Source organism: Malania oleifera, chromosome 1 (assembly GCF_029873635.1).
Source record: "Malania oleifera isolate guangnan ecotype guangnan chromosome 1, ASM2987363v1, whole genome shotgun sequence".
Lineage (NCBI taxonomy): Eukaryota > Viridiplantae > Streptophyta > Magnoliopsida > Santalales > Ximeniaceae > Malania > Malania oleifera.
This window is the reverse complement of record NC_080417.1, coordinates 155,745,689-155,817,777: the sequence shown is the minus strand read 5'-3', so window position 1 is coordinate 155,817,777 and position 72,089 is coordinate 155,745,689. Positions and strand designations below refer to the sequence as shown.

The 72,089-nt window shown below is 36.8% G+C and overlaps 3 protein-coding genes and 1 long non-coding RNA gene across 4 annotated transcripts in view; 2 read left to right on the top strand and 2 right to left on the bottom strand.

The window, feature by feature from the left end:
• The first annotated feature begins 14,011 nt into the window (after positions 1–14,011).
• Positions 14,012–46,767, top strand: LOC131168283 (proteasome activator subunit 4). Its single transcript, XM_058127607.1, has 35 exons — positions 14,012–14,550; positions 17,350–17,452; positions 17,549–17,661; positions 18,292–18,414; positions 19,077–19,178; positions 19,350–19,515; positions 20,765–20,881; positions 20,984–21,051; positions 21,151–21,252; positions 21,341–21,557; positions 21,758–21,991; positions 22,076–22,203; positions 22,361–22,478; positions 22,564–22,782; positions 22,868–23,023; positions 23,186–23,262; positions 23,378–23,586; positions 24,164–24,380; positions 24,477–24,556; positions 24,685–24,802; positions 24,908–25,078; positions 27,493–27,661; positions 27,742–27,785; positions 27,907–27,949; positions 28,019–28,164; positions 28,419–28,513; positions 28,668–29,569; positions 31,428–31,709; positions 31,809–31,904; positions 32,212–32,390; positions 32,579–32,660; positions 43,839–43,963; positions 45,254–45,346; positions 46,280–46,433; positions 46,535–46,767. The coding sequence occupies exons 1-35, from the start codon at positions 14,390–14,392 to the stop codon at positions 46,574–46,576; spliced, it is 5,451 nt and encodes a 1,816-aa protein (XP_057983590.1). The 5' UTR covers positions 14,012–14,389; the 3' UTR covers positions 46,577–46,767.
• LOC131168291 (transcription factor MYB80) lies at positions 46,622–48,575 on the bottom strand. Its single transcript, XM_058127619.1, has 3 exons — positions 48,021–48,575; positions 47,759–47,888; positions 46,622–47,533 (listed from the first exon to the last, which is right to left on the bottom strand). Exons 1-3 carry the CDS (start codon positions 48,151–48,153, stop codon positions 46,819–46,821), a joined length of 978 nt encoding a protein of 325 aa, XP_057983602.1. The 5' UTR covers positions 48,154–48,575; the 3' UTR covers positions 46,622–46,818.
• An 18,177-nt stretch (positions 48,576–66,752) lies between these two features.
• The window catches only part of LOC131168252 (probable amino acid permease 7), a 10,569-nt gene continuing 5,232 nt past the window's right edge, over positions 66,753–72,089 (bottom strand). Inside the window, exons 3-7 of the mRNA XM_058127558.1 lie at positions 69,167–69,260; positions 68,772–68,986; positions 67,835–67,968; positions 67,505–67,732; positions 66,753–67,406 (exon numbers count right to left, since the gene is read on the bottom strand). Of these exons, the coding sequence (XP_057983541.1) occupies positions 67,005–67,406; positions 67,505–67,732; positions 67,835–67,968; positions 68,772–68,986; positions 69,167–69,260 (1,073 nt within the window). The 3' untranslated portion in view covers positions 66,753–67,004. The remainder of the gene's footprint in view (positions 67,407–67,504; positions 67,733–67,834; positions 67,969–68,771; positions 68,987–69,166; positions 69,261–72,089) is intronic.
• LOC131168278 (uncharacterized) overlaps positions 69,669–72,089 on the top strand; it is a 12,511-nt gene continuing 10,090 nt past the window's right edge. Inside the window, exon 1 of the long non-coding RNA XR_009140273.1 lies at positions 69,669–70,049. This is a non-coding gene — a long non-coding RNA (uncharacterized LOC131168278). The remainder of the gene's footprint in view (positions 70,050–72,089) is intronic.

Below are 72,089 nucleotides of genomic sequence, written 5' to 3'. Positions count from 1 at the left end.
TTTCATATAGCCATACCTAATAGCGAAAGTCAGTATTAACATACCATTCCGAATACAAACACCAAAGTACTATATATCTATCATACACATATGCATCTCTACAACTCCACAAAATATCCTAATAGATTTCACAAAACTCATTTCCTAACTCAAACATTTACCCTCTCTATTAGGGTACCACCTCCCCTTCTATCTCGGAGTTCTATTTGCTGGTCGGTTATGATTCCCTGAAAAGTTTAAATATTTGGGTGAGACATGTCTCAGTAAGTCGGAATAAATTATTTACAGTGTGTGACACATGAGTTCAATTACATCATATTACATTCCATTTTAACAAATATATTAGTTGGGAAAATATATGCAGATGTGTACTCATAATCATACACATATGTAAAGCATAGTTTCATAAGCTTTCATATTATTTTCATAATCATATACGTATACTTTCATTTCACATTTCTTATTCCCACACTTTCACATCTCATGTCATATACATACTCATTCTTTCTCATATCATATACGTGCTTATTCATTCTCATACTATTTACGTACTTTCTCATTCCTCATAATCATTATCATATTTATATTCTTTCATTTCCCATATTCATTTTCACATTTCCTAGCTTGTGGGTGTCCACCAGCATATAACACGCCATGTCTGTAACTCACAACTGTACATTTCTCATATAAATTCACATTCTTTTATTTCTCATATTCATATTCACATTTCCCTGCCCATGGGTGTCTACCACCATATAACAAGTCATGTCTGTAACCTATGACTGTTCATTCCACTTTTCACTTTCATAACACTCCTTAACTCATGAGCATCCACCAATATATATTACACATCATGTCTGTAGCTCATGGCTGCCCTGAGTGTAACGCTCCAAACCCTTAAACTCGAGTCCGGCGCGTTATACCTGATAAAATCCTGATAATCCATAATCCATAATCCATAATATACGTAGCGGAAAACATAAACATAATCTCCATATAACATAATACCAGTCTAACTATAATCCATAATAAATCATCCATCACCTGCATTTCCATAAATCTACGTAACTCCCAAAATATTTCAGTATTTTCATAATCATTCCCTACTCAAAGCCCTAAAACATAAAGATATAAAACATAAATATTTACATTCCCCAAATTAACATAAAAATATATCATTTCTTTTTTCTATTTCCCAATAATGCTATAAAAACCTTGAGCTCTCAAAGTTCGATCTTGAGGAAATCCTAAAAAAGATAAATTCATATTCGGGTGAGACACATCCTAGTAAGAGAAGAAACAATATATTAAAACAGTGTGTGACTAACATGAGTTTATATATAACATATTATTTAACATTTGAAAATCGTAAACATAATTTCTGAAATCATTCTCTGAACCTAATCAATCACATGTAAATATTTAATCCACGAGATTACCCGAGGATAGGGGTGATTACCTGCCCATACAAGTAGCACTCCTCTACTCTGATATTTAGGTAACCCTAAGGTCACTAATAAAGCATACCAGGGCACTCACCTTACTCAGTAAGCCCTTAAGTATTAGATTGATCTCGTACTCACACCGTTCAACAATAGCTTACCGACAAAGGCCCTAAGGTTAGGGAAATCTACCCGCCCATACAAGTAGGTTCCCTCTGCCCTAGTACGTTATGCAGCTATTGCCACATTTGAACCTACTAGTGCACTCGCCTTACTCAGCAAGCCCTCAGGCGAAGAGTACGCCCCGCCCAAACGTATCATGTTCTACATACACAAATACTTCTAATATCATAATACATTATTTTTTCTGTCATTGTTCAACCATTCACCTATGTTTATGTTCATAACTTTAACATTATACTTCATTTCACTTAAAGTGACTCTTTCTCATTTTACATTGTTCACATTTCACATTTTATTTTCATTTCATTCATTTCCCTTTTTATTTCATTTCATTTCATACCCAACATCTTTCGGCTGTTTTACCCAATACATTTCAGCTGTTTTATTCAACATTTTTCAGCTGTCATACATTTACCCAGTATCTTTCAACTGTTTTACCCAACATTTTTCAGCTGTTTTACCTAACATTTTTCAACTATTACACATTTACCCAGCATCTTTCAGCTGTTTTACCCAACATCTTTCAACTATTTTATCCAGCATTTTTCAGCTGTTTACCCAACATTTTTCAGCTATTTACATGGTTGCATTAACATACACAAGCAACATAGTCCATATCATGTTTTATTCACAATGCATTACTTACTTAACTTGCATCTCATACATTCAACATATATTTGCACAGAACTTATATTTACTTGTGTCACACAATTTAACAATAAAATTCATACACTACCTGTAAAATAAGCTAACCAACATTTAATATTTATATACTGAAAATACCTTTCATTTCTTATATAATTATCTTGAAAATATTTTCCCACTTTCATTAGTTCAATTTCGCATATACGTAACTAATAAACAGTCCTAAATTCGAAAAAATATAATTTAAATGGTTGACATTTTAAACCCACACCAAAACATATACACGTATATATAATACAATTTATTTTCCCTTACCTGATTTCTTGAACTACGCCAATAGGGACCCCAAAAAGATGTCTGCGGCGCTCACCCTGACCTTGAAATTAAAAATTCTAATTCCATGTAATTAATCATGAATAAAATATTATTTTAATATTTCTTAAACCCATAAATTCTAAATAAATAAATATACCCTTAAATATAATCAAATTACCAAATTTATCAAATCCCACTCTCGTTTTGGAATAGGGTTTAGAAAATCCCAATTGAAAAATTACCTATGCAAAAATGACGACGATCACGACTAGGACCCCATGGTGCTGCCTGATCGTCGATTCAACACCAGATTTAACGAGAAATTGAGAAATTAAGGAAAATATACCTTTCCCTATGGGTAGTGCCTACGACACTCCCACGACAAATCCACTCCAGTAGAAATGTCGGTGGCGGAGTTAGGAATCCAACGACACCTTTTGTTTCTTGATCGGCACTCGTTAGAACGACGAAATTGAGGAGAGAGAGAGATGGAGACGAAGAGGCGGAGAAAGGAGAGCGTGAGAGAGGCTGAGAGACGCAGGAAGCTTCCCTGTAAATATATATATTTTTTTTTTCGTTTGCTTTCCAATCCTTATAGGTTAAGCTTTGTATATATATATATATATATATATAAAATCTTATAATATAATATAATATAATATATTATTATATTATATCATATTATTTAATTAATAATAATTTAATTAATTTCAATTAATGATTTTTTTAATTTTAATTTTTAATTTTATTTATTATTTTTAATTAATTAATTTTTTAAAAAAATTTTTAAAATTTTTTTTTGAATTTTTTTTCCCGGGTTATTACATTCTTCCCTCCTTTAAGAAATTTCATCCTCGAAATTTTGCTAGCTAACCAACCATTTCCTCCCCTAATGGAATAGCTAATACTGGAACTGAAACTAACTGCCGCTTTAATTCTTGGAAACTCTGTTCGCAATCATTGTTCCAATCAAATTTTATATTTTTCCTCGTAAGCCATGTTAATAGACTTTATAGCTTAAAGAAGCCATCTACGAAGCGTCGGTAATAGCCTGCCAATCCCAGAAAACTTCTAACTTCCTGAACACTTCCCGGCTTTTCCCAATTCAATACAACTTCTATTTTACTTGGATCGACAGATATACCCGTCTCAGAGATCACATGGCCAAGAAAAGTAATCCGCCTTAACCAAAACTCATACTTCTTGAATTTTGCATACAATTTTCTTTCCCTTAATACCTGCAACACCAATTTTAAATGATGCTCGTGCTCCTCAAAACTTCTCGAATAGACTAGTATATCATCAATGAACACAACCACAGACTGATCTTAGTATTGATGGAACACATGATTCATTAAGTCCATAAATACTGCAGGTACGTTAGTCAACCCAAACGAAATTACTAGTAACTCGTAATGCCCATATCTGGTATGGAATGCGATTTCAATATATCTTCTGCTCTAACCTTCACCTGATGGTCGCTTGACTGCAGGTTAATTTTAGAGTAAACCTAGGTCCCCTGAAGCTGATCAAATAACTCATCGATCCTAGGGAGAGAGTATTTATTCTTGACTGTTAGTTTGCTTATCTCCCTGTAATCGATACACAATCTCATGGTTTCATCTTTCTTTTTCACGAATAAAACAAGTGCTCCCTAGGGCGACATATTGAGCTTGATAAAAGCTTTATCCAGCAACTCCTGTAACTGATCTTTCAATTCTTTCAACTCGACTAGAGCAATACAGTATGGTGCTTTAGATATTGGTGCAGATCCCGGCAACAGATCTACAGCAAACTCAATCTCACGGTACATAACATGACTCACACAGGAACCACTATCCACACAGGGTACATAACATGACTCACACAGACGCCATCATTCACACAAGATACGTAACATGACCCACACATGCACCATCATCCATACAGGATATAACATGACCTATATAGGCACCACTATTCACCAGTATCCAATCCCCATGACCTACCTGTAATACATCAGTAGAACAAGCTCCTTAGGCCTGCCAATGTTGTAGCGACCTTCAATAAAATATCACATAATAAATAATAATGGTCAACCCGAACCCATGGGTAACGAGGACACCTATCAATTATAGCGGAGACCTAAGCAGCAGTAACATAAAATTTAAATCATCCATCCATAAAACTTAACATCAGAAGTATAACACCAGAGTTTACTACATCTCCAATATTGTACTTATATACAACAATCAAAATATCAAAATGACCCTAGGACCATACAACAAAAATCTACTGATCCTAGTACAAAGCTTACCCTTCTAGTAGGGAAGCTCCACTTACTCAATGGCGGCCTTGACCCGCCGGTTTCTCTGCGTTTCCTGAAAAGTTAATTAAGATTGGGGGTGAGATACTTCTTAGTAAGGGAAAATAAACTAAATACAGCTGTGTGGCAACATGAACATTTAATGCAATTATACATATACAGTACATTTCATATTTCTGTAAACATTCATCGTCATATAATAAATCATCATATACTTCCATATTTACTAGTAAACCATATCATAAGTAATGCATTTGTTATACTGATAATACTGAAAACATATACCCAGGATAAATAGCTAGCTGGTGTCATGTATTATCTCCCATGACGGGTTGTGAAGCCCGAAGGTGGGACCCGACAATGGCTGGCCGACCACTACCGAATCAAATATGTCTGTAAGTAAGATGAGCACGCCACACCCTGGTCCGGATTGCCAGGTGGATGTCTACACTCTATTGAAAGCCACATTGACTATCCGTCTCCCATCCCCTCGTGGGATAATTATCACTAATCTGACGTAGATATCTGATCTACACATATAGCTACGGTATCGAGCCCTGAACTAAACTAAACTAACATCCTGATTGTAATAACATATAATACATGAACATACATAACATCATCAGGGCCTCGTGCCGAAAACATAGATACGGCCTCGTGCCGAAATCATAAATACATGGCCTCACACCAAAATCGTAAATACGGCCTCGTGCCGATAATATAAATACATGGCCTCGTGCCAAAATCGTAAATACAGCCTCGTGCTGATAATATAGATACATGGCCTCGCGTCAGATACGTTTCAGGTATTTACATTCTGAAAATAACTCATTTATCATATATTCATCAAACTCAGTATAACATAACTCGTCTTTTCAAAATACCTGAAAATATGTTTTCCTCGTAAAATCATTCATATCATGATTCACTTCACATAAAAATAATGTTCATGCCACACATATGCCGTTTAAAGTCATGCTTCATATTCTAAAAATTATCATTTCTGGCATCTCATACATACATATACATTTTAATCATAATAGAAGTATTTTCCAAACATACATTTCATCTATAATATATAAGTATAACATTTGCTTTTTTGGAAATAAATTTACTCATAATCAATAATAAATTGCGTGAAAAATAACTGTTTTAGTTTATTCCCTTACCTGGCTACTAAGAAAGCTCCTAAAATATCCTAACCTGACCCCCGTATGACTTCCTAATCAATACCCTGAAACTCAAAACTCCCAGTATTAAACATCAATATTTTCATGTGTACATCAATTCCTATAACTATCACAAAGTCTAATTTGGCTTAAAAAAAATTACCTCAACTCAAGGATGATTTCCAACTTCGTTTTCCCAACGATCCGTTCCAGCAAACTTGTAGAGAACTCCGCTAGGAGCATCGTGGTAGCCTCAAATCTTCGATCCGGCGTAAAATTAGCCCAAAATTGAAGAGAGAGAGTGAGAGAGCCGAAGAGGAGAGAGAGAGAGAGAGAGAGAGTGGAGAGGAAGCTTAATTGGGAAGTAAAAATCGGATTTTTCATATATATAGACAGCAGAATTCGTCGACGAGCCCGACCTTCGTCGATGAATTCTTACTAATTTCGTCGACGAATTCTTACTAATTTCGTCGACGAAATTCAGTCGGCTCCAGAACCCCTCTCGGTATTTCTTCGTTGATGAAGCCCTGTGTTCGTCGACGAAATTCTTAAAGCCTTCGTCGACAAAATCCTGTGTTCTTCGACGAAGCTTGACAGTTTCTTTTTGTTCCTTTTTCCAATTTCCCTTCCTTTATTGTTTAAATTTCATTTAAAATTCGGGTCATTACAAATGTACTACCTCATATAAATGACAATATAACAAACTCCTCAGCCTACCAACGTCATATCATAATTTATATCTAGGCAATATAACAACCTTCTCATGCTAACGTTATATGGTGATGCATATGAACAACCACACTAGGTAATTCACATAGACGCATCAATGCATTTCCACATAGGAATTCAACGTATCAATACATTTTCACACAGGAATCAAGCGTAACAATTCATTCATTATGCCATAATTATTACAAACTGTCATGCCCCAAACCCGGAAATGGGACCCAGGGGTGAAAATGTAATCTAACCTGTCCCTGCATCATAAAAATTGTTAACCCTGTCAGCTACACTATCTTGGTTTATATGTTTTGATGATATTAATCTATTTGTTGTTTCTAGTATTTTCCATCCTTGCAGATCTTATCTAGTATAGGTACAAAGTGTTAGATACACATAGGTACCAAATCAGAAGCAAAGATCGGACCTAGTAGACATCAAATAGAAAAGATAGGAAGGACACTGACTCAGAAGCACCAAAGCATATCCCGGAGTTTTTATTGTGTATAAATTAATTGTAATAAGGGTTGTGTGAGTGAGTGTGTATTATAACTCTTGCGGTATGTGTCTTGCATGATTTCTAAGTAAGAGTTGAGCCATTGCATAAGCATACTAGGACACATGAGCATATAGGATTGCACTAAAGACATAAACACAAACTCACCTTTCATGGCTTTCTAAGTTAAAATAAGAGTTTGTCAAATGAATCCTAAAACTCAAATATGTTTTCAAAGGGACAAGTTTTTAACATCCTACTTTTAAGAACATTTTTAAACTTAGTCCCGATTGTGTTAAAATAAGTTTAATGTCCTAAAGGTTCAAAGAAAGTCAAGTATATTTACAAAAGGATATATAAGCATATAAAATATCAAAATGGGTTTTCAAACGTGTTTTATTAATTAAAATATATTATATTCAAAAGTAAACTCATTTGGACAAGTTTTAATCTTCATTAGAATTAATATATTTCATATAATTTTGTCCAAGAATGTTTTGAGTCATTAAAACACTTTTTGACAAGGAAAAACAAAGTAATCGTCACTGCCGTAGTGCAGTCTTGAATCCTGAATACCTTACGGTATTTTGGGCATAACTTTTTCTTAAAAAGTCCAAATGGGACGATCTTGATGACTTTCTTGATTCAGGGACCTCATCGATGAAATTCAGATTTCATCGACGAATTCAACGGGTAGAAGCGCTCCAACGGGCGGAAAATGGTTAGTTTGCCAAATAAAATATTTTTTCTTCCCCCCAACGGCTAGTTAATGGCTCCTAAGGTTATTGGACTATAAATACAAACTTTTGGACTTGTATTAACATGGTTTTGAGCATTGTTGATCATATTTATGAAAAATATCGTTTTATCCAAAACCTAAGCACTTTGTACTTTGCATTTTAGTTATTCTTCACAAGTGCTCAATCCACTCTTGCTCACTTATCTTGTAAGATTCATTCCTTGAGAGAATAGAGTGAGGATTTGATTGTGTTTCATATTGGCTCATTTAAGGAGCATTAAATTATATTTCTAATCTCTTGTAAGGTTCTTTGTGAACCATTGTTGTAAGGTTCTTTGTGAACCAAAGTGAAGGCTCTTGGTAAGCGTGGTAGGGGTTTGTTCCCAAGTGTAGGGATTTGTTCTTGAGTTGTAAGACTTCTCCGCCGGTGAAGGAGTATCTTTAGTGGATTGTGGAATCCTTGGCTTGGTGCTAAGGCGTGGACGTAGGCTTGGTGCCAAACCACATAAAAAGACCGGTGTTGTTCTTTCTCTCCCTTACACTCTTTCTTTTCTATCTTGTGCATGATTTATATTTATATTGCGATATAATTTCTTGTATCTTGCCATGAGTTTTTATTTTGTAGAAAAATACGTATTCTGAAAAAAGAGTCTATTCACCCCCCTCTAGACTATATACTTCGGGTTACGACTTCCAAGACAAATCATCCAAAGATACAGTACAAGGATGAGGATCTGGCCCCATGGGGTTCCCAGACACCCTATACACATCCAAACACAACAAAATATACGCAGTGGAAAAGAGACATTTTATACAAGCATGGTACCATACGAAAGTCTATACAAGAGTAGAAACAAGGTTCCATAAAAAAACGTATAAACGGGTGCCTAGCACATCTCAAAATGGCAACCCACAAAACACAAGTTCTAGCACTTACCTAAGCACTACCCGCAGTACACCGGTCACTACGCTCCTAACCCAAGGACGCTAGTTCTAGTTACTCGAAGGACCTATAAAAATATACGTACAGCAGGGGTGAGACACATCTTAATAAGGCAAACATAGGTTATATTAGTGTGTGACATTTGAGTGTTATCATGACAGCAAATAAACATAGTTAATGCAATTCTAGTATTCTCACAATACAGTTTCAGTACAGTGCATACATGCACACACACGCATACACATGCCCATGATCTACACGGTGTTTTCACACCCTCGGTTCGAAGCCGGTTTGCAACATACGGCGTTGGCCCGTAGCCAACTCGCAAATACGGCGCCATTAGCACATGGCTAGTCTCAGACTCTCATGGCATCGTACCGGCGCTAACTAGTGGATCCACACCTTTCGGTGATCAACCGGTATAGGCTCACGCCCTCAGATGTAGAGCCGAACACTCTTGCCTACATGGAAGGTGATAAACACGCCCTCGGATATAGTGCTTGACACTCTTTTAGTACCTGAAACAATTTGGAACCTAGTTCCTTTTGCATTTCAACATAACACATTCATGCATGCTCATATAACCAAACATACCACACCTATTTGGTAATCCAAAAATCATGTTTTCCAATCATACACAGTTTAAAACAAAGTCAAGGCACGACCATCTCCAATACACAGTATAAATCACAATATACCAACGGTTTTCAAGAAAACCAGGGATGCAACCCAATACCCTTTTTTTTTTTCCAAAACCGTAACATGAAAAACCCATAATTTTACTCGTTAGATTCTCCCAAATGAGTAGTCAAAACACACATAAGACCGTGGACCACTGTTCCACCGAGTCCAATTTCAAAAATAATTGATATAAACTTTATTCCCTTACCTTTCCCCCAAAAGACCAATCCCGAACTCTACGGCTCCTAAACAGCGAATCGAGTTCTCAAAATCTACAAAACACAATATAGAATATACTCACAACTCTGTCCTTTACCAAACTCCCGAATTAGAAAAGAAAATCGAGCCTTATCTAGATTTTTAGCCAAAACCCGAAAATCTCTGAAATGGGATTCTGATCCGCAGGTTTTGTAGAAAATCCTTCCGTGATCCTCGTAGTAACGTCGGATCTATGATTCCAGTGACAAACGATGAAGAAATCTAGAGAGAGAGAGAGAGTAGGAAGAGTTATAGAGAGAGAGGGAGAGAGAATTTAGTTTTCTTAACTTGGAAGCAAAAAGAAAGGATATTTATAGCCCCTTTGACTCGGTCTTCTTCGTCGACAAGGTCATATAGACAGCTTGTCGACGAGACGATGAATTCGTCGATGAATCCCGATATTACTAGTTTCCAGAAATCTCTTAGCTTCTCCTCGTCGACGAGCCTCTGAACTTCGTCGACGAGCATAACAAAGCCTTCATCGACGAAATCTGGCTTCGTTTACGAAGCCTGCTCAAATTCAAATTTTACCCTTCTCTTATTTAATTAAACTCATATATCACGGTTCAGGTTCTTACACAAATATCCCTATATGCAAGCCCAAATACCACAATAATTTATATTCAATTTATTAGGGAAAATTGTTCTCATGCCACACGAATTTAATATCATATGCAATTATCCAAAATATAAACCTTAAATAAAATCATCATTTTGCAGTACTCATGTTGTTCTGAAAATCATGTAGATACATACTAGGGTTTCATATGCAAGTAAATAACCGGTTCACTTTAATAAAATACTGATATAATTTTATTCCCCCATACATGGTTTCTTGAACCACGCATGCAGGGTTCCCAAAATTATGCCTACGGTGCTCACCCAAACCCTATATTCCAAAAATCCTACTTACATAGTTCAACCCCAGAATGCCCAATATTCTAATATTTTCAAATCTACAATAATTAAATAAAAATTAATCTTTAAATAACCATCTTATCCTAATATTGGGGCTATGTCTATGACGACCCCACAAGAAATCCGCTCCGCTAGATTTGTAGAGAATCATTTATAAATTCTTGTGGTGGTGTCTGTGTGATACCCTATGGAAAAAAGGTTTAAAAGGATTAGATGTTACTATCCATATCAATAAGGTGCATCTTTCTTTTCGGGAGCCTTCCCATAAGAACTCCACTATTAAGTATGCTTGACTTTGAGTAATCTTGGGATAGGTGACCTTTTAGGAAGTTTTCTCAGGAAGTGTGTGAGTGAGGACAAAAACACACTGAAAAGGACAGGTATTGGTCTGCGGGACCAGTCATTAGTCCGATAAGGCTCACCTTTGTTGTCTGGTCCAAGTGGAGGAGGAGAGATGCAGTGCACCCTGGCAAACCTAGGTTGGGGTATTACAAAATGGTATCAAAGCAATTACCCAGCTGGAAGTGTGACAAGATTCACATCGCCTGAGTTCGCAACGAAGACGTTGCGTTCTGTAAGTGGGAGAGAATGTGATACGCCGTGAAAGAAAGATTTAAAAGGACTAGATGTTACTACCCATATCAACAAGATGCACTTTTCTTATTAGGAACCTTTCCATAAGAACTCCACTGTTAAGCGTGCTTGGCTTGGAGTAATCTTAGGATGGGTGACCTTCTGAAAAGTTTTCTTAGGAAGTGTGCGAGTGAAGACAAAAACACATTGAAAAGGACACGTGTTGGTTTGTGGGGCTATTCATTAGTCTGATAAGACTCGCCCCTATTGTTTGGTCCAGGTGGAGGAAGAGAGACACAATGCTTCCTAGCAGACCCAGGTTGGGGCGTTATAGTCCGATCATCAATTTGACTTAAGATTTAAGAAAAATTGAGGTAAGAGTGAGGATTTACCTTATCTCAGGAGATATGCCTACGTCGCCCTTACGAAAAATCCATTTCTGTAGAAATGTCAGGGGAGGAGAATGGAGCCTAGTGGTATTTTTCGATTTCCGATCGATCAAGTATTTGCCGAGAAAATGAGAAGAGAAAGTGAGAGATGCTGGGGAAGGCACGAGATTGAATTCCAAATTCAAACTGGAATGCAGATAGCTTCCTTCAGAAGCTTTGATATATATACTTTAACTATTATATTATAATAACCTTATATATATATATATATATTTATTTCAATTAATTTTTTTTCATACTATTCCTTTTATTTGTTTATTTAATTAATTAATTTAATAATATTTAATTAATTAATTGATTAATAATAATATTTTTGTTTCGGGTTACTACAGAGTGTGCTGTGGTTCATTCCTCCACTGAGGCGGAATATTGGGCTCTTGCTTCAGCCATCTCCGAGCTTGTTTAGATTTACTCGTTTTTTTAGGAATTCAGTATTCCGATTACTAAGTCCCTACATCTGTTTTGTGATAATATTGGTGCTATCCAGTTGAGTCTTAATCCTGTTATGTCTTCATGGATGAAGCATATTGCTATTGATCTTCATTTTGTTCGTGATCTAATTACCAAAAGTTTGCTGCAAGTCTCTCATGTTAGCACTCACGATAAACTTGTAGATCTCTTAACTAAGGCTCTATTCCGTCACAAATTTCACTCTCCGTGTTCTAAGATTGACTTAACTGATGGCATGCCTATCTTGTGGGTGCGTATTAAGGAAATTGCTTAGTTTTCCAACAAATCATTGATAGTGTCAATATATCATTTGATGGTTACTTCAACGGATTAAGATAGAATGCTTGTGGTGAAACCGTTGACGGATTGCTCAAATCGTCGCCAGTTACACCTGTTACCGAATTGTCGATAATTCTAACAGTTGAAGATTTTCTAATATCTGAGTATATTTCACAATTTATATTGAGCATAATGAGTACACATTATACTTAAATAAAAATGAATTGTAAAATATATAGAAACCAAAATTTGTTGGAGTAGAATTTGGTTGAAGTAGAGTAATTTATCATCATAAAATAAAATTTATTGTTACTTTGGTGTAGTTGGTAGCCCGTGATTGATTTTCAAGCTTCAGCTTGTAACTTCAAGTACGTTACATAGTAAAACCAAATTTTAGTTAGAATAAGGAAAATAATCAATGAAATTTATAAGAGTAATCATTGTTACCAAAGTTAAACAAAGAAATAAATTGGATATTAAACAAAATCAGAATAAAAAAAATGAAAAATAATAATTTTTTAATAAAATAAATCATGCAATTAAAACAATAACCGTCACATTGTTGTAAAATACGTAATAAATTTTTTCGATTACCAAATCATAAATCAATATTACATTAAAAACAAATTATATTTTAAAACCATCTCAAACTTTTAAATTACAGTGTGCGTTGGGACCAACACTCCTAGTTTAGGCAACTCGATAAAGTTAAAAATAAAAACTCATAACCGACTATCTATTAGTAAGTAGTTTTCTCAACCCCGTTCACTCTGGTAACTCCGACGACAGGCAAGGACCATTCAACGAAGGAAATAGACATAGATGAAGTATTGACACATTCAACGCCATAATAGTAGTCTCGCAAAAAGGTCGGTTCGTAGAATTTTTTCATAAATTCTATGGCAGAATGACCTAGGACCAGTAAACAAAGCAAGCTAGGACTACTTTCTTGATGTTTTGAATTTGAATTTGTATTAAATTTAAATAAGATGCAATAGATGCTTGAGTTGGAACTTATTTAAATTTACCTAAATTCAAATTCAACATCCGAACTTTATGCTCCCAAACATAGCAAAAGGATTTAGTATTGGTACTTAAATTACTTTTACTTCTTTGTTTTCAGCCAAAAGAAGAAGAAAAGAAGAATAGTGTTTAGCGTTTGGTCGACGAAATTGGACCCAATCAAGGAAAGGCAGGAAGTAGTTGGGCCAAGGCTTGATCTTTTTGTGTCCCTTCCCACGGATCCTGTTTTAATTAGCGACCAAGGAGGGATTACCGCCGTCGGTGGCCTCTTGCCTCCCATTCCCATGAATCCGATACATTAATATTATTATTTATTTAAATGGCGAAATCCGATGCCACGTGTATCACCGCCGGCGGCGAAAGTACCAACTCCCTCCTCCCCCATAAAATAATAATTCACCACACTGTTCTTCCATAATCCGTATCCATTTCCATTCCCATTTCCTCGCGTATAATAACAATATTCAGCAGCCCTCTCTCTCTCTCTCTGCTAGAAACCGTTGTTTTCCGGTTCCCAGTTGGGACTAGTCGACCCCACTTCATAAAACCAATCTGCCCGTGTAGGTCAGTCAAGCCCTGGGCTGGGCTGCAATTTTCCTTTCTTTCAGTTCCTGCCGGTTACCGGTCAATCTTCTCTCTCCCCCTCCGGAATTCCTCTCCCTCCTTTCTTTCTTGCATAGAAAGTCAATAGTAAACGCAGCTTCCCCTATATCAATAAATCAATAGACCCCAACAGAGCCACAGGAGCGCTCTACTTCTTCTTCTTCTTCTTCATTTCTTGAGCGCGCGCACGCACAGAAAATGCATCTCTACAATGCTTGGCTTCCGCCGCCGGTCGTAGATGAAACCAAGAGAGAGAAGGAGTCTTTCGCCCGCGTCGTCTGCTCTGTTAAGGAATTATGGCGGCCGGACGATCCCGATTCCGTCTACTCCACTCTCAGATGGGTCTCCGTCATCGACCTGTGAGTTCCATCTGCTTCCTTCTGATTCTCCCCCCCTTTTTAAGGTTCTTTTCATTTTATTCTCATTTTGCATCGCCTACAGATTCTATAATTTTAATCTGAGCTTCGAGTTATGTTACGAGTCCTCCACCGCAATTGCTTAGTGTTCTTCTGCCTCATTTTTCCTAGTTGAGGCTCAACTAGTCCTGCTTCGAATTTGATTATGAGTACATGACCGCAATTCTATTTCTGCAGTGTTACGGATTCTAAATTTTTTACGTTCGTTAATTTTGTACACGAACTTAGCAATAACGTCCTAATTCAGACAAATTGAATTTCATTAGCTATCCGGGGAAAGTACTCTTAGTGGAATATTCATATTGAAATTTCATATGAATAACGTTAATTTTGGGGATTGAAGTGAGATGATTGACGGAGCTTTATGCATTGTAACTGTTACAGAACGAACTATTTTCTGAATTTCTCACCATTTTTATTGATGAAGAACCTACTGCATTCCTCTTGTACATGCTAATGGTAGTACCATATTAGGCTGTAAGGTCCAGGATCAATAATTCTTGAACTTCAGTGAATGGCTGTCTATACAGAATCAGCTGGTTGTGCTTGTTAAAAGAGAAAATTGCGTAGTAGTCACATATGCATTTACAAGCTCCGAGAAGAATGGCTAAAGAACAGTAAGCAACATGATGGGATCCCCATACACTTCACTTGGAGGACATGGAATTTGAGGCTTGAATTTGGAATTGCATGGATTCAAACAAAATGCAACATAAGAATAATATGCAGCATAATCAGATCCCCTTAAATGTCATTTGGGGGCATGTAATTCGTGGCTTGAATTTGGAATTGGATAGATTCAAAGAAATTGCAATACAATTTTGTGTTGCATTTTGTTCAACTGTAGACAATTCCAAATTGAGAGATTGAATTCCATGCTCCCAAAGGTCGGTTGAATAGAGATCCTACATAGGATTGTTGGCAGAGTTCGTAGGATTGGATGATGGATTGTACGATTCTACTTGCAATGCAAAATAAATTTAAAATTTATGTATTTTCCATTTTATGACAACTGTCAATAAAATAAGCTTAAAAACTTGGTAGTAAGTTTAAGAAATTAAAACAAATTTCAGGAATGTAGCTGCTTGCTAGCTAGCACCTAGCAGGTGCTTTGTTCAACAGTTTTTGACCCTAAAAAAATCTGAATGGCTGGAATTGCTAAGTGCTCTGCAAAGAGCAGACTGTTGCTAGCTTGTTTATTCAATAATTGTAATTAGAATAAAAGCAAAAAGAATGAAGAAAAGCAGAAGAAGCAATTGTTAATCTAAATTCAAACTGCTGTAAACTTCTCAGTTTCTGTGGCTTTGTCATCAAACCATGAGAAGAAAAAGGAGGAGGAAAGTGAGGAGGATGAGGAAGAAAAGAAGAAAAAGAAAAGTTTTTTGTTGAAGGAATAAGAACTTCTTGTTGGTAGAAATGAAAAGAAGAAGAGAAACAGATCTGTCTGCTCTGTCTGCTTTGGGGGAAAAAATAGGTCTATGGTTTGTTGATGATAAGAGAAAAGAAGAGGAAGAAAGTGAAAAACCACAAAGATAATGCATAACTGCTACAAGCCTGCAACTTCAAACTCTCAGCCTGAATGTACAACTCCCTGGTTGTTGAAGCTCTCTGCTGATCTCAAATCTCTCAGCTGGTCTTGCTGCTGCTGGAAGAGGGAACAGCCCCATCCTGCTGATGAATAACTTGGGGTCTGCCTATGAAGAACCCTAAGTTCTTAGAGAGCTTTCAGTTTCGAAGGAAGTGAGCTTTTAGGAGATGCTCAACTGCCCTCTTGACTTGGGACAAACAGATCACAGAACGTGCTCGTTATTTTGCCTTAATTTTTATGCATTAGGGTCAGCTGAACCAAATTTTGTGTCTGTTAAAAGCGATGTGTTGGGGTCGGTAAAAAGACACAGGCCTTTTTCTTTAAAAGCCTAAACAGAAAGAAAATCCATACGGTCCAAAATAGGATCACGATCCTACGATCCTATTTGGATCCTAAGATCCTACTGTTATCCTACTTGATTCTGATTCTGCATGTGATCTGATCGATTAGGCAAGTTTGGACTGTAAGATCGTAGGATCATATGATGCAGATTGGGATTTTGATAACCATGATGCTGCCAAACACATGCTTAGTAAATTAAAAGAAACAAAAACAAATGCTGGAAGCATTGCGAATGAGTTTGGTCTGCTTTATATTTCATACATTTCCCTTGTGGGCAATCTGAAAAAATGTGCCAATTCATTATTACATCGCAAAATAATTAGACTCCCCAGTTGTTTATTTATTTTTTGGAGTTCCTTCAGGGAAAAAACCACAAAATCGAGTGATAATATTAGTAACTTTAAATAGATCGAGCTTGATGTGATCTTCTAATCAATATTGTCAAAAAAAGAAAAATAGAAAAATGCCCAATGGTCTTCTAATCAAATGTCAAAAAAATAAAAAATAAAAAATAAAAAAAATACCAACTTCTGAGACATGCCTTGTTATGCTGTAGAACTTTGATAAACTGAAAGCAGTACTGTTGTGCATATTTTGTGCTAGGAGTTGTCTGTTTATTAATGTCCTTCTTAATCTCTTGCTCTCATCTCACTCACAGAGATGCAGCGTTGTTTCTTATTTTCTATTGCACCTTAGAACACTTGCTGTGACCAGCTTAGATTTCATCAAGGAAGTGGATTAATCATTCATGCCCATCTCCTGGGTTTTGACAACGTGAATGAATTTTACATCACAAGTCTTTTATCATGCAGTTTCATAAAGGCAAAAAGTGAAATATCTTTGGAAGATGTTGGTGCAATTGTTGAAATTGGATTAGAAGTGTTTATCCAGTCATGCGACAAACTTTATGCTCAGGTAATACATAGTATTTTAGAAATCATTTCTCTTATCATGAATGTGAATTTTTTCCCTTCCCCTTTTGTTAATCGTGATGCTATCTTTATTGTTTAGGTTAGATGGGGAAATACATTAGTTAGAATACTTAATAAGTACAGGAAGAAGTTGTCTTTGAAGGTTCATTGGCGGCCTTTCTATGATACTTTGACCCATACACACTTTACTAGGTGAGCTTAAATTTTGTCTCTCTAATGCATTGCTGCTGCATACATGGATTAGATATACCATTATGTACACTATTCATTATCCATTCTTCGAAATGTGCTCTTGAAAACCATGCTTATATCCCATCATGAATTATTGCATTGCCAGTGTAGTTGATTACAAAATCATTTTTAGTAAATCTATGCCCATGTTACAATTTGTACTTTCTGTGATGCGCGGAGTTTTACTTAATCCTTTGTCTCATTTCTTGCTCTTATGCGTCCTTAATGTTTTTCTCTCAAGAAAAAATTGGCTTCACACCTTACCTTTCTCAGGCCTATTGGAAATATCTGAATTAATTAATTGCATAATCATGACATTATATTGTACTGTAAATTGTAAAATCATATATTTTGCTTCAAGATGCAACCTTTTCCATTTGGGTTGCCTATTACATTACACTCGCAAGCACTCTGTGAATCGGTGCAGCCATGAGTGATCCATGGGGAGCTTTGATTGGCTCCTCTATGGTAAAGATGCATCTTTGAGGACCTGAGGTAAAGGACTAAAGCTGGACTAAAGTGATGTCTTCTGTCTTCAATTTCTAGTTTTTAAAGCCATATATGCTGCTGTTGAAACTTGATCTGTTACAGGAGTACTGGACCAGAAGGCTGGAGATTGAGACAAAGGCATTTTGAAACTGTTACTTCTCTTGTTCGATCCTGCCGAAGGTTCTTCCCTCCAGGTTCTGCCTTGGAGATATGGTCCGAGTTCAGGTAAGTATCCAAGTCTAACATCAGTTGTTCCAGCCAGTCTGATAAACATAATGATAATTCTGAATTTTGTTTCCTTCAATAAATGGGGTCTATTTGGTCTTATAATTATGACAAATTATGTCAGAGGGAAGTGTGTCATGTTTATTTGCTTTGAGTGTGTCATAGCAGTGTTGATGGTTGATCAGTCGTTTGGGTAGTAGTAGCAGTAGGGATGGAAGATGGGGCTGGGAATTTTTCCCTGGGGACTGTTTGGAATAAGTGTTAATTTTGAAAATATTTTTTGTTCCATTCAGATTTTATGTTTGGAACTTCAAAGTAAACAGGATAAAAATAAATAAATTCATTGCTTTTCTAATTGTTCAATAGAGAAAAACCAACACTTGTCTTGCGCAACTTCAGCTTCAACTCTGTTCAGTCACCTTTCCAAGTATGAACATATATTGCTAGTAATTGAAACTTTAATATTTTCTCATTTCTGAAACCCCCCGCCGGGGGGGGGGGGGGTATTGTTATTTTCAAAGAATAAATACTAATTTTCACAATTGCTGCTCCCCAAGTGAATGTGTGACTCTGTTCTTGAGTAACTTTCTAATTACTGGCTGTGGCTGTTGCTCTATTCGTTTCGTGTTGTTGCATTCTGTTGAATGAAAATGAATTTGCAGATCTCTACTGGAAAATCCATGGCATAATTCAAGCTTTGAAGGTTCTGGGTTTTTGAGGCTGTTTCTGCCAACAAACTTGGACAATCGAGACTTTTTTGTACAGTAAGGGGCATACTTTTTTCTGAATTCTCCACACTCTTTCAATATTGATAGACTCCTGTTGGTTGATCACAAGAAAAAAAAAGTCATCTGAACTCTTATTCTTATTGGTTTTGGCATTATTTATTGGAGCACTAACTGGAGCAAATTGGTTTACTACTGTTGGCATGGCAGTGACTGGGTTAAAAAATGTATAGAGCAGTGGGACTCCATACCAAACAGTCCTTTTTGGAACAGTCAATGGGCAGCTGTTACAGCTCGTGTTATAAAGAACTACACCTTCATCAACTGGGAGTGTTTCTTACCTGTGCTTTTCACTAGATACTTAAACATGTTTGAGGTAAGCATATGAATTCATGTAATCTTGAATTTGTACTGTTGTGGTCTATATTGTATTGAAAAGATCTAGACATGCTGCTGACCTTTTCCAAGTTGTGAAGTTGAAAATAATTTTCTCTTTGTTTCTCTATTTTTTTTACTTTGGTTGGTTTGGTCTAATCTTCTACTTGAAGCTCTACATAGAATAAAGTGCTCGTAGGCTGAGATAAAAAAATTCATAATAATTTTTTAACAATTGTCCTGGTGGTTCATAAAAAAAGTCTGCAAGTGGTTATTCTAGTGAACTGGATTGCGATTTTCAATGTAAAGAATTTTCTTATGACAAGGTTACCTGGATTTGAGTTACACAGATTTGTTTGATTAAGATACTCTTGTGGTTACTGGATAGCCTTTTGCTTGTTTTAAAACTTAAATATCATGAGAATCTTAGATCAGCAATGATAACTTCATGGCATTAATTTGTTCTCTTATCTTTTGAGTAAGATGACTGAGATGATAAATTGGAATAGAAGAATGTCACAGTTAGAGTTTACCTGTCATTTTGGTGGAATTATGCATGTCAGCTTTCGTTGGTTTCTTGAAATAGTCAAGATGATCAAATTGATGAATTGGAGATCATGGCACATTATGATGTGGGTGGAAATAGGCAAAAATATAGAAATACAATAAAACCAACTACTTCCCTCTACAGGAGCTTTGCTCACTTATTCATTCATAAAAGAGAAGATTGTGACCAAAGATGCTTCTGCCAAATACGGCTTACTAGATTCTGGAATGAACAACTGCTGTGCAGAGAGCTGATTTGGAAACTTTGCAGGAAAAAAATGATACTCAGGGACTTTCTCTACGGAAATTAGGTTCCCTTCGAAAGTTTCGAGTCTACTTTCGGACCCATCAAATGGTGCATGATTTATAGTTTTGTAGAGTAAGTTATGTCCATTTTTCTGAAGCTGGCTTGAGATGTTTGCAGAAAATGAAAATGTTCTATTACTCATCTTGGACATTGTAGATTGTTGAAAATTTGAGCCTTCAGCCACTGTATCACATTTTAGTTATATGGCTTCACCCTGAGCTTGGTGTTTTCAATACATGGCTTTTATTTATTTATTTATTTATTTTTATTTGGGGCTGGAAAGAGGTACAACACTAAGCCTTTTGGACAGTCTGGGCATACGTTTTAGATGGTTCTTGCAATGCCAATCATATTATTTTCCCTAATAAAGTGTGGTACTCTTATCTGGCAATAATAGGTTCCTGTGGCAAATGGAAGTGGAGCATACCCTTTCTCCGTGGATGTTCCAAGAAATACGAGGTTCTTGTTTTCCAATAAAACAGTCACTCCAGCAAAGTCTATTGCAAAATCAATTGTAAGACTACTGATGCTGTTACTGGATGCATCCATTGGTCCATGCTGTAGCTGATTTTTTTCCAAGATAAACTTATAATAGTATATTTAATTACTTATGCAGGTGTATCTATTAAAACCTGGTGGTTCAGCACTCCAGCACTTTGAGAAATTGGTCAACCTCTTAGAACAGTTTGTTTTCTGACATTTTACAGTTGTATCTTCTGCTTTTAATGCCTTTTGAGCTGTTCTAATGCTCTCTTTGGCTACCTATATGTTTTTTTTTAATAGATATTATCACCCGTCTAATGGTGGTCGCTGGACTTATTCATTGGAGCGTTTTTTGCTATATTTGGTACTTACATTTGAAAAACGCCTACATCATGAGCAACAGTAAGAGTTTCTATGTGTGCTACTATGAAATGTATTCTATATGTGCTTAGGTACATTATGCTTTTATACTGAAATACTATTGATACAGGAACGTAGATGACACCAGACAGGAGGAACTGTATCTGGGAAAAGCAGAAAGAACTTCTTTTGTCAATGTGGTGTTGAAGTTGATTGATCGTGGTCAATACAGCAAAAATGAACATCTTTCTGAGACAGTTGCTGCAGCCACCTCTGTTTTGTCGTATGTGGAGCCCTCTTTGGTTCTTCCATTTTTAGCATCTCGATTTCACATGGCCTTGGAGACGGTGAGTAATATTTTATGTATCCCTCTGCATGCTAGGATTGATGAAATACTGATTTATGAGGTTTTTCCACACAAAATGTCAGCCATTCATCTTGAAAATCATGGCTAATGGATCGGAGCAAATGCAATTAGAATGTTCTTTCTTTGGAGATTTTACCGGTCACTCCATGAACTTTAACTTCTTATAATTTGTCTCTTCAGATGACAGCCACCCACCAGTTGAAAATTGCTGTAACATCGGTTGCATTTGCTGGGCGGTCACTGTTTCTCACATCCTTCTCAACTTCATTGGCCAAATCAGATGATTTTAGCACTGCTGATGCATTCATTGATCTTCTGACGATTTCATTATCAAATGCATTACTTGGTATGGATGCCAATGATCCTCCTAAGACTTTGGCAACCATGCAACTGATTGGTTCCATATTTTCCAATGTAAGCACTAAAATTCATGACAAATGTGTCTGACATGCTCATAACCTGTAAAGAAGGGATCTTCTCATTCGATCATTATTGCAGATGGCAACACTTGAAGATGATGGTGATGGATTGTCATTCATGCCAATGATCCGCTTTTCAGAATGGCTTGATGAGTTCTTGTGTCGTCTGTTTTCTTTACTGGTCCACTTGGAGCCTACTAGTGTTCTGTAAGCAATGGCATTCAGACATCAATTCTTTCCTTATCATGCATGCATGCACACAGTACACACACATTTAATAGTCACATTCTTATTATATATTAATTTCTTTTTCATTAATTTCCTATTTTAAAATATTAAGACTAAGCAGTTTATGGTGCTGCAGAAGTGAAGGCCTGCACTCATCAGCAACATCTGGAACATTCCTGGTTGAAGATGGTCCTTATTACTTCTGCATGCTGCAAATTTTGCTCGGGAAGCTTTCGAAATCATTGTATAATCAGGTTTTGATTCTTTATTGCAAGCTGGCTACATGTTCTGATATTTCTGGAAATGGTAACGTGTGAACTTTTCCCATATAATTCACAGGCTTTGAAGAAAATTTCCAAGTTTGTCAGGACAAACATTCTACCAGGGGCAATTGCGGAGGTTGGGCTCCTTAGCTGTGCATGTGTCCATGCAAACCAAGATGAAGCAGTTATTCACCTTATTGAGCCGGTCTTGTCGTCTGTTATCTCTTCTTTAAAAGGAACACCTGTTACAGGTTTTGGAGGAAGAGGAATTCCTGATGCCTCCGTTTCAACCAAGGTTTTTATTTTGTGTGTGATTCTTGTCATTCACCTGTGTTTTTACTGGTCCCTCTTGGTGACATTTAATTGCTTCTCTTTTACAGGCAAAACCCACGCTTTCTCCTGCTCTTGAAACAGCAATTGAGTATCAATTGAAAATATTATCAGTTGCCATCAATTATGGAGGTCCAGCACTTCTTCGTTACAAGGACCAATTCAAAGAAGCTATTGTTTCTGCCTTTGAATCTCCATCTTGGAAGGTCATTGTCTGTTTTTAGTTCCAATAATTCTAAATTGTTGTTGTGGTAAACTAGTAAACTACAACTATGTGTGAGGGGTGTGCTTACTGAAATTATTACACTCAGTCTGAGCTCTTTGGGTATTATCTTCTTATTTGTTGAATATTTGTTTTAAATCGACAGGTTAATGGTGCTGGTGATCATGTTCTTCGATCCCTTCTTGGAAGCTTGATCCTTTATTATCCTATTGATCATTACAAGTACACCCTATTTGACTTATATATATTATAATACATGTTATTTACATTCTTTAATATATATATATTTATTTATTTTTTCATTTCGGTATGAATTCTTTTAAATCTTGCTTCCTAGGTGCATTTCACGTCATCCTGATGCTACTGCCTTAGAGGAATGGATTAGCACGAAAGATTATTCAAGTGATGAGCCCTCACTGGGCCCCAGGTGGCATGTTCCGAGCAATGAAGAAGTTCAGTTTGCAAATGAACTCGTAAAGTTGCATCTTGAGTCAGCTTTAGATGATCTTCTGAGAATATGCCAAACTAAAATCCATTCAGATCCAGGTAATGTGCATATTTGTTTCCTGTCAGGTAGCTTCCCTAAAGTGCAGAGTGTGCAATATTTTTAGGACAAAAGACATTGACCTCCCCTCAGGTTTGGCAAAATGACACCAACCTCTTCTAAGGTTTTGAAAATTTTAGGGACATCCCTTGAGGTTTGCCAAAAGAACACGAACCTCCCCTTGTATTTTGCAGAAGACAAGCCTTTTGAGGGGTGTAACTGTCTCAAAAATCAAAAGTCAGGTGAGGTTTGTGACATTTTTGAAACCTTACAGGAGGTCCCTAAAATTTTTGAAACCTCAGGGGAGGTCTCTATCCTTTTGCCAAACCTCAGGAGAGATCAATGTCTTTTGCCCCCTTTTTTAAACATTTTTCGGCAGATGCAGTAACTTTATTCACTATTTGATGAATATTCTATTTCAAGAAATTAAGGTGTTTCTTAATCTGAAGATTGAAAATACTTTTGAATTTTGTAGTTAATATGTATTTGCTCACTTAAACCAATTTATATGCCATAAAGGATGCCCTATTTTTCATGTAATATTGCTGATTCTTACAATCATGTGTAATTGTCATCCAGGAAATGAGAAGGAGCACTTGAAAGTGACTCTTTTGCGTGTGGATTCTTCACTGCAAGGTGTTTTGTCATGCTTGCCCGATTTCCGTCCATTCTCAAAGAGTGGGAGGGCTGAAGCTTCAGGTTATGGTTCTTTCCTAATAGCTGGAGCAACAGGTGCAACTGTTGGGAGCATTGAACTGCGGGAGAAAGCTGCTGAGGTCATACATATGGCCTGCAAGTAATGTTTAGTCTCCATCCTTTTTTCTAAATATTTTTAATCGATCATGACAAGTGTGATTTTTTGAACATCATCAATATTTTTCTTGTTGGGCAGATACTTACTAGAGGAAAAATCAGATGACAGCATCTTATTGATACTCCTTGTTCGAATAATGGATGCTTTAGGAAACCATGGTAATGAATGTTGCTTCTAGGTCTAGATGAAGTAAATCCCATAATTTTTTGGTCTCCCTTGCATGCCATTTGTGTCCTTTATTGGTTTTTCTTGTCTGACATCATTTCTTTGCTAATCTATGATTCAGGAAGTTTGGAATATGAGGAGTGGTCAAATCACAGGCAGGCTTGGAAATCGGAATCTGCTGCCATAATAGAACCACCTGTAAATTTTATTGTATCTTCTCATTCTAAAGGGAAGAGAAGGTGAAAGGTCCAATCTGAGATGTCTTGTTATCTTCAATTGAAGAATGGCACTTGGTTTTGAATCTTTTTTTTTTTTTTTTCTGTTTCCTCTTGGGTAAATTTCAGACCTAGATGGGCTCTTATTGACAAGGCTTACATGCATAGTACGTGGAGATCGTCACAATCGTCATATCATCTATTTCGTACGAGTGGGAATATCAGTCCATCAGACCATCTGCTTCTTCTGATGGATGATCTTTTAAGTCTCTCTATGCATAACTATGAAACTGTTCGTGTGTAAGTAGAAGAATTATTTATTGCTACTACTAAATGGTGAACACGATTTGCCAATTTTAAAGAACTTTACTGTTGAAATTTGGGGTAAAATGGAAGACCTAACACAACGATAGGTCTCTTCTTATATTTATAATATATATCAAGTACATTTGAATGACCATAATAACCTTATTAACTCTCACTTATTGACATAACAGTAACACACTAATAATGCTAAAAGACTAAAATAACCATTAACACTCCCCCTCAAGCTGGAGTATAGATATCATATGCTCCTAGCTTGTTACAAATGAATTTGACATGCGCACCCCCAAAGCTTTGGTAAACAAATCAGTAAGCTGCATATCGGACTTCACATAAGTGGTTGTAATGAGCTTCTGCACAAGTTTTTCCTAAACAAAGTGACAATCAACTTGAATGTGTTTTGTTTGCTTATGGAAGACTGGGTTGGAGCAATTTGAAGATTAGCTTGATTATCACACATCAACTCCATATACCAAGAATGTGGAAAACCTAGTTTTTCCAATATGTTCTTCAAGTTCACAAGCTTACATGTACTGTGACCCATGGTCCTATACTTTGAGTCAGCACTTGACTTGGCCGCTATAGTTTGTTTCTTACTCTAGGAAACCAATTACCAGTGGCAAAGATACAATACCCAGTTGTAGTTCTTTTGTTTGAAGGTGATCCGGCCCTATTTGTGTTAGTATATCCCTAAACATAAATGTGACACTGATCTTGATATAAGAGACCGCTCCCAAATGCACCTTTATGATATCTTAAAGTGCGAATTACTGCATCCCAATGACTTGTCCTTGAAGAATCCAGAAATTGACTCAAAACACTTGTCGAGAAAGACATAATCGATTGAGTGACTATGAGATAATTTAACTTTCCAAGAAGTCTCCAGTATTTTCCTGGGTCAAACAACAAATCACTCATATCCGACGCTAACTTCTTGTTGGGATCTATGGTTGAATCAACATGTTTGATCCCAATATCCAAACAATCCAATCTCATCCAAAAGATCAAGAGCATACTTCCTCTGTGACAAAACAGTTCCCATACAGGATTTGGATACTTCTATACCTAAGAAGTGTTTCAATGGTCCCAAATATTTGGTTTGAAACTTAATATGTAGAAAATGTTTTGGGCCCTGAATACTTTGATCATCGTTGCCTGAATTACGATATCACCCGCATACACAATAAGAAGAATCCTACTTGATGAAGTATGATGATAAAACATAGAGTGATCCATTGGACATTATTGAAGGCCAAACTCAAGTACTGCAACATTAAATTGACCAAACTGTGCTTTAGGAGACTGTTTTAAACCATATAATGCCTTCTTAAGCTGATACACTAAGCCTGACTCCCCCTGAACAACAAATCCAAGTGGTTGCTCCATATATACCTCCTCTTTAGGATCACCATGCAAGAAGACAGTCTTCACATCTAGCTGATGTAGAGGCGAGTGACAAGTAGTGGAACCTAATGAGGTAAGTTTGGCAACCATGGAAAAAGTGTATGAGTAATCCAATCCATACACCTGAGTATATCCCTTAGAAACAAGATGTGCCTCTAGACCAACCACAGAACCATCCGGATTGACTTTAACAGTATATACCCAAGACATTTAACCACAGATTTGTTAAAAGGAAGAGATGCCATTCCCAAGTATCATTGCCCTATAATGCTCTAATTTCTTCAACAATTGCATTTCTCCGCCTAGAGTGGGCTAAGGCTTGAGAAATAGATGTAGGAAGGGAAACAGAGGATAGAGTAGTAACAAAACAATAATAGGAGGGCGACAAGAAGTCATAGCAAACAAAGTCGAAGATGAGATGCTGTGTACATGTACTTTTACCTTTTCAGACTGCAATGGTAGGATCAACCTAGTGGGAAATATGATCATCAAACGAGGAAACCAAAGGCGTAGCTGATGAAGTTTGTAATGACTGAATTTGAGGAGTCATAATTTTTACACATATATACTGTCATTTTTTCCTATTACTCTGTCTTTCTCCTATTTAGTAATAATTTACATGGTGGCATGCCCGTAACACATCAACTTCATGCCTCATGGTGTCCATGACTACATGCAACATAAATTTAGGATCTCTTTAATTGTTTGGCGGCAAACAATTTATCAAAGAATAGGGAAAGTTGGGAAGCCTTACCAAAAATCAAATTTTTGGTGAGGAATTCTATGAAAACCAGTGCTCATTGCTTACCTTTTAGTTTCCTCTGACAACTCATCAAATGTGTTATTTTAACTTGAATTCTAGATCATTTAATTCATTTTTCCTTGATGGGTTTCCCCCAGTTTTTCCTGTACTATTTATTTATTTGTTTGTTTGTTTGAAGTTAGTGTTTTCTCACAACTGACTGTTTATTTGACTTTGTGTGCAGACTTGCTGGAAAATATCTCTTGAAGATGTTCAAACGATGGCCGTCAATGATTTCAAAATGTGTGGTCACATTTACAGAGAATTTACGGAATCCCAAATCACCAGAATATGTGGTCCTTGGTTCTTGTGCAGTCCTTGCCTCACAGACAGTCCTTAAGCATTTGACAATGGTAGGATTCAGGATGAAGTCTTGAAACAGGTCTTGAAATTTTAGTCTTTCTGATGTATTTTCTGTTATCTCTCAATCCAGGATCCAAAGGCATTTTCGTCATTTCTCGTTGGAATTCTTGCAAGGTGACCCTATTTTCATTTGTTTGAAATGTCTGTATTGATTTTGAGGATGCTTCATACAGATTGTTGATCTTACTTTTTTTTTTCCCTCTTTTTTTTTGTATATCCTTTTAAATACTTGAAGCTCTCATCATGAATCACTGAAAGCTCAGAAAGCAATCAACGAGGTAAATTTGAGATTATTTGGTGGTTATGTTTATGGATTTCTTGTTGTGTAATTTTCTACATGCCAACAGCTTTTTGTCAAATACAACATCCACTTCGCTGGAGTTTCTAGAAGCATTTTCAAAATGTCAGATAGTCATTCAGATGAGCCAAAATTTTCAGCTTTAATTTCTCAGATTGGTTCAATGGGCTTTGATTCTACTGGACTTCACTGGCGGTAAATCTTCTATTGTTTTGAATCTTTGATAGCTTTTACGCACAACTAATTATTTGATTTTATTTAATCAATGTTGTGAAAGTTTTTTCTTTTAGGTTGTGATCCATCCATTGATTGGTGTAGAAATAATAACTGAGAAGCTTATTTGATGCATGCATAATCATGTTTTGAGTGCAGACCTTCTCATAGATGCTAAATTTATCCTATTCGGACATGATCTAAGGATGAGTTTAATTTTCCATTTTCATCGCCAGGTACAATCTGATGGCAAATAGAGTTTTGCTGTTGCTGGCTATGGCTGCTAGGAATGAATCGAGTATATCATCAAAAATTTTAAGTGAAACTGCTGGTTAGTGCATAACATTGAATTTAAATGAAAACGTAAATCGTTGAGCAAACTCATTGACAGACTCTTTGCAATAGCAATTTTGCAATTAATTTTTGTCACTGTTTTCAGGTCAACCTTTTTTCATTTTCTGATGTCAAGATTCATTTGTTTTCAGGGCATTTCTTAAAGAATTTAAAAAGTCAACTTCCTCAGACTAGAATACTTGCAATCTCAGCTCTTAATATACTGTTGAAAGAATCACCATATAAAGTACCAAATGAAGAGCGGCATGAGTTCTCTAGGGAATCACAAAGAAGCACCAAATCTTCCCTTGAAGGAGCTCTAAGCGAGATATTTCAAGAAGAAGGTTTCTTTAACGAGACTTTGAACAGTCTTTCACATATACATATCATTTCTGATAATGAAAGCAGTTCTTCCAGAGGAAATCAAGGAAATTCTTCTTTTCAAAGTGTAGCAGACAAATCGATCACCCGCTTCTATTTTGACTTTTCAGCTTCATGGCCACGTACTCCTAGTTGGATATCTTTATTTGGAAGTGATACATTTTACTCCAGCTTTGCACGAATTTTTAAGCGGTTAACTCAAGAATGTGGTATGCCTGTTTTACTTGGGCTTAAGAGTACCTTGGAGGAATTTGTAAATGCTAAAGAGAGGTCTAAACAGTGTGTTGCTGCTGAGGCTTTGGCTGGAATTTTGCATTCTGATGTGAATGGGCTTTTAGGGGCATGGGACGGCTGGGTGATGGTTCAGTTGCAGGGTATAATTTTAGCCCCATCTGTGGAATCAATACCTGAGTGGGCAGCTTGTCTACGTTATGCAGTTACGGGAAAGGGAAAATGTGGAACAAAAGTTACTCTTTTGAGGCAAAGAATCATGGAGTGTCTGATAACACCTTTACCTCAAATGGCTGCTACCACTGTAGTTGCCAAGCGCTACGCTTTTCTTTCAGCTGTACTTATAGAGGTATCCCCACCAAGGATGCCAGACTCTGAAATACAGCTCCATAAAAAACTTCTGGAGGAGTTGCTGGTTAATATGAAACATTCATCTGCCCAAGTAAGCATGCATCTTAAGTTTTGCTTGATTTTCCAATTAAAATTTTTTGTTGTTATTCTCTTTTTTTGTTTTTAATATTTAGATGTTGAGGTTTATTATTATTTTTACTTACCCTAATTACTGTTTTTTATCTGATGTCAGATCTTTATGCTTAAATTATGTTCTGGCCTCACCACCCTCCCTGCAATCCTCCATTACAATGGGTTTCCCAATCTGCATCTGATCCCTCACCACCCTTCCTTAATCTAACTCCCAACTCTGTAATCAAACTCTTCCTTCTCCTCCCATTTAGCTACCCTATGAGACAATCTACAGTTGCAATCCCCTTAGCCCAAAGAGCGCTAGATTTTTTATGCCAACTCCCTTCTTCTCTTAAGGAAAGCTATTCCAACTCATTACAAAGCTGAACTCTCTTCGCCCTATCTTCCTCTCTTAAAAAACCACACTCCTCCAATCTGTCCAACCCTGCCAAATCATTCAAGATGCTATTTTATTGCTCCCTAATTTTCCCAAACTCCTCTTGTTCCAAACCTTAAGCATACCTTAAACAAGCTTCAACTTCTTCATCTTAAAACCTCCCCTCACCCTAGAACATGATACTCTTTCCAGCAATCCTGAATTTTGTCCTGAAAGGAAGTGTGTGTCAGCCACATATTTTCAAACCTAAAGGGGAGTGCGGCTCCACTGGACAGGATTGGGATCCAGAAGGATCGGATTTGGATTGGAGGTGGGCATGACCAACACCTGTTGTACAATGTTCTTGGATAACTTCCCAATCATTTATAAAGAGGAATCTATCTATACGGGACAGCCACACTCCCAAATAGAAGAATTGAATCTTGTCATACTCCTCTTGCTTGCTTCCTCCTTTTATGAAGACATGCACAATGGATGGTTAAAAGCCCTGACTTCTTCTCTATAGTTGTGGAAAGATCTTATTCCCTCAGGCTAAGCTGTTTGATTCTTTCGTGAGAGATGGTCCTAAAAAAAAACTATTACGCTGAGAAGAACAGGTGTGATCATACACAGAAGTAAGCCACCAATCCCCTACACCCTTAATCTCTAGCAAGACTGACATTGAAAAGGGTTAATACAGTCCTTTAGAAGACAGATTCTAGTATCCCGAGCTAATGATTAACCAACCATCCCCTCCCCCCCCCCAACCCCCAAACCCCAAACCAGCCCCTAAAGAAGGAAAAAGGAAAAACCACCAACTGCCTGACCCTCGAGTCTCAAATGCTCCTAAAAAGCTGCATATCAATCTCCTCTAATTTAGTTTCCTGCACAAACAAAATTTCAAAGCTAATTCTATTAACCAAATCCCTAACAATCCTTCTCATCCCAAACCCCTTAGACTTCTAACATTCCATGACAGAATTTTCATTGAGGAATATCCTTGACCCTTGAAAATCTGCCCCTGTTGTCGTAATTGAATGTGGAAGCTAGTCTACCTGATTCACTAGCATTATAATGTGATAATGCTCCAATTCATGGTTTGCCAGTATATTGCTGTTTTCTGTTAACTAAGATGAAATCATTCAGGAAAAGATACTGTTTACAAATGGGTGAGAGATTATTTTATTTAAGACCTGCATACCACCAAGGCTTTTGATTGTTTAAAGGATTAAAGGAGCATATTTTATTAAATAATTGTAGGTTATAACACCACTTTTCAAAAGTGGGTACAAAGCTCAAGCTTCCGAAGTCTTGTATTGACACGGCCTATTGGGTGTGCTATTTTTACTTGTATTAATGTTTTATAGCTAATGTTTTTTTTTTCAATAAATAATTTTATGTAATGATGTCAAGATAAATTATCTTCTGGTTATATTTTATTCTGTATTCTTCTGTGGAACAGGTAAGGGAAGCTATTGGTGTAACTCTTTCTGTATTATGCTCAAACATTCGACTTCACACATCCTTTGCTCATAATCATTTACTTGAAGTGGAAAACAGTAATGTGGATGGCTTATCTAAAGGGGAAAGTTGGGACCAGTTTCTAATGGAACACGCATCTGAACTGGTTTCGAATATCCAGAATACGAGTCAATCTGACAATCTGGAGACACAAACAGATATAAATCCTGAAAATGGGTCTTCTGTTGGTGATTCACGGGATGATGTTAAATGGATGGAAACGGTATCTGGTTTTAGGAATTTTTAAAAGTTGAACCTACTTTTAAATTTTATGGCCTTTTATTTGTCTACCTGTTTATTTGCTTATGTTCAATTTGTGTAGTTATTCCACTTCATCATCTCAACTTTGAAGTCTGGAAGATCTTCTTATTTGCTGGATGTAATTGTGGGTCTTCTTTATCCTGTAATTTCCTTGCAGGTACTAGTTTATTCAGAAATTTACTTGTTTTTAATGCTTTTCGTGTGTGTCTATGTCACTTTCATCAATATGCAAAGAACCTATTTCTATGACATTTTCTTATTTCTGGTTTTTATGGCTTCATTTCACTGCCTAAAACATTTTTTTTCCATACTTCATTTTTAATTCTTTGGAGAAAATTGGTGTAGAAAGAATTCATTGGAATGTTTGTGGCTCTTTATTTTCAATTGTTGATCTTTTTGCATTATGCGGTTGCTTACCTTGGGCATCACTGTTGTATCTATAAGAAATTATTGCTTCTTTGAAGGAAACATCAAATAAAGATTTGTCACTGTTGGCCAAGGCGGCTTTTGAATTGCTTAAATGGAGGGTTTTCTGGGAACCACATCTCCAGAGAGCTGTTTCTATCATTCTTTCTTCAGCGATTGATTCTAACTGGCGAACTAGATCAGCAACTCTGACATATTTGCGAACTTTTATGTATAGGTAATTTCTCATATTGATATGGGTGTTTTTATGCAACTGTTATAGATGCTATTTCTCCAATAAGAGTTATTGTATCAATATAATTCTAGCATGTAATTTGAGAATATATTCCCCACAATGCAGACAGACTAATAGATGAACCTTGAAAAGGATCAATATTTTGAAATTTTAATTTCTTTTAATGACAGGCACACTTTCATCCTCTCATCCATGGAGAAGCAACAGATCTGGAAAACTGTTGAGAATCTACTTGTGGACAATCAAGTGGAGGCAAGTTTCTGGCTTGAGCATATAATTAACTCTAATGTGGAATGATGTAACCATCTCAATAGTCAAATTTTTTGGACTTGGTAAAATAGCTGCACAAGGCATTGCAATGTCTTGTTTCGCAAGCTGTTTGCAAGAACCTTTTATTTTTTATTTTTTATTTTTATTTTCTGACTTTGTTGAGCATAAATTGTATTTGTATCAGTATACTATACAGTCTCTGACTGGTTTCAGCATTTCCATTTGTGATTGCCTAGCATAATTTTTTCTTGTGACAAAACCTATCAACATGATGTGGCAACATTAGAAAATGATTAAATTAAAATTTTGATTTAAGGATTAGTGTCATGGACCTCCGTTCTTGTGTCCATGACACATGCAGCTTTGGAAGGACATGGTGATCATGTTGGATGGATCTTGGAAGGAACTACAGTAAACATGGATTTGATTATGGAGATGTCATGAAACATACTGTGAGTGTTATTATGATGTTGTGGTGGATCTAGGCAGTTAACGATGTGGCATTCTTGGCAAATGATATATGAAACTTTGACCCATGGATGGTTACTCATGTGTATGCAAGAATGTGATGGAAAGATGTTAATTTAGGGGGAACAACATGAGAGCATCCTACTATCTCCAGTGTCCTTTTGAGCAGTAAGTGAGCACCCTGAGGAATGCTTGGGGATAGGCTTTTGAAATCCTCAAGGGGTGTCTTGGCCTTCTGTGTGAGATCAGAATCTCCATTGATGACCTATTGGAGAAGAAGGTTGCACGCCATTTTCAACCTAGAGGTTGAGGCATGCACCCTTGTTGGTCATTGAGTATGCTCTTAGACGGTGTCGTTTTATACCCAATTCGACTATTGAGGGATATTAATCCTTTGTATGTGTATCTTGAGTAGTGAATGGTGTCACTTCCTGTAGCTCTGTTTTACGAGTTGGCATGTTGACTAATATAAGGATTGTGTTGTGGGGATGAGAGTAATACTCAATGCTTTTGGGATGTGAGTTTAACTCCCTTACCGTTCAAGTCATAGATCCTTGGTGACCATCTCAAATGGAGTCAGATGATGCCACTATACTTGACCAATTGGATCCTTGAGCTTTTCTATGAATGAGATGAGTATGATTGGACTAGACTTGATGTGATCTTGTTACTGCAAAGGTAGGACTCTGTCATTTATAAGGTAGATTAATGCAAAGATGATTCTTGTGACCTTGGATTTTTTTCGCCTTAGGGTTGTTGGTATCAAAATGGGTCTGTCATGGAGAGTTGAATTGATTGATATTGTTGGCTTCAACTCTTTAGTTGAAACTCAAGATGTGGCATTAAGTGAGGAAGGGTCAATCCACCCTTTGTTTCTGTTGGACACTGTAACACCCTAACCTAGGTCTGTCAGGGAGCACTGCGTCTCTCCTCCTCCACCTGGACCAGACAACAGGGGGGGCGGGCCTTATCGGACTAATGACTGGTCCCACAGACCAGCACTTGTCCTTTTCAGTGTGTTTTATCCTCACTCACACACTTCTTGAGAAAACTTCCTAGAAGGTCACCCATCCCAAGAATACTTCAACCCAAGCACCCTTAAATGTGGAGTTATTATGGGAAGACTCTCGAAAAGAAAGGTGCAACTTGTTGATATGAGTAGTAACATCAAATCCTTTTTAAGCCTTTCTTCCACGGGGTATCATAGACACTCTCTCCCCATCAATGGTGGCATACATTGTGTGGTTTGGTTGAGGTGGACCTTCAATATTCTGTTATAAGGAATTTAGGATGCTTGAGATTACCTTATAACTTTGATGTGGGGGATAGGGGATGTTTTGTGGGGATTGAGATGATTAAGAATACTTGGTGCCTTTGAGGTGGGTATTGAGGCCACATTATATGATTTCTCTTATTTTTATTGGCATTAGAATATAGATGGGGATCCATGAAATGTTTGTAATGTTCTTGTTCGTAGGTAGAGGTGATATTCTTAGATCAATGGAAATAGACAATTGTGGGAGTTTTGCCTAAAATGTCTTTCACTAGACTTAGAAAATTTGTATTCCATAGAGAGAGGTGAGATTCTTGAATCTTTGGGAAAAAGACTAGTGAAATCTCATGTCCAGCTAATTTGTGAGCCACATGAATGTGGCTTTGTGTTGTTTGCAATGGTGATGAAAACTAGTTGGATGTGGACTTGAAGGGAACCGGGAATTGTTTGCTTGGAGGACTTTGTTGGCACCTAAAAGGTCCTATAATTTGAATTTCAGTGGAAATGCAGTTGGAGATTGTAACTTGTGGAATTGATGGTTGAGCATTTGTGTACCGATTACCAATGGGCCTTATGTTTACCCTTGCTAGAGGGCATTAGGGGTTTGATTGCCTAGGGCATTGGAGCAGAGTTGGCTAAAAGGGCCTTTTGTATTTTTGTGTAAATAACTCCAGGTGCAACTTGGCTAGAGTGCGGATCTTTTTGAGTTGTTAGGAAAGCTTGAGTTTGAAATTGGTGAAGCTAGAGGGGCAAGTAATCAGAAATGCAACCCCGACTAATTGGGTTTGAAGTTTGAATGTTAGAGATCAAGTGGACTCTAATTCGGTGCTGAATGCTAGTTTCAAGGCGAGTGTCACGGGCCAAGTGTTTCACACCCTTATAAATGGCTATGCAACACTAGCTAAAACACTCTTACTTAACTAGTTAACCAAAGTTTACCGTTTACCAACAAAACACATTCATGGTAGTTGAATGAAATGTAAGTGGAAGTAGTAAGCAATTCATGAAAATAATGGCAAGCAAGCGGTAAACGTCAAAGCAATGTAATTGATTAAGCCATACCTCCGTTAACAATGTGTGTCTAGTGAGGGAGGCAAGTAGGCTAAACATTATTACAATGACTAGTGAGTTTTACAAGATTGATGAACACTCACGCTCTTCTAAAGAGCTTTCTTTGCTAATCTAGCTTTGACACTAGGAAACATCAAAGTGTCCAAAGAGTCATACTCCCATTTTTTCACTAGGATAGAAGTACCCTTCAAGCAATAAACCTATGCTAGTGTTTACATGATGGTAATCCATCCCATGCACACGAGAAAATCGGTCACAAGCAAGCATAATGCCCTGAACAAACTTGGTTTGTGACGGGCTTTTAACAATGAGCCTTAAGATTTAAGTGTTGAATTTGAGCAAAGGTTTTGAAAGTGGAACGTTTCGCAATCATGATGGTGGATATGTGGGATGAATGATCGAATCTTAAATTGTGATTTGTAATAGTACTAGGTATGCATTGTGGAATTTGGAGATGTGAATTCAGTTTTGGGATTGAACGTAGGAATAAGATTGGATGTGGTACCTATTGTGGAAGTCTTCTCACCAGAGGCAAAAGCGTGGTAAGATAATAGATAAGCCTTTATAATATGAGAGTCCTTTGGGGAAGAATTGGGATTAACCTCGAAGTGAATTTATTTTTGTGGGAGTCTCGAGTTGGCAAAAGAGCTAACACTTGAATGGCATTTGGAATGGAGTTAACTTGGGTTATATCTAGTGTATCTTTGTTGTTCTCAGAGTTTTATGTTGACTTTGGGAAGGAGTTTGCCTTAGCTTGTGTGGGTATTTTGAGTTTCTGAGGAACAATGTGGATCCATATCAAGGATTGGTGAGATAGGGAAGTGTTGGATGAGTGTTTTTTATCATCATAACTTATGGTACTATTGGATTTGCGACTTCATTGAGGAATTGGAGATCATAATGTTGTTTTTAAAGGAAATAATTATTGTTCCAAGGTGTTTTTAATCAATGAGGAAGGGAGGATAGGCACAACAGTAAAAGTTGTCACTATATGACTTGGAGGTCATGGGTTCGACATGTGGAAACAACCTCTTGCAAAAATGTAACGTAAGACTGTTTACTATAGACCCACCGTGGTCTGCCCTTTGCCCAAACCCCGCATACTCTGGAGCTTTGTGCACCAGGTTTTAATCAATGAGAACATTGATAAGATGGAGTGGGGGAAGATGCCATTGGTTGTAGGTTCTTGTGTGATGCATGTAAGATGGATAGGGACCTTGGAAGGGCATGGTAACCATATAGGATGGATTCTAATGGGAACTACAGTGACATGGATTCAATCATGGAGATGTCATGGGACACACTATGAGTGTCATTATGACGCTGTGGTGGATCTAGAGAGTTAACCATGTGGCATTCTCAGGCAAGTGACGTTTGATACTTTGATCCATGGATGGTTACTTATGTGTAAGTGATAATGTGGCAGGAGGATGTTAATTTGGAAGCATAAGGTGAGCATCCTACCACATATGGTGTTTTGGGCCACTAACTGAGCACCCTAAGGAGTGCTCAGGGTTGGGCTCTTGACATCCTTGAGGTGTGTCTCGAGTAGTGTATGACATCACTTCTCTTAGCTCCAGCTTATGTGTGGTTCGTGGCTGGTTTATTTACACGAGGATCATAATGTGGGGATGAGAGTAACTATTAGTTTAATTCCCTCGCTGTGGTGGATCCAGATAGTTAACCATGTGGCATTCTAAGGCCAGTGCTGAGTGATATTTTGACCCATGGATGATACTTTTAAGTGATAATGTGAATTTGGAAACACAAGGTGAGCATCCTACCACATCCGGCGTCTTTGGACCACTAAGTGAGCATTTGAGGAGTGCTTGGGGTTGGGCTCTTGACATCCTTGAGGTGTATTTCAAGTGGTGTATGACGTCACTTCTCTTAATTCCAGCTTATGGGTGGTTTAGTGGCAGGTTTACTTATGCAAGGATCATAATGTGTAACCGTTAGTTTAATTTCCTCACTGTAGTCTTGTTGCTGTATGAGCGTCACTCCATCACATATAAGGCTAGATTAAGGCAAAGGTGATTCTTATGGCTTTGGATTTTTGCTGCTCCATGACACTTAGCTTACACTAAACATGCATATTGCATGGCACCTGAAATGTGTTTGTAGTAGTGATGCAGGGGCAGCATCAAGGTTCTGCAGCCATGGAGAAATTAGAAGAGAGGAAGGGGAAGGGAGGAGAGATACCAAGGGAAAATTCACGTTCAATTCAATTCACATTTATCAATAACTACCTACATCATGGCTTTCACACACTATTTATAAGGAAGCCTCTAAACATATGAAATTAAACACATACCCCTAAAACTACATTACATACAAATAAATCCCTAGAATACACAATTACAGCAAACAAGCCCCCAACATATATAATCCTAATACAAGCAAACTACCCACACACACTTTTAACAACTAAATAACCAAGCACATTTAGGTTTTGGACCCAATAAACCATTCACCCTATTCTTTGACATAGGCCTCCTAATTGGGTCAAAATGATCCATCCAAATAGCCGCTTCTCGTCCTACATCAATTCCGTCCTTCTGCAAAGAACTTGACTCCAACGAGTTGGGAAAAGTACCAATGTCACGCCCCGAACCCTGAAATGGGACTCAGGGGTGAATTAAGTAACCTAACCTGTCTCTGTATCAATATAAACCATCCATGATACCATATACAAGAGGGTCCGACCCCGTGGGGTAATGGATGCCCTATATACATACATACAAAACATGTCCATACTCATCAATATACGCAGCGGAATACGGTATTTCTTTACATCAAACTGTAGCATACTAGAGTCTATACCATACAAGGTTAAACATATCTACAAATAATATACATATCACGGGTGTCTACAAAATCCATCAGGACAACCCGGTACAAAATTCGTACCTATCAGGTACTAACAGTAGCTAAACACACCCCCTGCTTCCGGATGCTAGGATGCTAGTTTCGGTTACCCGAAGGACCTAAAAAAAACATTTGTATATATTTGGGGTGAGACACCTCTCAGTAAGGGAGAAAACAGGTTATATCAGCGTGTGGCATATCAGTGTCATTTTCATACTTCATAACACATACATACGATATAGTTTGAAATACATACGTACAGTTTCAAAACAAGTTCCATACATTCCCATACAATTCCATACAGTTCCAGTATTTCCACAAAATCCATTCCAGTTCATACGATACTCAAATACATACATACATACATACATATGGTCAGTGTCGTCACACTACTCACAACTGCACAAGTCACCTAGTCTCACAACGGTTACGTTCCAACACATTAAACTACGTAGGTTTCCGACTCAGGCCCAATAGTGAATCCATTGCTACATATGCAACTACACAAGGTCACCTGGTCTAACCCCGATTACGTTACCATGTGCAAACTACGCTGCATCAACCTAGGCCCACTGTGGTCCGTTGCTACATTCAGTGACCAACCGAATCATACTGGTGATATTTCGCACCCCGGATATAGAGCCGGCCATTCTTGCCCACGATAGTTAGCCGTTACAGGGCACAGCGTACGGTAGTTAGCCGCCCCTAGCCATTTCACAAAACCTGGAATCACTTTGGAACTCACGTCCCTATACATTTCAGCGTACGGTAATAAGCCGCCACATAATTGTTTTTCACAAATACCTGGAACATTTACATACATACACACGTACCACACTTATTTGGTTTACGGCAAATCATATCGTTTACAATTTCAAGTATACAGTTTATGTAAATATGGATTACGGTCACCTCAATAATACAGTTTAAACAACATAAACGGTTTTCCAATCAAATAAGAGATGATACCCGAAATCCCCAATTTTTCCGAAAACTATAATCCGAAAATCCCGTGTTTTTACCCGATAGATTTTCCCAAATAAGTAGTCAAAACATACATACGATCGTAGTCTACAGGCTCTCCGATCTTGATTTTGAAAATAAACTGATATAAACAGAATCCCCTTACCTCAACCCGTAACCAAATCACAAACTCTACGGCCCTCAAAACTACGTACCGAGACTCCGAAATCTACAAACCACAATACTAAACATGCTTATAATCCATACTACTACACATATGTCGAATCAGAAACGAAAACTGAGCCTTACCTCGATTTTGGCCCGAAACCCGAAAACGCTCAAATCGAGATCCCGATCCACAGAAGTTGTAGAGAATCCCTCCACGATCCTCGTGGTAACCTCAGATTTCCGATTCTATTAACGACCGGCCAAGAAATCTAGAGAGAGAGAGAGAGTAAGGAAACTTAATGAATAAGAAAAGAAATTTTCCTTTTATACCCCCTTTGACCTGCCCGGTTTTCGTCGACGAAAAGTACCTTTGTCGACGAAAAGTACCTTCGTCGACGAAAAGTCAAGGATTTTGTCGCGGATGTCGGTAGCCTCGTCGACGAAGTCTGATATTTAAACTTTTCCAGACCTCTTGGCTTCTCTTCATCGACGAACCTCTGAATTTCGTTGACGAAAAGTCTATTGCCTTCGTCGACGAAATCTGGCTTTGTTGACGAAATCTGCAGGAATCCATTTTCTATTTTCTGGGTTCTTACAAGGAGTCCATCACCATGAATAGGAGTCATCGCGCTTCGTAAGAAAGGAACTGGCAGTACGCTTCAACTTGGTGAGTGGAAGAATTCGTGATGACGTCAATTTATACTTCTTTTTGTCAATGGAGAGAGAATAAGAATTCTAAAATCCATCATGCTTCACATTCCTATCAAATAACCATGGGCGGCCCAAAAGAATGTGACACATTTTGAGGGGAAGGATATCACATTGCACTGTCTCCATAATGGAACCAATATTGAAGGTAAGTAAGCAACGATCATGAACCTTCAAGTTGGTTTTTTTCACCCAAGCACAACTTCCAAATTTAACTTCTTCTCAACTTCTTTAGAAACTACATTTGTGCAACTACTAGGATCAATAACCAAAGTACAAAGCTGTTTTGGCATATCAATTGAGTTTGAAAGATGTTCGTCCGCCTCCAATCTTCTGTCTCTTTAACCTTGTGGGAAGAGAGCATATGTCGAGGCACTAAACAAGCTCTCAAATTGCCATCATCATCTAAGTCACTTGGAATTTCTGTTTCAGCTTGAAATAGTTGAGTGTCATCATCATCATCTTCTTCTTCCTTTTCTGCAACAGCCATAAATTGGTTAGTTATTGTGCAGCTTGATGTCCAAAACCTTGACATTTAAAGCATTTGAGTGATGGTTGGCTCTTAGAAGTTGTTCCAGAATGCTCAAAAGTCTTCGAGGTATTAGCCTGAACACCTTTACCCAATTGCTCAATTGTCTTCTCTCGTACAACTACATTAGTATTCTTCTCAAATTGAAGGGCTGATGTAGCTTAGGAGGATTGCGTTGCATGTCCTCGATTTGAGTTGCAACCTGTGCTCCATCCCCAACTGTGATGAGACAACATGCAGCAAGTTTGGAGGCAACAGCTGGCTTCAACCCTTTCTGTACAAAGCTATCATAACATCCTCTTTCCATTCTATATCGACTAGTAGCCAAATGATAGAATCTTCTAGTGTACTCCATCACTGTCTTTTCTTCTTGCTTCAAATCAAAGAGCTGGAGATGAACACGCTGCTGATAATTGGGAGGCTCAAATTGCTCCTGCATGGCTCGCTTCATCTCATCCCACGTTGCAATCTCACCAAAATCTCCTTCTTCTAATGATTTGCCTTTGTTTAATCCACCAAATTCGAGCAGTTCGTTTCAATTTTGATTCAACAAACTGCAACTTTCTAGCCTCATTCATGTCATGCCATCGAAAATAGTACTCCAAAGAATACACCCAATCATCAAATTCATTAGGAAAACCATCACCATTAAAATCTGAGACTTCTAGTTTAATTCCCTCACTCAAATGATTATTCCAGCCTTCACACAACTCAAAAGCATGAGGGACAGCAGCTATTCCACCTTCTTGATTGGTAGGCAATTCCCTGGGCCTTTTACCTAAGGCTGCAACTTTGGTTGTTAGCCTATTCAAAGCACCAGTAATAGTCTCCAAAGCATTTTCCATATTTTGTACCCTGCCGGATAATAACTCCACCTTTGCAGAAAATTCAACATTGGTCACCATGATGCACTTATATGAAGCAAATCACGAACTCCACTTTCAATTATTTAAGAACAATCTTCAAGTCACCTTGAATCTTGAGTATCACGCAAAAACGAAACAAATTCACTAGAAAAACTCATGAATAGCAGCAATAAAACCTGACTTTTGATGCTGGCAGCGACAATTTCTAGGTTTTTTGTGCCAAATTATTGCTCTTGCTTACACAAGTTCAAGTTTGGAACCAAAATATCATGCTGCAAATCCAAATATCATGAGAAAGCACTAATTTCTTGTGGCTGGGAGCCAATTTCTCATGATTCTGGCAGGAGGGAAGTCTGGCAGAATCCCACTTGCAGTTGCTGCCGTGTGGGGCGTGCGAGTAGCTGGTGGCAACTTTTCCAGCAATGATTTTCTGTTGAGTGGTAGATCAAAGGGTGGTGAGTCAAATGGTGGTAATGATGCACCAAGAAAAACTCCAGCAATGGTGGATTTTGAAGGGGGTGGCGGCTGAAGAACTTCAGGTGGCGCGTGGGGCTTCTTCACAGCTGGTCGGTTGGTGATAAAATTTTGAGGGGAATGGTTTCAGGGGGTTCTGTTTTTGGTGGTATGGATGGTGTTGCAGGATGGTGGCTGGAAAGTTGCGTTTGAAGAAATGGGGACACGACTGGAATTTTCTGAAAAGTTCTGAAAGTGCAGAACTGCTTTTGATTTTTTTTTTTTAACTGAAATTTCAGAAAGGAAAATATGAGACGAGAGAGTAACAAAGAAACAGAGAAGAAGAGATTAATGGAGAGATTGGAAGATGATGATGAAGAAGAAAAGAGGAAGAAGATGGAAGAAACAGAGAGATTAATTGCTGGACAGAGACTGCTGCAAGTAGAGGAGAGACAGAATTTAGAAATCAGAGAGTTGAGAATTATGGGAGAGAATTAAAAGAAGAAGAAAGGAAGGAGAAGAGAAACAGACAAGAAGAAGAGGACAGACTGCTGCTGGGCAGTAGGGATGGACAGAACAGGAGATCAAAAACAGAGAAGAAAGAAGAAGAGAAGGAAGAAGTGGAAGAGAAAAGGAGAAGAGTGAGGGAGAATGGGTGGATGAAATGGAAGAATGGAGATCATGATTGGGCTCCGATACCAAATGATGCAGGGGCAGCATCATGGTTCTGCAGCCACGGAGAAATTAGAAGAGAGGAAGGAAGGGGAAGGGAGGAGAGAGGAGATACCAAGGGAAAATTAAGTTTCAGTTCAATTCACATTCATCAATAACTATGGCTTTCACACACTATTTATAAGAAAGCCTCTAAACATATGAAATTACACACATACCCCTAAAACTACATTAAATTACAAACATATCCCTAGAATACACAATTACTACAAACAAGCCCCCAATGTATATAATCCTAATACAAGCAAACTACACACATACTCAAACAACTAAATAATTAAGCACATTTAGGTTTCGGACCCAATAAACCATCACCCTATTCTTTGACACAGTACTCCTAATTGGGTAAAAATGATCCATCCAAATAGCCGCTTCTCGTTCTACATCAAGAAGTGTGTGTTATCTCAGAGGGAGTCAATCACTAAGTTCTATTTTTGGATGAACTACAAAATCTGTTCAAGCATTTTATTAATTGTTTTCCTAACATAATCAGAATACTAAAAAAATTAATAATAAGCATTACATTATGATTAAATCTCAGTGTGGACAGAGGTACTCAAGCTAAGATGACAACTCAGGAGAGTGAACCTCGTATTGTTGAAATTTAGGGACAGCATTGATGACTTGGTTTTTTTTTCCCATCCTTATCTGATTCTGGTTTGTATAAACCAATTTGTTAATAATATTTATAAATTTTAAGAGCATATTTTCTTATCCAGTTTTTATCTCTTATTTCCATTTCAGTTTCAATATTTTTTATGCTTCTAATTCTATGTTTTATTCTATTCGTCATAGAGTGGATAAGGTTTATAGATATTCATTCACTCTTCATTAATGGCATTGAGTGCTTAATTCTTGATCTCTTAGTGTAATTGTGTTTTCTAAGATTAAATCTCTTACAGAGAAATCCTCAATCACGTGTCATCCGAAAATGAATAAATCATGAGTAAAAGCCCTGAGTCAAAAAGTCTTGATAATGGTGCTTAATCACAGATTGGAATCCTTGGATTAGATATACCATCCTTTGTCTTGTATAATTGGATACTTTATTGCTGGTTCAGGTAAGAGAGCATGCTGCAGCAGTTCTAGCAGGACTACTGAAGGGTGGGGATGAAGATTTAGCAAGAGATTTCCGTGATAGAGCTTACAACAAGGCACAAACTATTCCAAAAAAGAGAAAACAGAGGTTATTTTCCATGTCCATGGTCCTTTAGGTGTTTGTTTTTTTTACATTTTTGTACGTGGGCAGAAATTTCATCTCTGTATGTGAGTGCATGCTTACATTCATCCATTCATTTGTTGTTTCTGTTTATGCCTCAATCTGCTTGAATATCTGATAATATGCATTTTAACAACTATGTTCTAATTTGTTGTGGGGGGGCTGGGGCTTCGTTTGTTCCAGTGGAAAATAAAATTTACAAAGGTTTTTATGCATTTCTTTTTTCAAAGAAAAATGTTTCCTGTATTTTAATTTTTAAGGTTGAAATATAGTTCTTTGTTTTATAATGAAGTTCTTTGCTTAAAAAAAAAATTAAGGTTAAGAAGTATGAAATTTATGCACACTGTATGCAGAGGAACGCTGAACAACCACTTCAGTTAATTTCGTCTTAATCAAATCATCATCGTGATTATTTCCAGCAAGATCATTTTAAGGAGACAGTTTTAAAGCAATGCTGTGCTTTCCACTAAATAGTCATTTTCCAATTTCCTAGCACTAGAAAAGCTTTTCTTTGCTCAGGAGAAATTTTGAAGATATAAACTCAGGGATTCTCCAACTCCAACTAGGAACACCATTTTTCCCCCTATAGTGATATTTTTTGCTATTTTTGGGAAAGACTAGACTTAATCAAGAGAGAGTTGCTCTGCCATTTAGAGTTCACTGAAGGATCCACCTCCTGGTTCATGAATGAACCCAATGCAATTCATTCTTGATTCTCCAGCATCAAAGTCATTTTCTATTAGTCTCCAAAAAATTCATTTTCTTACCCTTTGTCATCCATGGAATTCATTTTTTGAATGAAACTTGTTTTTTAATTAAATCAATGAAGAAAAATTGCAGATCAACTGTGCAGATCCTTGTTTCTCAACCACACATAAATGTCCACTTGAGCCAATGCTATTAGTTGGTGATAATTGCATACATTTAATTGATCATTTTAACATCATTTGTTTTATGTCACATGCAATCATCTAGTGAGAAAACTCTTACGTGCAATTCATGATTTGTGTGAAATTATTGTAATATAGCTGCATTTAACTACGAGATTATGAACTCTCAATTCCATTCTTACATGACATTGATCATTGAATCATTGATGTATGCATACACACAAATCTCCGTACAATTTGACTCATCAGTAATTCTAATTGGCCATATTTGTGAGTGTCTTTCGTACTCATTGAATTATTTGCCTACGTGTTTGGATACCAGATCAATGACTTCATATTCTGATCTAATTGGAAATTACAAATGCAGAAATCTGAATTCTGGTCAGTCCATAGCTTCTATGCACGGTGCTGTACTTGCATTGGTTGCCTCTGTATTGTCAGTTCCTTATGATATGCCTAGGTATGGTCCTTCATCTGAAATGTGCCTTTTGTTAAATTCCAGGTTTATAATGCAAGAATCTTGATCACACAGATGATGACACTTATGCATCCAAGGCACTGGGTCAGACAATAATATCAGTTCCTACTTACAGGAAGCAGTAGCTTGGGCTCTGTTTGGCTCAGACTATGGGCATGCCAATAGCTATCTGGCCCACCATTCTACTTTTATTAAATTAACATTTTAAGTAATAATAATTATTGAAAAAAAATGGATTTGAAATAAGAGATACTAGGCTTCAATAAAAGTTCTTTAAATTTTTTTTTTTACAACAATATTCAAGGTGGGTGTGGGTCCGGTAGCTGATTCCAATGCATTTAGTGGACAAGTTACTGCATGTTTAATTCACCAGATCACCATTTTTACTTTTTTAGTGGATATCCAATATTTTCAATGTGCCATTTGTTGTGGGCGATACACACACAAATGGCAAATACGTAGGTGTCACAAAGTTCTATGATTTTTTAATTTCTTAATTTTTTTAAGAACCATATTGTGTTAAAAAAATAATTTTGATTGTATTTAAAGTTCATCTCATTCTTGTCTCAGTGATAAAAATTGGTTCCCATCTGTAGACCCCAATCAGTGCAGTTGAGTTTTTGTTTCTATTGAGATATTACTTCTACTGAAAGCTTGATCTTCATTGATTAAGGACCATTTGATTTTGGCTGGGCCCAAATTCTATTAGCAAGCGAGGCATGGGTGGTGGTGGTGGTGGTGGTTAAATAGAACTGTAGCGATTGAACATTTTTTTTGAACTTTTTACAACTTTGCCTTCAAAAAGCTGTGTGCTGGATGAAGCTGCAAATTTTTAGAAGTATTAACTTCCAATTTTTCTGTTGAATGGTATTGTTTATATTCAATGATTAAAAAGTTTTCATCATTTTGTTCTAGTTGGTTGCCTGAGCACGTTACATTGCTGGCTCGTTTTGTGGGTGAGCCGTCTCCTGTGAAATCTACAGTTACAAAGGCTGTTGCAGAGTTCCGTCGTACGCATGCAGACACTTGGAATGTTCAGAAAGATACATTTACTGAAGAGCAACTTGAGGTAGCTTCAAACCAAGATTAATTAATCTTTTCTAGTAGCCTGTAGCTTGTATTTGTAAACTTGATGATTAGTTTTAATTATTCTGCCATTAATTATTGCAGGTTCTGGCTGATACGTCATCTTCCTCATCGTATTTTGCTTGATCCATATCACAACCATTGTAAGAGAACATAATAGGAACACATCAGTGGGAAATAATTACTTGAGGTTATGTCTTGGTAATATTACTAAAGTCCTCATAGAAATGAGTGTTATTTACATTTGTATCATGCTTGCCGCATGTACTTTAGATGTTTCATTATTTTCTATAAATAAGGAGTTCTTTCCCTCTCAATCTGACTTCCAGTTCCTTACTTTTTAGCAAAAAGCAATCTGCATGAGCCCTTCAAACCATAGGATTCATCAGATCATCAGAAGGTAGATCCCACAAAACACAGTCTGAACTGAACATATTTGATCCATTTCTGATTGTTTTTCCACCCTCAGACCCTTCATTGTCATCCTCAAGCTTTTCAAGCAACCGTTCTTGATGGTCCCCTCCGGTGCATGTGCTTCCCGTACAGATGCTCTGGCTCCAGGGAGATCCCTCTCCTTCATTAGCAAGGTATGCATGATCATACTGAAACCCAGATGCAGATGCAGGAAAAGCAGAGACAAAATTTGAAGATGCACCCCCATTAGAATCCCAGTTATGTTTGGTCAAGGGCAGGAGGGGAGGAGGGTCTTGTATTGCTCTGGATAACCCCAGCTTGATCTTTTCAATAGTATCCTCATCTTTTTCGTCATGTTTACTGGGAATGTAGGTGGCTGTGGAGGTTCCGGCGGCATCAGTACTTGACTGTTGGAGCTGAAAGTCTATGCGCTTCTTGGTGAGGAGGTGGAGCATTTCATCTTTGAAGCAGCCAAGGGCTGCTTCAGCGAGGTGAGCCACCTGAGGGGGAGCCAGAGTGGTGGCGATTTCTGCCATGAGGTGGGAGAAGGGCTTATGTGTTACTGGATCAATTCCCATGCCAGAGAGCTTCTTCTTGAGCTTGGTGTTCCAGTGGTTTTTGACATCATTGTCTGTGCGGCCAGGAAGCTGAGCTGCTATTAGGGACCATCTGCATCGTAGGATCGATTGATTTGATGAATGAGGAATTGAATAATTTGGGAATGCAAAGCTTGGCTAGGGGAACAATTAGTTAAAAGAGGCGGTGTTGGTATAAAACGTACAGGCATTTAAATTTAAGAGGGCATGCATGCATGTGTGCTGCAAATTAATATTAATAAAATAAAGCAGGAGGAAATGAAGCTTGAAAAGGAGGGGGGGGGGGGGGGTTATGTACCTGTTGCCGACGACGGAATGAAGCTTGACAATGGTTTGCTCCTCAGACTCTGAGAATTGGCCGTGCTTTAGGTCAGGACGAAGGTAGTTGGTCCACCGCAGCCTGCAACTCTTGCCACACCTCTGTAGACCTTTTCTTTTTGGAAAACAAAAATAAAGATTAGATGCATACATGTATATATATAAGAAAGGGGAAAAAGGTGTAGCATAGTCGTATATGGAATTAGAAGTAGGGGAAATAATGGGGTTGGGGGGAGGGTTACCAGCATTTTTGGGGATGAGGCGCCAGTTTCGGGTGCCGTGTTGGGCGATGTAGGAGGAGAGCTTGTTGTCTTCTTCAGGGGTCCACTGGCCCCTCTTCACACTGTCCTTCTCGCAACACGGTATCCGACCCATCCCTGCCCCCCCACCCTTCCTTTCCCTCCTTCACCTCCTTACGTACGTAGGAATATTTATTAATTTATTTGTTATAGGAAATTTGTTGATTTGAGAGAAAGAATATAGTAGACTGACCAAGCTCGGTGCTAAACTAAAAGAAGAAGATTAATCATTAATGGAGTGATCACTGGCCGACTGCCCGACTGACAGATACTCTGAATCTTGGATCATATGTATATATATATATATATATATATATGAAAAAAAGCTGTGGCTAATTGATCCAGCTTAAGCAATTGTATCTGTTCCACTTTTAGCTAGCTTGCTTAATTAAGAGACGAGATGATGATGATAGAGTAGTGAAGTTACGTGTATAATATATACAAAAACACACACACACACATATATATATATATATATATATATGTATGTATATGAAATATTATTAATGGGCTGGAATGACTATATATATATTTGCAAATAAATTTTGAAGGGAGGGGAGGATGCACGAGAGGGTGTGGGGGGCATCAAAGGTGCATGACTTTATTAAAGAATTCAACGCGGTTGAGCGTGTGAGAGACTGGCCGGTAGCTCACCCACAAGACGCCCGGTCAACTCCCTCCCTCCCCCATTCCGCATCACTCATCCATTTCCCCTTTCCTACGTTGACTGCTAATGCCCTCCCCTCCCCTCCCCTCTCTCATCTCGTCATCACTACCTACCCTTCTCTCTCTCTCTCTCTCTCTCTCTCTCTCTCTCTCTATATATATATATATATAGACACACACACACACACACACCAAGATTTCTATAATTGCTATGCAAGATTGGCAGGTGATGAATGATGATGATATTGTTGCTTCCTCCCAAACAAACATGGAGGGCCGCCCATCCCCCCTTCCCCCAAAACTAGCTTGGTCTTGTTACGCGTACATTTTTCCTTAATAATTATTGCCAATTTTCCCTGGTTCAGCATTCAGCCACGCACGTATTCTCACTATAATATATCCAGTAGGATAAATGTTGTTCACATTGGCAAACGCATCTTTCAGGACTCCAATTTCGTTGTTTGATTTCTCACTCAAATCCTCCTTCATTGTCCGTCACCTCAACAAAATCATTTGTGATTCATCTACTCGTTTTTTACATAAAATTTCCATGAATCCAATGTCCAATGTCCCTATTTAGAGAAAGGCTTATAAAGACTGGATTTAAATCTCGCCATAAAATGCCCAATTAACATTTAAATCAACTCAAACATATAATATGCATTCGTGGCACAATTAATAACTTTCCATAAGTTAGTTTCCACATAAAGGATGGTTTGTGGGAATGTGGAACATCACCGTCTTTTTTATAGTTGGTTTATGAAGATGGCTTTCCAAAAGTCGGTTTTTGTTAGGATGCATTTCATGCAAAGTTTACATAAACTTATGTACCGACTTTTGGAAAAGGTCCGTTCATAAAAAATAAAATTGGCTATCCAAAAGTCGATTTCTTTAGAATGCATGCCTTCACGTGACTCCCATGCAAAATTGTGTAGGATTTATGTAGGCTCATCGATGTTTTGGAAAGGCGGTTCCTAAAGACAAAACTGAGTATATGAAAGTCAGTTTCTGTAGAATGCATAACTTTTCATGATCCCCATGAAAAATTTATGTACACTTAATGGCTTTTAAAAAGTTGGTTTATAAAGACCAAGTCGACTATCCAAAATTTTCTATAGCTAAAGATCCAATTCATGCAAAATTTACGTAGGCCTTATCGACATTTGAAAAATAGGTTTATTTTTCAACTAACCGACTTTTGAAAAGTCTGTTATTCTTTTGCATGATCTCACATGCAATCTTACGCAGCCAAAAGTTGGTTTTTCCTTCAACTCAACTTTTTAAAAGCTGGTTTAAATTTGTATGGATAATTGTAAGACCCTTTGCATGCAAATTTTATGTAACTCTTCATTGACTTTTTAAAAATTGGTATGCTAAAAAATTTCACCCCGTCCCCTCGATTTCTCAGTTTCTTAAAATACTTTGATTTACATTCAAAGTATTTCAAATTACATATAATAATATATAATAAATAAAAGCGGTCATCTTTTACATGCAAAGGTCCATCTCAACTAACTAATTTTCCAAAGTTAGTTTATATTTTGCATGATATTTTTTGTGCATGTTTATGCAACTTTCATGAAAGACGTGTGCATGTAGAAGTTGGTTTTCAATTTGCACGGATAAACATGAACCTTTGCATGCAAATTTAACATAACCTTTCTCAGTGTGATAATTCGTTGATAAACAGTCAAATGCATCATCTATACATGGATATACTTAAACAATTCAAGTAGGCTTAGCATAGTCCTTTCAAAGTTGGAGCACACCCTCACCCCACAGGTAAATATGGAAAATAGGAAGTCGACAGTACTATTTTATATTCTCATCCCTCATATATTAGAAAACTCTACCACAACACACACACACACACACACACACACACACATTCATTCACCATCCATAGTTTTAACTTGTATGAATCCTTCATATTGTAAGCGACACAAAATCAATGGAGGACATAACTAGTCCTTTCAGGCCGCGTATGAAGCCTTGTAGCCCTAGTATGCACACTTAGGCTAATGGGAAGGATATGATTGGTAACCTAAAATAAGCTAACTTTAGTTGCAGTCCCCACGCAAAGCACACCATGCAAAAAATGATTGGTGATGATTCTTTGGAAATTTACAAAAGCTAATGAGAAGTCAAATTCTTTAAAACATGTTCGTAATAACTATCTTGGGAAGAAGTTGATATGAAATGGTTGCTGTTCTTAGCTAAACTAAGTCAAATTTAGTTGTTCTTACGAGCCTTCTTGTTTAGAAGATTCAAGCCTTACCCAACTAGAAGAGCTGAGACTAAAATTCACCCTTAGTGGGGTTGACTCAATATTCCTGCATGTGTTTGTTTTTCAAGTCTAAAGATTCTTCATCTTCGGAGTATGATGTTTCTTGATGATAACTTGGTTAAATGCCTATTTTGTGGCTGCCATGTGCTTGAAGATTTGCCTATTTGCTCAAAGATATGGTTGGTAACTATTCATTGGGAATTAGCAAAAGCGAATGAGAAGTCAAATTCTTCAAGGTATGTTTGTAATAACTATCCTAGGAAGAAGTTTATATGAAATAGCTATTGTTATAAGCAAAAGTAAACTTGTAGCGCCTAAAAAATTCTCACAACATAATAACAATAATAAACATAATATTAACGTCAACACATGACATCTCTGATACCATACTATTATGTCCCCAATTTTTCTGTTTTTTTTTATAATAATCATAAAACATATATTCATTATATTTGAAATATTACATCTGTATTCATCCAGTGCCTGTGGAAGCAAAATAGACCTTTCCAAAACTATACATACCAGAGTACTATCTCACAACCATTTCTATACCATTTTCTCAGATAGAATTATAACCCAAAATTTCCAAAAACCCTTATATATGCTGATCCATATAAGCACTTACCCTATTTGTAATGTCCACACCCCGACCCTGAGCTCCTAGGCTGACTTTCTTGATGATCCTGAAAAGTAAAATTATTTATTGGGGTGAGACACCTCTTAGTAAGATGAAATAAATTATTATCAGTGTGTGACAAATGAGTTATCATGTAACATTATACATTTCTTAATTAACTTTAAATGAAATAACATTTATAAACTGTATTCACACCTATATAATTGCATAACACATATATATCATTTCAGTTCATTATTCGGCTCAAAAGCCCCATTCATATAAATTTACACTTCACATAATCCATACATAATTAGTACTCACTGAAATTGAGGCTTCTCATGCCGCTGTTCTCCAATCTAGCCATTCATAACAAGCACTCACCGAGAGGCATTTCGTATCACCATCCCCCAAATCAGCAAGCCCTAGGACAAAAGTCTCGAGGATCAGGGCGTTTCATTTTGTCGTCCCATTTTGCCTTTCTTTATAATTATCGGGACGTTTCATTTCGCCGTCCCACTTTTCCTTTCTCTATAATTATCGGGGCATTTTGTTTCACCATCCCCCATTTTCTTTAGTACTTTAATAACATCAGTATTTCCATAATTTCTAATCATTAACGTAATCGTACCAAACTATCAAATCCATAACTCGGTATCAAATTGTCATTATCATAACTTGGTATAACAATCACATTTCTGTACATAATTACATCTCAATATATATATATTCTCAACTTTGCACATAATCATAACTCAGTATCATTTCACTTGTCTGCATAAAATCATATCTCAACATAAAGTCACATTACAGTAAACATGACCATTTATTCTCAAGCCACACATTTTAAATGTTTATATCATAATCTAATGAATTGTCTGGGAAAAATATATTTGTTGAAAACAAGGGTATGATCGTCTCCACAATTTTACTTAAACTCAAAATATACATTTTTTTTTCAGAAAAATGAGATGATTTCCCCACTCACCGAGTTCTTCCCACATACATAAATAATAATCTAGTTCCATATGCCTAAATTATTTATAAAGTCATATATGACATTTCTGTACTCAGAATCTTAGTTTTAATCGATTAAATTACAAAAATAAGCTAACATAATTTATTCCCCTTACCTTATCCCTAGAGTGGGGCCTAGGATGCTCAAACCACGAATCCACTCCGGTTAATATGTTGAGAATTGAAGGTAGGACCCAAAAAACAATGTTTACTCTTCAATTTTGGCTGTAATTTGGGGAGAAAATGAAGAGAGAGAGAGAGAGAGAGAGAGAGAGAGAGAGAGAGAGAGAGAGAGAGAGAGAGCATTTCGCAGCCCTAGAGAGAGAGGAGAGAGGGAAATTTTTGTCAAAAAAATATGAGCTTATGTTTACTTCTAGGTATGCTGGCTCGGATAAAACCATCGACGGTTTCCCTAAAACCGTCAATAGTTTGACTTTTAACCAAATTGATTTTTACCAATTTACCTTTATCAGCCCCTGGTAACTCAAAATCGTCGACGGTTTTTCTGAGCTCTACCAAATCGTCGATGGTTTGGTCTTGTACCAAATTAGATTCCCTTTATTATTATTATTATTATTATTATTATTATTATTATTATTATTATTATTATTATTATTTTCCGAGTATTTACAAAACTAACTTTATTTGTTATTACAAGCCTTCTTACTTAGAAGATTCAAGCTTTTGCTTGATTAGAAGAGTTGAGCTCTTGCTTGTAATATTAGGGGTTCTAAAATTCACCTTGAATGTGGCTGAATCAACATTTCTGTAGAAGTTTGTTTTTCAAGTCTAAAGATTCTTCATCTCCATAGCATGGTGTTTCTCCATGATAGCTCAGTTAAACGCCTATTTTGTGGCTACCGTGTGCTTGAAGATTTGCCTATTTGCCCACAAATATGGTTGGTAACTATTCATTGGGAATTAGCAAAAGCAAATGAGAAGTCAAATTCTTCAAAGCATGCTTAAAATAACTATCCTAGGAAGAAGTTCAAGCCAATTGTTATTACAATCTGAAGCATGCTAACTTTGTTTGCATTTTTCCTGTTATGTTTTGCTACTCTTTTTGGTTTTGGAGTTTCTATGGCCATATTAAATGTCATCTCATCCCCTTGTCTATGCTAAATTATGTTTCCTTCAAATATATGCTTCCTAGCTAGCTAGTAGTACCAAGAAAATTCATAAATTAATCGAAACAAGTACACAAGTACATACAAAAAAACCAAACTTAATTTGTAGAGATCCATAGAATTGTGGTAATTAAATAATAAAAGAAAGGAGGAAGTAAAGGAGAATTTTTAGAGGGTCAGTAGGGTCTCGTCGACGAACAGGCTTCTTGGGATTGTTGACGTGGACACGTGTCTCGTCGACGAAAAGATACTGATAGGGGTTTAGCGGAGCCCAAAGTTCGTCGGCAAGGGATTTGTGTTCGGCGATGCACTCCCTTCTTGAACTCGTCGACGAGGTGATGTGTCTCGTCGACGAATCTAGGTTTATAAATATGCATAAACCGTATTTTTTAGCGAAAATTTGTGCAGAAACCCTTCTCTCTCTTTAAAACCAACCCTCTCCCCATCTCTCTACGATTCCGGCTTCATTTTTCGCTTGTTCGACGATCAGAAGCCGCCACGCTACTCCTGAGAAGAGTCTCTTCCAGTTTGCTAGAGTAGATTGTTGGTCAGGCCAACTTGAGCACCATCTCAGAATTTGGGTAAGTTGAATAAATGGGTATTTTCATTTGTGTCAGGCTTATTTGAGTTTAGATTTTAAGTTATATGGGAATATACTAGTGTTTTGTGGAATAAAATTTGAGTATTATATTTTCAAGAATAGGGTGTTTCAGGACCCTGCAGATATGGATTGGGAACCTTAGTAAGTACTTTTAGAAGTCCAGGTAGATTATATTTCAGAAATTTACGAGTATGTAGGCTCGGGGAGAAATAATTGATTTATTGGAAATATGCATATGTGTATTATTTCAGGATTTTGGGGAATAGTACGCCGTGGGCGTGAGGATTAAGTTGGAGGCGAGCCTCCTAACTAGTTAGGTGAGAGAGATATGCTATGCTAGGAATTTTAGCAAATTTACGAGGAAATATATATATAAGTTTATTATTCAGTTTTTCTAGAATATGAGTTTTATTATTTGTGTGGCCTGAGTGGATATTTGTCTGATACAAAATTTATGTAGTTTTTCTAGAACATCATGATTTACAGTACATACATATATAGACAGATATTTACCAGACATATATTTATCAGACAAGTATTACAGATATTTTACAGTAATTACAGAATGCTATGTTTTCCAAAACCATAACACTCAGACTTTACAGATTATTTAGTCAGATATTACAGTCAAACATATAGTTATTTTATTCAGATATTACAGTATTTACAGATCAGATTTATAGTGTTATGGTTATTTTGGAAACATGATGAAAACAGTAGGGTAATTATAGTAATAATATATACAGTATCAGATTCCTGATGAATTACTTCAGATAAACTCAGTTAGCAGAGCACGGTACCGTTGCTATTTTCAGATCAGAGTACAACCACATATCTTAGATAGTATGTGTAACACCCCAACCTCGAGGGGTCTGGGATATTAACTTTTTATTATTGATTTACAGCGAAAGTAAATAAACTCAATTATTATTAAACTAGAGCGCTAATTATCCATATTACAATCATTTATTTCAAAAGAAGAAAAATTACACAAGCATAAATATTTGGCATCATACTAATATTTCTAAATAATCTTTATTTTTCTATCCCCACCCGCATACTTGCTAAACCTGATTTTTGACATGCTCTTCAGAGTTATCTGAAATAAAAATATGATTGGAGTGAGACGACGCTCAGTAAGTAAATAAGATTATTATTAGTGTGTGGCCAACATGAGCTTTTTAAAATTTCGTAAAACAATATTTAATACTATAACTTCAAATTTTTTTTTTAGAATAAATATAAATTTAAAAATTTCTACATAAAACTTTTGTCATCAATTACAACAGTAAAATTTTATAATCATATACTATAACTGTTAAATTAAACTTTTAACTTTAAAACTGTAAAGATATTTAATGATAAACATACATATACTTTTTCTTATACGTTTTCCTTAGATCGTCATTTAAGCACCAGAATGATCTTTTTCATGTAAACCTATACTTTTCCTTCAAATCATCAGTAACTTTGTATACGTAATTAAATATGTATAAATATATATATTATAAAAACCACCCTTAGGCCCATTTGCCGTAAGTCATGTTTACCCCTATGACTGGGTTATGCGGTCTGAAGACTGGACTTAGCTGGCTGGCCAACCAAACTAAATCAACGTAAGTAAACATTAAGTGAGATTTTCTTTATTAAATCCTGATCCGGAAGCAGGTGTGCACTCAGGAGAAATCCACTAACATAAATAACTACTCTGTAAACAGTGTGGGTGCACTTTGATTCGTTTAAACTTTAAGTTGCGGTGCCGAGTATCTATAACTTTGAACTTTCGTTGCCATAAGGGGTTTTAAAATCATCTTATTATAATTTATGCAATTTAAAATAATATCGTGAAAATCTCATCTTTACTCATATTTTCATAAAAAAAATGCAACGTAGAAATAAACTCATGTCACACAATTTTTGTGTTAAAAATATATATAATTTTATTTTTGAATAGAAAGAAATGCTGAAAATTTATCCAAGGGGATTAGAACATTTCTTAACCCAAAAATAGATGCAAGTATATTAAAGATATAACTAGTATAATTAAATATGCTTAAAAATAAACTTATGGAAATTTTGTGGAACTAATTAATATAATTAAAATTTACTTATAAAATAAACTCGGGTATGAATTTTTAAATAAAAAACACTAACATAATCAAAATTTACTTACCTTCTTCCTTACGAACACTGTAACTATCTTTAAAAAATGAGATCGGAAAGAGTGGGTGATTGAGAACTTATTCAAAAATTCTCTCTCCACCACAAATTCTTTCACTCACTAATCTTTCTCTTCCTTGGAAAATTGTTGTGAAAAATGAAAGTTGAGAGCTCCCTATTTATAGGAAAATTTTGGGGAAAAAATGAAATTTATAAAAGTGTGGGGAGATGGGTGAAATTATAATTTTTAAAAATTAAAGAATGGGCAAGGGATGAGCAAGGTATGGGTAGAGTATGGGCTGGGGATGGAGGCCATGTGGGAGTGCTTGCCACCATTCCCAATAAATAAATTTTAATTAATTACTTACCTAATTAATTAATCAATTAGTTGATTAATTATTTTATTATTTTATTATTTTTCTTAATAATTATTATTATTATTATTGTTATTACTTTTAAACTATTTTTAGTATTCATTTATTTTATTATTTATTTTTGAACAAAAATTAAATTTGAATTTTGAAAACTCATGTGGGCCCCACAACTTCGAGACCCAAATGGATCCTACGTAACTCGAATAATCCTCATACGATTTTATGCATCCTACATAACTTCGAGACTCGTGTAAACCTCTACATGGCTTCGGGACTCATGTGAGCCCCATATAGTCTTGTGGGCCCCGCATAGGATACTTACATTATTATTATTTTATCATATATTTCTACAAATTATGTTAGCCAAAACATTATTTTATGTACTTATTTACTTATATAAACAGTGTCTACCCTGTTTATCCTATGAAATTCCATTTTGACCAGGCCGACCTCCAGGGAGCGACTGAGCCGCAATGGTCTCTAAGCACTCGCTAAGACAAGGTCTTTCTTAGACATCAAACATGGAATCAAGGATCCTATAGAAAAACACTTTTGTATTGATATTAACTTAATGACCATTTTTATTATTTTATTATTATCGTGCTTTAATCATATATATATTTTTGGGTCATCACAGTATGTGGATTCCGTCAACTGTGCCTGGAGAGTTTGCAGTCTCCCTAGTACTCTGGGTTGAGGGGGTTCGGTTTGACGATCCAGTTTTGTGCTTAGGAGAGGATGCAATTTGGCTGGGCTGAGGATTGGTAGAGTACAATTGACTTACTTGATAGGCAAACCAGGATTAAGTCCCGCCTATGGGCCACACAACCCTGTCATGAGGGGTTAAATCATGACATACAATTTTTTAGGGAAAAATCTCAGTTATGTATATGTATACAAATTTATAAAATTTTCAGCAAATATAATATGATGCTAGAAGTATGAAAAGTAGAAAACTTAGATGATACAATTATACTTTAAACTATGATAAATGTGAGTTATACTTTATATTGATTTACTAGCTTATACAATTTCAGATATTGTCATTATAGTATTTATGTGACTCGATTGCCACACACTAGTAATAACATATTTCCTCTTACTAAGCATTGTCTCATCCCAGTGGTTTAACATTTTTCAGGTGATCCAATTAGGCGAGCAGATCAGGCTCGCAGATAGAGAGATCTTTTATTTTGCCCTGCTTATAGGGTAAGTGTATTCAGGGGATTATGTTTTTGAGCAAATGGTACTGGGGTGATGTGTAAATATGTATATATGATTTGAAAACGCTGAATTCTGGTATTGTAAATATGGGTGTATGACTTTATGTTTTCCGCTGCATGAGTGTGTCAATTTGTGTACAGGGATAACTCAGTGCTGATCTGAGGCCTGAGATGTTATAACATGTATAACAGGGCTATCAGAGTAATTTATATTTTAAATGAAAAAAAAAATCGTGTAATTTTTGAGTCATTACATAATTGCTTTAAGATATATGCACTGTAGAGAGAGCATGCCTCGCCATCCTTATTGTCAGACTCACTAGACATATCTGAGTCTAATAGGTATGCTAAATGAATGACTTTCCTCTACACCTCTTAATGCTCTGTTATATCCCAGTTGTTTTCAAGTGCATACTCTATAACGAGCTTATAGAGAGTGTCGTGATCGACATAACAACATTTTATTATTTTCATGATGTAAATGCCTAACTACGTTGTTGAGCTCATCAATATCTCTAAATAGGTCCCCCCCACCGCATCAAATTGTATATGGAGTTAATTATGTAGAGACCCAAAAAATAATAAGAATAAATATAAGTAAGAAAAGAGGGAAATATGGTTTATTGTAGACCAAACCGTTGATGGTTTTGTGGGAGCATAGAAACCGCCATATTGATCTATCTAGCGCTGAGTCTCTCTGAAAAGTTGTGGATATTTTCGGTGTATTTCCGTTTCTAATTCCTAAGAAGCCTCCTCAGCTGCATGATTCCACCACAGCACCTTTACTAACGATATAAGATCTCGCTAAATAATTTTTAAATACCCAATTCACCCCCTTTTGGGATTACGTCTTTAGTTTCAAATATCATGTATAATAGTATATGTTTCATTCATTGAGTATAATAATACCATAATGTAAAATGAGAGTATGACTTTTCGATTAGTTTTATATTTCCTAGTTCTAGAGTTAGAATAACAAAGAAAGTTCTTAAGAGAAGGGTAAGTATTCATAACTCACTAACATTTGTAAACATGTTTAGCCTACTTGCTCTCTTGCTAAATGAATGTTGCATGCCTATGAAGGTATTGGCAATGAATTGTGTGTTGTTTCATTGTTTACCACTTGACTCTTGTCTACTTGCTTACTTGTTTACTGCCTCCCTTCAACTTTGTATTCAAAGATTAAGAATTTATTCATATGGTGAAACCGTGACATACTTTCAGTTCACTAGTAAAGGAAGAGTGTTATAACTAGTGTCCCATAACCTTTCACAAGGTGTGACTAAAGTAGCTAACCATGTGGCCATGCATATGGGCATGTGGCCATGCATATGGCCAAAATTGGTGAACTTGTTGATGCATTGAAGAGATCATAACAACACCAACATGATTCTAAACTTGTGGAAATGTCAAAGGACTTCCACGTTACGGTAGAAGTTTTACAAATCCAAATACGGGATCTTGCTGCCAAGATGAATCTAATGGTTTTTGCTATTGAGGGTTCCAACTTTGTGGAGGTAGAGTAAATAAGAACAAAGGTATTAGAACCCTAAGCATTTATAGGGTTCAACCCACTTTTGAATTTTTATATTTTTCCCCAATACTCAACTACATATATAATATAATCATACATGTCTAGTTATGCCTCAATATAGAAAACGACTTTTTAATGTGAATTATGAATTTGATGATAAACTATAATGCAAGGAAAGAGTGAATGTTGCTTGTTTATAAGCAATTGAAAAGTTGCTCTTCCTGGTACTTATGAGACTTTTGGGAATTGTTAGAGGAGGAGCAACAAGACTTTCAATTCTTTATAAAGCACCAATTTAGAGAAGGTAATCAAGTGGCAGATTACTTGACTCGTCAAGGCGAGGGAGGCAATATGAGGAGATATTTTGTAGGTGATGTGTTGTCGAGTAAAATGAGAGGTCTAATTCGTATGGATAAGATGAGTATTCGAAGCCTTCGTTTTTAAATGTCATCATTTGGTTCTCTTATGTTTTCATCAGGTTTTTGTTTTGCAAGTAATTGACATTAGTTTGCAGGTACTTTGTTTTTGTTTGTGTTTGTTTTGTTTTGATTCATATGATCTTGTTTAGTTTGATTTAGTTGGTTATTGGTACGGGTTTTGTTAGGCTTGTGTTGGGTTTGTGGCATGGGATGGTTTTGCTAGTCTATTTGTAAATCTCTTGTGGCATGTTTGTAATCATAGTTTTCCTCCGCTATAAGTGAGGGCAATCAATAAATTTGGGGTGTTTAAAAAAAAGCAAGTGAAATATGTGAACTTAAGTTATAAGACATTTGTAGGGACCCGACCCCGAAAATAAATAAAGAAAAGAGAAGGGAAATTAAAAAGGATAAAACAATAGAGCTTGTAGAGGAGGCTCCATTTCTCATCGACGAAGTCTCTTCTGTGGCTCACCGACGAGACGCCGGGGCACGTCGACGAGAAGATACCGAGGGATTTTTAGAGATTCTAAAATCTCAAGCTCGATGATGAGGTCACCTTCTCAGTGACGAGCGACCTTCTTTGGCTCATCGATGAGAACTCCGACTCGTCGACGAGAACTCCGACTCATCGACGACGTTGGCCGGGTCAATTTAGTTATAAATAGAATATCCTTTTCTTCCTTGCTAAGTTATCAAATTTTCTCTCTCTTTTTCTCTGGAACACGAACCAACCCTCTCTCTTTCTAGGATTTCGTGTCGTTTGTTGCCGGAATCAACAATCTGACATCACTACGTGGATTAGGAGGAGAATCTTTACAGTTATAGCGGATTAGATTTTCGTTCTAAGGATTTTCGGGTTTTTCCCAAAAATCGAGGTAAGGATCTGATTTCGTTTTTGGTTCAGTGTATATATAGTAGTCGATATTATAGTGAAGCATTGTTCTTTGATTTTTAGGTTTCGAGGATTCCGTGTCGTAGTTTTGGAGCGATTCATTCGTGTTTCCATTTTCAGGAATTAAGGTAAGGGGATTTGTTTACATCAATTTAGAAAACTGAACCGCTAGATAGATGTCTTATGCCTTTGCACATTTTGACTGCTTATTTGCAAAATTTTACCAGATATAAATGTTGTTTCTTACGATTTTATGATTTTATGATTTTTGGCAAAAATAGGGGTTTGGCATATGAACTCTTAACTTTCCAAAACTACGTTATTTGTTTTAAAACCTAAAGTAGGAGCTGCTTGATACCCATGTTTGCGGTCCAAATGGTATTTTTTAAAATATATATGGATTTTGACAAAACGAGCGTGACATATGATATGAAATGGAACATACTGAACTATATACTTGTGAATGAACTGTGAAAACTAAAATTCCATCTTGTTATCTAAAAATGTGGAAAACAGGTGTTGGTTAACCACCCAACTTTATATGTAAAAAAGGATGAACCAAGAGTGTTTGTGCCGGTTAACACCACTATCTGACAAAAAGAAAGAATGCATGAAAGATTGCATGATTAAGATTGTGAAATTAATGGAATTGCACAAGTTGTTATATTTTATTGTAAATTATATATATGATTGATTGAGACCACAACTTGTTACTAAAGGAGTTGAAAGACACTCCAGGTTATCTCAAGCTTTAAATAGCTTGAGGCGTGGTTTCGTTGCTAATTGAGGTATAGTGCAACCACACATGTGAATCAGTGTGGGTATCAAAATATTCGGCTTGCAGGAGTGTATGGGGCCACTGGTGAAATAATGGACTAGGTGGGGTAGCCGGACTATATTTGTGATGCTTGACAATGCCTGCACAAACAGGGCTCTGTCAGAGTTTTCAGTGCACAACCCGTCCCATGGGGTAATTAGGCATATTTTTGAAAGTTCCAAAGCTAGTCATTGTCCTAAATTTTCATATACATGATTTAAAAACTAAAATCGGCAAAGTCACAGGATTGAAACTATGTGGAGGGAATCGTACAGTGTATGAGCTTGTATCCTACCCTAACCTCGGGGACTCTCGCTTGTAATGATACTGTATTATGTTTATATATCTTTGATAGTACTGTATTGCGAATGTGATATTGTGCAACTATTTTAATTGAAATAAACTCATGTAGTCACGTGCTGATGTAATATCTTCCACCTTATTGAGAAGTGTCTCATCCCAATCCTACAACCTTTGTTTTAGGTCCTACACGACATCGATCCTAGTTCTCCTAGAGGGACTTTGGCACGTAGAGTCTTGTTAGTGGACGTAAGTTTTTGTATCTGTACTGGGTTGTTAGCTTGGTTGAATGTAAGGGGATTGTAATACAGTTTATGTTTTAAGTATGGATCTTATGTGCTAAAAAATACATATAGAACTCTGGTATATGTCTAATAGAACCCCGTAAGAATGTTTATGTTGTCCTCTGTGCATGAATACAGATATATATGAGATACACTAGTTTGTCATTGTTTATGGCAGGTTGTTTATGTATGCTTATCAGACATAGGTATAATGTATGCATAGTAACACTCTAGGTTCGTATAAAGGACCGATGCGTTACAACTGTAATGACCCAAAGAATAATGGTATTTAAATAATAAAGAGGGAGGAAAATGGAAATAGAAACATAAGGAGGCAGCAGGCTTAGCGTTCGTCGACGACGTTGCACTTTGGATGTAATAACCTAGAAGATTTACACAGGGCCTCATTGACGAAAACAGGTAGTTCGTCGACGAGCGCATAAGGATACCTTGTCGACAAAACTATGTCTCGTCGACGAGAAGATACCGAGAGGGGTTTTGGGCAGTCTGAAATTCGTCGATGAGGAAGTAAGGTTCATCGATGAGGAAGCAAGGTTCATCGATGAAATCACTTAAGAACTCGTCGACGAGATAACGTGTCTTGTCGACGAATCAGAACCTATAAATAGTGAAAACCCGGGTTAATTTGCAGAAGTTGGCGTAAATCTTCCTCTCTCTCTCTCTAAATGCCTCTCCCTCATTCTCTCTTTGATTTTGGCCCCGTTTCTCGTCAGATTGAAAATCTGAGGCCCCCACGATGCTCCTAGTGAAGTTCTCTACAAGACTGTTAGAGCTGATCGTTGGTGGAAGTGGTTTGAAATTCATCGTAAATTTAGGATAAGATGTTTTATTCAGAATATGCTTTCCTTGCAGTTATAAGAAATGTTGTATGCAGGAAAATACTCATGTTTTGTTCCAAGGGATGTCATTTTTAGGGTGTTGAGTGGAGAACCTTGCAGGTGTAGGGCCAGAGTTTAGTAAGGGTTTTTCAAAAACTAAGTAAGGGAAATATGCTATGCTAGAAGATTTGATTATATTAATAGGAATTTTACCTATGTGCATGTATACTAGTTATTATGTAGCTTTTACAGAATATAAGATTCTAAAGTATGTGTGGCCTGAGTAGATATTATTTAATGTAGAATTTTATACAGTTTTTCTAGTATATGATGTTATATAGAATATAAAGATATAGCCGGATATTCATCAATATTATACAGACAGTTATAAGTACATATACAATTTTTATTCATATAGCTCCACAGATATATATATATATATATATATATATATATATGTACACATATATTTATTTAGATCAGTATACATAGTATTTATAGAATGTTATGTTTTCCTAAATGCCATAACACTCAAAGTATACAGACAGATTACATAGATAAAAAGTACAGACAGATTACACAATTATAGCATCAAGTTGCTACAGATATTATAGTATTTACAATTTAGATTAATCGTGTTATGGTTATTTTGGAAACATAATAAAAACAGTAAAAAAAGTATAGTCTATATGTATATAGTATCAGATCCTTGTGGAAAGATTATAGACAGATACAGTTATAGGGCACGGTACCGTTGCTATATACAGAATAGAGTACAACCACATATCTCAGATAGTGTGTAGGTACTGTCAAACTATGCTCGGAGAGGATACAGCTCCCCAGTTCATTGGGTTGAGGGGACTAGTTTGACGAGGTAGCAGCCAGTCCCGAGCTTAGGAGTGGATGCAGTTTGGCCGAGATGAGGTAGTGTAGAGTATGATGACTTACCTTGAGGGCCGACCAAAGTTAAGTCTCGCCTACGGGCCGCACAACCCTGTCATGAGGGGTTAAATCATGACATATAGAGTCCCAGGGAAAGAGTACAGTTATATATAACCTCATGATATATATACAGTTTTATAGCTTTTGTCGTATATAGTATGATATAGCAGTATGAATGATAGAAAGTTCAAATGATACAAATATTTTAAGCTACTATACATGTGTTTTACAGATTTTCCAACAGTTATAGGAAATACTGTAAACATAGAAATAGTGATATTTTGCTTTGGGATATATTTTCAGGGTGTTGAGTGGGAAACCCTGCGAGTGTAAGACCGATATTCAGTAGGGGCTTTCTAGTAGTTAGGTAAAGGAAACATGCTATGCTAGGCAACCATACATAATTTCAGCACAAATTATATGCTTGTATTAACTTATGATTCAAACTATATATACAGTTTTTAGAACCTGGTAATATTAATATCTATTAGTGTGGCATCGGTTATTCATATAATGGTACTGTACTTATATGTATTATGGACACTATGGTTATAGTTTACTAACAGAAATACTATGAAAATATTCATTTACTAATAGAAATACTATGAAAATATTCATTCTCAGTAGTCCGAGAATATTATGTTTAACAATACTATAATGCCTTGAAATTTAGTTATTCAGACAATAGTTCATATATATATATTAAATCAGAATATTAGACAGTTTATTTAGATTTTCAGATACACTTACAGGGTTATGGTTATTTTAGAAACCATACTAAAAGCAGTATATTATAGATATCAGTTACCTATATAGTATCGGACAGCAGAGCACAATACCGTAACTACAGATATTCAGTTCAGAGTGCAACCACTTTACTCAGATAGTAAGTGGTATAAGGTCGATCAAGCTCACGTCGGGACAGACTCTTCATTAGATATGGATTGAGGGGGTCGATCAGACTGTCGGAGTTTAGTTGACTTACCCTGGTAGACCAGCCAGGATAGGTCTCGCCTTCGGGTCGCACAACCTTATCATGAAGGGTTAAATCATGACATACAGCCATCCAGGAAAATTTCTCAGATATTATAAGTACTATCAGACTTTTAGGAATAGTAGTATTAATATGAAAAGTAATTTCATATAGGTTGACATGTTAAGTTATGTAGTTAATGGTTTTTATTATACGTTATGTAATATCAGCATTTTTTTTTAGATTCAATTATTCATACTATTTTTAAATTAGATTATTTTTACCAAACTATAGCTTAGTGGCCACACACTAGTAATAGTATGTTTCCTCTTACCGAGCGTTGGCTCATCCCAGTGTTGAATTGTTTTTCAGGCGAACTAGTTAGGCGAGTGGAGCAGACTTGCTGGTAAAGGGGCTGTTGTACTGCCCTTTTTAAGAGTGAGTATTTGGGTGGCATGTTTTTGTAATCCCTTGGTATCAATAAGGGTAGTTTCAAGAGAAGAGTGATGATTGTATATTGTGGGTTAATTTGACACTCTAGTATTGTGTTATGTGTGGATTTATTTTATATGGTTGACTTTCCGCTGTTTAGGTTAATGATTGGATTTAAAATTAGGGAAAATGAATTTTATTTAATTAGCAGGTCGTTACAGCTATGGTCTGAATGTACTAAATTCTGATATTATTTAGTATATATGGTTGTATGACTTATATATCCGCTATGTAGATATGGTTATATATATATATATATATATATATATATATATATATAAATGGTGCGAATATTGAGGACGTTACAACAACACTAGACTAGAAATTTACTAAGTTACAAAAAAAATGTTACTATATATTAATTTGTAAGCTATGTTTAACTCTTATTAGAACCATTAGACGCATCTTGATGTCTTTTGAAATTGATCCTCTATTTGAATCCTTGGTCTTGTTACGTACTTACATGTATATATTTTTATAAACAATTAATCGCTATTTATCCTAGTTCAACCACAAATTTTGCCTACAACAATCAAATGGAATATGTGTTATTTTGAATTGTCCACTTGGTCCATCTTTCACAACCGCGATATCATGTCACTTGATTTCTCACAAAATGTTCTTGAACTTCAAATCAAAGCATATTTTGTTGTCATTCATCATTTATTTGTTTGTATAAAATGTTTTCATGGTTCTCATGTCCCCCATTCATAAAGAAAGACTTCTAAGAAACTTCGATTTGGAAACCACCATTTATGCAATGACACATTAATATTTGTATTATAGAAAGTAAGAGGTATAGTTTGATAAGAGTTTTAATAATATAGTTATACACTATTTTAAGTGTCTCCAAACATTAATATACATACCATCATGTGATCAATTAGTTACAAATCTTAGAGAAACCATTTCTTATTAGTATTTTTTTTTTCATATTTTTCTTTTGTACATATATATAATTATGAATTAAAGTCCACATATATACATATATGCGTGTGCGCACGCTTGTTAACTATTCTTAAACTCGAACTAAAATGTCCACACCACAAATTCCCTATTCTTTATCTTTAAAGATTTTTAAATGCATACACCACAGCGTTTCTTTAGCATTATTTATGTCAGAATAAAATCATGACTTTCATATTTCAATATGCCCCTGCCGGGTCAATCTCAGCAGAACAGAAGCCTAGTTAGCCTCTCCACTAAAAATTCAGAGAAGCTTGACATGGTTAAAAAAAAAAAAAAAAACAATAAAGCCCTACCTAACTGTGTGGCTTCAACTCTCTTCTGCCCTCAAATAAATCGGCAATGCAGATAGAGTACTGTATAGTATATAGTACTGGTACTTATGCATGGATTCTTGGTTAGCTGAATTTTGCAGCTATAAGCCCTTCAACAGACCCAATGAATGCGAAAACTGTGACAAGCAAGCAGGTAATGCTAAAAATTTGAAGAACAACCCACATTCTGGTCCAAGGCGCAATACCTTTCTGCACAAAGTACATCTCCACTGGAAAATATATACTCAATGCCCAAAAGTTCATGGCCCCCAACACTCCCAAAACCTGGTTGAAGTATGGCAACATCATTGCCAGCCCAGTCGTCATCGCAACATACACAGATCGGAAACAGAGCCTGAAAACACTCAATCTAATAGCTGGTAAAAAGGGGAGTCTCAACGTATAATAATTTTTCACAATTCCGCTGTTTGGGAATTTCCTGGCAGACCATCTCTCAACTGCTGCAAACTGGGGTTGGCTGTATACCTGATCCATAAACCATGTTAGCTACCCACTCGATGGAATTAGTATACATAAAAAAACAACTTAAGGGTAGGGGTGGGGTGGAACTTGTACGGCAGTACCTGATACCCTCCAACCAAGTGAACCACAATGCAAGCATTGGCGAAGTCGATGAGCCAGTATGGCTCATAAAACCCAAATCCTGTCAAGAGGTTCCCTGGGGTAGAATTCCCAAAGGCAGCATACCCAAAGCCTCCACAGCAGAGGTAGAATACTGTTGTGATGCAGATTGCTATCATTGATGCCTTCTTCATGCTCTGGTTCTCTGGCGGAGGTGACTTCAATGTGTCCTAAACATCAATCACTTCAATTCATTAGGTTGATTAAAATTTTTTGATTACCCTCTTGTGCATGTAGAGTGTATATACATAAAATAGGCAGAGATTACGTACCTGTACTTCAAGAAGAATCAATGGGAATGGATAAGCAAAAGCAATGTCTCCAATTGCCTGCGAGACCAGCCACACCTTTTGAGCCATGGTTGAAGTTGGGACCCCTGTGATGCTTCCCTTAACTTTTCCATCTCCTAACAATATTCACGTGTCTCATAAATATAATCTTCTAAATAGAGTATGAATCTACAGTACCCTAAATTTATCAAAAGAAATGCTCCATGATCACATAAATTGACGGAGAAGGATTCATATAGCCAATCTAACCTAGTGGGACTTAAGACTTGATTTTATTATTGTTGTTGTTGTTATATTATATGCCCCTATCCTATGCAAGGCCCCCAAAGGGGCCATGCTCAAAACACTTTTCAACCATCCCAAAGTGCCTATCAAGCACCCCCATAATCCGTACAAATATATGCATGCATGCTCAAAGGCCACAATAATTCCGATAACAGGTTTCAAACCCTCCCTCCCCCACCCTTTTCTGTGTCTCCTCTATGGGAGCTGGGAGGTGAATCACTACGCTAAGACCTTTGTTCGACTCAAAAGTCAAATTTTTACTGCAAATAGTTAATTCGGGGCCTAATGTTTGAAATTGCATGGTTATTCATTTTAAAGTAGTAGTGCTTTTCATAATCATGGGCACATTATCAACTGCCCACTGTCAATCAAATGGTGTTAATTAATGTGTTCCTCTCTTATTTTTCACTTCTACTTTCTATTCATTTTCTGTACGTGCCTACCTCACAGGTTCATTTAATTTCATAACACATACATGCAAGAAGCTAATTCAAGAGTCATGCTAACTTATTATTACTTCTTTGAAGTTTGATTCCTAATCTCAACACCCCTACTATTACCTCTCATTGTTAGCCTTGGTCCAATAGATCTTCTAATGAACCAGATGTAAGAGGCAATTAATTGAGGAACATACCTATGACTTTGGCGAGGCCAAGCGCGAATCCAATGGAGGAATAGGAGAAAGACATGATAGCAGCAACAATGGAGAGCCACTCCATGTTATGGAAATCAGGGATTTGAGACATCACGATTTGGACACCTCCAAATAAAAGCATATAATAAGTTTCTTTGAATTTGCAAGCAGCCTCGTGCCCTTCTTTATGGTAACAGTTTGATTTTTGAATTGCTCTGATCAATATCACATTAAACAATTTTATCAAAAATTAAAATAATGTGATTAACCGCAACTATTAAATTTGTTTTTCTCAATCGAATTGGAAGATATCATTTGATATTAGTTGGGCAACTAACAATAACAATCCCAAGTATAACAATGGACGCACATATAGCTAGGCAACTTAATTGCACCTCATACTGCTGGCAGAGGTAATTGTATATGCCACCCCAATCCCAAGCAAGTATATTTGTACAAAGGTGCCACACAACCACGCGCTCCTCCTTCCTGAAATGCCATGTATGTCGCAACAGTATGTATGTAGAGTCTTTCTAGCAACTCAATATAGAAGGAATTCTATATAATCTAAGCCATATGCATTGTGCACTAAAATATATATTCAAGATGCTATGACAGATATATGCTTGTAAGAGTATAATCTTTTTGTTTGTCTTTATAACATTGTCTTGGTATGTAAACACGTAAAGATAAAAAGCAAGTGTAAACCGAAATAATTTCTTATAAACATGAAAAAACTTATAGATTAAAGCTACTCACACTTGAAGTGAAAGAGCAGAGTTGAATGATAAAATTACTAGCTCTCTTTGAAAAAAAAATTAATTTTATAATTTTATTTATACTATTATGAAACATTACTTTATCCCTATATATAAAGAATACAAAGCCGCCGGTTATGTTTGGGTTTCGCTTCCTCGGAGAAACTTTGTGCAGATTATCTCTCGTCCTTCGAGTTCCGATTTTATCAAGACGACGAAAACCTTCGTCGGTGATTGGCTTGTACGATTCGTACCGTTATCACTTATAACCAGCCGCTGCGAGAGAGCGTTTGTCAAAGCTCTTGCGCCTGTGCCGACAATGAATTGGGAATAGGGTTTCGCCGTTTTCTGAGGGTTTCGCTTCCTCGGAGAAACTTTGTGCAGATTCAACTATTCTCCTTTTTGTTGGAGTAGTCTACTTGGGACCGGAGCTTCGACGCCATCAGTAGCATTGTTAGTTTGTACACACGTTGGCGGACGGATCTCCTTCGGAGAAGGCACCATCTATTCCGGCGAAGAGGTGTGTCCCTAAAATTTGATCTCAACTCATATATTTGGAATTTGTGAATTTCTTTGGAAAAGTAAGGCTTGTTTGTGCCTTTACTAATCAAAACACTGATTTTGATTCAAACTATAAATCCAATTTTTTTAAATCACATATTTTATTGTGTACGCTTGGTTTTCGTCCTTGCCCTTCATGGGCGGCCCTCCGGTAACCCTTGTTACCGGCGGGAATGAGAGGGCTGTCAAGTCTGGTTCCCAAGTGGATGGGTTGGATGTTGTATGGGATGGAAAGATGGTTGAGAAGGAAAACAATGTTTTGGGTGGTAAACGTTCTTTTGTGCAGGCACTTCAACGATCTGTGCCTCAATCCAAATTTCAGTTACCATTAAAAAAACCTGAGATTATCAATGGGGAATTAGGCTTCGTCTTTTCGGATGTTGAGATGGATAAAGTGGTTGAAGATTTGAAATTTGCAATTGTTTTGAAATTTTTATTGAAGAGGCCGTCAATTGATGTGTTGTAGTTACAGATTGTTAAGACATGGGGTTTTGGTGCGGTTCCGAGCTTTATGGATGAATATCACTTGTTGCTGCGCCTGACTAATGAGAAAGATTATTTGCACGCATGGGTGAGGGAGGGATGGGTTGTGGTTGGTTGTCAGTTCCGCTTCTTCAACTAGACGGTTGATTTTAATGTCAAAAAAGAATCATCAATTGCTTCTCAATGGATCTTCCTACCGGGATTGCCGCTGCTCTTGTATAGGTTGGATTGTCTTCAAATTCTCGCTACAAGGTTTGAAAAGTTTCTTGGAACGGATAATGCCATACTCTATAGAACTCACGCTACGGGGGTGAGAATTTGTATGGAAGTGGATTTGCAAGAGGTGTTAGTTCATGGCTTCCCATTGGTGGTCGGTCAAAAACATCATGTGTGGCAAGAAGTGGTGTGTGAGAAGCGGGTTTTTTATTGTAAAAGGGTTTCCGTTAGGGACATACAGAGGTTTCTTGTAGGTTAGGTGATCGTGTGAAGGTGGAAATAGTTAATAAGAATGAGATGATGATTGAAAGAAAGAAGGGGAAAGTCAAAGCTTTGAAGGAGGTGGGAAGGAAGGACAAGAACTTAAATGAAGGTGCAAGTGGAAATGTGGGAGTGGATCCTATTATTGTGTCTAATAATAAGGAGATTAGAAAAGAGGTAAAGTAAGTTGTGGATAAAGGAAAATAGGGTTTAGAGGAGGGTAGTCCTCATCTGGTCCTCATTGATGAGGGGATGCATGCAGGTGGGTCTGGCAATAATTCTCAGGCAATTGAGAATGGTGAGATGGAAAAGATTGAAGTGCAAAGAAAGTGTAACGCATTGGTGGTGGATAAAGGCAGTAAGGGAGGAAAAGTAATTCCAGAGGTGGTTGAAGATTGTGTTGTGCATCAGGCGAGCGAAAGAGTGCAGGGTGACGAGATGCTTAGAAAGAATATGGTGATAGGAGATTGTTGAACCTGCTTTCGACGAACGAGATTCTATCTTAGTGTTCTACTATGTCAAGAGGAGGCTGATTGGTGGTGTGATGAGGAGTGGTTTCCGACCCAAGATAACATGAGTAATCATTTAAATCTGGTGTCTGAAATACTGGAGCAGGAGAACAAGTTAGTGGTTGCCAATACGGGGTTAGATCTAGAACATTCCAGCTTGCATATGAGAATGAGAGCAAATTACAGAGTTTGGCAAATAACAAAGGCTATGATTCGGAAGGTAATTTTTTCGACCCAGAAGTCCATTGGTAAAAGTTTCCAGTAATGAAGTGAGGCAATCCCAATGGGTTATTACCCGTCGTGTAAGACTTAATTTATGAGGACAAAAATGATGGTGTGGAACGTGTGTGATATAGGCACGTTAAAGATATGCTTGAGGAATTTGGTTAGGAAAATTTCGATATCTATGTTGGTCATCTTGTAACCATTCATGTAGGAGGAATCTCTGTTTCGTTTCGCCCAATTTTTAGATTTTCCTGACTATTGTTCGAATGAAGCAATGAGAGGTAAAGTGTGGGTAATGTGAAATG

Excerpts from the sequence above, each read along its gene's own strand:
- LOC131168283 (XM_058127607.1), top strand. The coding sequence starts at position 14,390 with ATGCATCTCTACAATGCTTGGCTTCCGCCGCCGGTCGTAGATGAAACC. Across the intron at positions 27,786-27,906 it reads CTCGTTGGAATTCTTGCAAG|CTCTCATCATGAATCACTGA; the intron begins GTGACCCTATTT and ends AAATACTTGAAG. Across the intron at positions 29,570-31,427 it reads TGAAACATTCATCTGCCCAA|GTAAGGGAAGCTATTGGTGT; the intron begins GTAAGCATGCAT and ends TCTGTGGAACAG.
- LOC131168291 (XM_058127619.1), bottom strand. The coding sequence starts at position 48,153 with ATGGGTCGGATACCGTGTTGCGAGAAGGACAGTGTGAAGAGGGGCCAG. Across the intron at positions 47,889-48,020 it reads CCTCATCCCCAAAAATGCTG|GTCTACAGAGGTGTGGCAAG; the intron begins GTAACCCTCCCC and ends CAAAAAGAAAAG. Across the intron at positions 47,534-47,758 it reads CATTCCGTCGTCGGCAACAG|ATGGTCCCTAATAGCAGCTC; the intron begins GTACATAACCCC and ends CCTACGATGCAG.